This window comes from Oratosquilla oratoria, chromosome 20 (genome assembly GCF_046742065.1).
Source record: "Oratosquilla oratoria isolate Oo_2021 chromosome 20, ASM4674206v1, whole genome shotgun sequence".
Lineage (NCBI taxonomy): Eukaryota > Metazoa > Arthropoda > Malacostraca > Stomatopoda > Squillidae > Oratosquilla > Oratosquilla oratoria.
In genome coordinates this window covers 49,947,554-50,019,642 of record NC_134796.1, presented here as the reverse complement: position 1 = coordinate 50,019,642, position 72,089 = coordinate 49,947,554, and the positions used below count along the sequence as shown (strand labels likewise).

The 72,089-nt window shown below is 39.9% G+C and overlaps 1 protein-coding gene across 1 annotated transcript; it reads left to right on the top strand.

Moving 5' to 3' along the window:
- The first annotated feature begins 35,008 nt into the window (after positions 1-35,008).
- LOC143036297 (uncharacterized) lies at positions 35,009-70,829 on the top strand. The gene is made up of 7 exons (XM_076203546.1): positions 35,009-40,337; positions 41,122-41,186; positions 43,395-43,465; positions 45,801-45,855; positions 54,464-54,729; positions 68,127-68,408; positions 70,700-70,829. Exons 1-7 carry the CDS (start codon positions 35,009-35,011, stop codon positions 70,827-70,829), a joined length of 6,198 nt encoding a protein of 2,065 aa, XP_076059661.1.
- The last annotated feature ends 1,260 nt before the right edge of the window (positions 70,830-72,089 follow it).

Below are 72,089 nucleotides of genomic sequence, written 5' to 3'. Positions count from 1 at the left end.
TCCAGAAAGTTCTCCCTTCCTAAGCTCCCCCCTTTAATCCCCCCTCTACAAGTCTCCTTGTCTTCCTCATTTCCTCCTTCCTTCCTTCCTTCTTCCTCCTCCTCTTTTTCCAGCTGTCGTTTACTTTCATTCCTGCTCTTCTTGCAAGTGGGGAGGGGGGGTTCCCCAAGTGGAACGTGTGTGTGTGTGTGTGTGTGTGTGTGTGTGTGTGTGTGTGTGTGTGTGTGTGTGTGTGTGTGTGTGTGTGTGTAAGTGCACGTGTGTGTGTGTGTGTGCACGTGTGTGTGTGTGCGTTTACATTTGTGTGTAATTCTCAACCTACATACAACCTTACCAAGCCGGATCAACCCACCTTGGTCAGATAGAGAGGATGTGTCGTCCCTCATGGGGTAAGGTGGTCCTGCAGTGGACTGTTAAGGCCGATCTATGCGCGCGCGCGCATACAAACACACACACACACACACAGAACTTCCACAACAGCCTAAGCAGAAGCCAAAAGACAAATAAATAAAAATAAATAAAAAATAAATAAAAAATGAATAAATCAAATCAAATAAAATCGGGTCCAACCGACCTGATTCCATAAAACATTGTATCGCCTACAACAGCTGCTATCATTTCAACATTTGTCCCATAACTCGCAATGAACCGCTTTCGAATGAGCCTAAACCTTTGATTCGCATCCCACGACCAGAGGAGACCTAAGACTCAAAAAAACAAAGAAAAAAAAAACAATCCTAAACATCTTGATCTGTCCTCAGTTTTCCTCGCCTTTAGAGCTAACTGAACAGTCGTGTCCTCGTTGTGTCTTTTCCTCCTCTTTGTATCAGTTTCCCTTCGTCCTGAGTGGAACCCCACCTTCACTTGTCAGGATTGTGGTTAAGCCTGGTTTTTTGGGCCCTCGGCTCATTCTTCCCTTCCCTTGTCTTCTAACCATTTTCAGTTTTGTTTTTCCACATTAAGGTCTTGGGGGGCATACGAATGGGGATTTATTTCTTCATAGCAAGCCTTTTGTCGTCTTGACTATATAAAAAATCAAAAGTGTTTATATATTCCTCTAACATTAAAAAAGAGGAAAAATTATTTACTGACATTCATGAGCCCTGATTTATCTTAATCAGACTTACAAACAAAAGGCGATTTTCATAAAATAGAATAAAATTAAATAAATGAAAATAGATTAAATTAATAGAACTTGCTAACATTGGCCACGCTTACATTACATTAGTAAACAATATCAACAAAGTGTGTATCATTTAAAATAAATATCCTTATTTTGAGCTTTCTAGTGTTAGTGAGATACGCATATTGGTCTTATGAGTACTTCATGTAGATTTACCTTTTAGTTGAACAACGACAAGTAACTCACATTCATGAGACTTTCTTCACAGAGTACAGAAGTTCTAATATTACAATTTCAAGGGAATGTAGGAGTACCAACGCCTAATGCATTACAAAAAAAAATCTTCCTTCTATCACAAAGTACTCTGCATATATATCCACTATATCGAGTAATGCCTTAATAGAATACACAATTACACATAGTCAGCATTATCGAGAGGTGTTGGGCTCAGCATCAGCAATATCTGACCTCAATTCTCCCTCTCCTCCCTTCTTCCCCCTCTTCCACCACCTCCCACTCCTCCCCCAACTTTGTCCAATCCTCTTTCAACTGTTTCCTCCTCCTCCTCCTCCTCCTCCCCTCAGCAATATTGCCCCCTTCCTTCCTTCCCTCATCTCTCCTTCCTTCTTTCCTCCACTCTCCTCCTCCATTTCTCCCTCCTTTCTTCCTTCATCATATCCTCTTCGACTTTTCTTTTCTCTTTCCTATCTCCTGTTTCCTATCCTCTCCTCTCTCCTTCTTCCCTTCTTCCTTCCTCTGCTTTCTCCTTCTTTCCGTCCTCCTCCGCCATCTCCTCCGATCGCTCTCTTCCTCCCTTTATCACTTCCTCCTTGTTTGCCCTCCCCATCCTCCTCTTCTCTCCTCTCCTCTCCTTCCCCCTCGCCCCTCCTCTATCTCCTCCTCATTCCCCTCCTGCACGCCTCTTGTCTACAGTCCCGATTTCTCCTCCCCATCAGGAGAGAGGGGGAGGAAGAGGGGGAGGAAGAGGGGAATGTCGGGAGGGGGAGGGGAGGGGAGAGATGAATAAGAGAAAAAAGATGGAGGAGGACGGGAGGAGATGATATTGGAAGAGAGGGAAAGAGAAACGAAAGGAAAAGCACGAGGGAAAACAAAAAAAGAGAAAACAAGAGACGAGAGAGAGGAAAAAGAAAGTGACACGAGAAGGGGGTAAAGAGAGCGAAGATGGGAAAAAAGAGCAAAGAATACAGAAAAAAGAGAAACACGAGAGAGGATGACGAGGAAAGAATTGAAAAGTAAATAGGACAGGGGGGGAAGTAAGGGGGAAAGAGGAGATAGATACATAGACATGAGAGAGAGGGGGGAAGGGGGAAGGGGGGAAGGGGGGAAGGGGGAGGGAGACAAGAAGGGAAGAGGCAATTCAAAGGTATTGCAAGTAGATGGTGGGGGGGCGGTGGTTAATGGAACCAGGAAGGGAGCGGTTGCAATGAGAAGGGGGAGGGGAGGGGGGAGGGGGCGAAGGAAGCAAGGAGATAGTCTAATGGCGACACAAGAGAGGAGAGTAGGAGACAAGGGAAGGAGATGGAGAAGGGGGGAGGAGGGAGGGGGGAAAGGAAGGGGGAAGGAGGATCTCGAGAAAAGGGGAAAGGAACCGAAGAGAAATGATCTCAGGGGATCGGGTTGAAGGGATGAGGGGAAAGGAAGGGGAAGGGGAAGGGAGAGGGGAGAGAGAGAGAGAGGGGAGAGAGAGAGAAGGGGAAGAGAGCGGGGAGAGAGAGAGGGGAGAGAGAGAGAGGGGAGAGAGAGAGAAGGGGAAGAGAGAAGGGAGAGAGAGCGGGGGGAGAGAGAGGGAGGGGAGAGAGAGGGGAGAGAGGGAGGGGAGAGAGAGGGAGGGGAGAGAGAGGGAGGGGAGAGAGAGGGAGGGGAGAGAGAGGGAGGGAAAGAGAAAGGGGAAGGGAGGAGAGGAGTGGAAAAGAAATTGGGAGGGGAGAATGAGGCATAGGAGGGGGAGAGGAGAAGAGAAGGGTAAAGGGTAGAAGTAGGAGAGGGTAGGGGAAAAGGAGGGGAAAAAAGAGTAGAAAGCCAAGGAAGGAGGAGGAGGAGGAGGAGGAGGAGGAGGCGAACGAGAGGGCAGGAAAAGGACAAATGGAGGAAGGAGAGAAGAGGGGAAAGAGAGGCGTTGGAGAGGAGAAGACGAGAGAGGAAAAGGTATCAATGGAAAGGAGTAGAGGGGAGAAAGAGAGGGGAAATGGCGAAAGGAAGTGGAGGGGAAGAAGACAGGAAAAAGAGAAGAGAGAAAAGAGAGAAGGATGAGAAGAGACACGGAGTGGAAGGGCGGAAGAGAGAATCGAAAGTGTGTCGGTTGAAAGTAGAAGTAAAAGGAGAGTTTGGGGGGAGGGGGGGCAGAGGGGAGGAGAGCGGAAGATGGAGATGAAGGGGAGAGGAAGAAAGAGGAGAGAAGACATACGAGAGAAAAGTGTCGGCTAGAGCAGAAACAAGGTTAACTAAAGAGAGAAGAGGGGAGGAAAGTTATGAGAGGAAACAGCATAGTGGAGAGGAAAAGGAAGACTATAAGAGTAGTGGGAGCGAAGGAAACGATGAAAAGGGGGGAAGAACGAGAGAGAGAGAGAGAGAGAGAGAGAGAGAGAGAGAGAGAGAGAGAGAGAGAGAGAGAGAGAGAGAGAGAGAGAGAGAGAGGGGGGGGGAGGGAGACAAAGAGAGAGAGAGAGAGAGAGAGGGAGAGAGAGAGAGAGAGAGAGAGAGAGAGAGAGAGAGAGAGAGAGAGAGAGAGAGAGAGAGAGAGAGAGAGAGAGAGAGAGAGAGAGAGAGAGAGAGAGAGAGAGAGAGAGACATGAAAAACTTTTGTACAAGCACAAGGTGCGCGCGCGCGCACACACACACACGAGCTCTGTCAATGTGTAGCGAGTACATCAATTCCACGTTCTTGTGGGACTGCGAGGTTCTGCCAACCACGAGGGATCAGTATTGGGGACCACCTGGGCGCTTTTTGGCCCCACTTTCTGGTGTCAGACATCGACGTTGCCTTCGCATCATTTGGGTCGACGGAACTCCAGAGTTGGACACAGAGTTGTTATTTCAACTCTTCTGGACGTTAGTTTTGAGAGTTGGAGCCATCATTTGTTTCTGGAGAACTCGCACAAGGGGTTACGATCAAGCAAACTTTCTTTAGGGGAATCGAACTCCATACTGAATCCCTTCACGGAAGAATTTCTAAAAGCTTTGCATAAATGTTGGGTCATAAGTGGGTGCCAGTTATAATAATGATAATGACTTTCCAGACTATGGTCAAGTGCAGTCCATTCAAAGAAGGAAGTTTAACTCCTTATAGCAGAATATTTTTTGGGAAATTTTCCTAAAACTCCTTTTCATAAATGATTGGTTATACGAGTCCTAAGGTTCCAATAATATCAAATAATATTTAGGTGAAGTATTGAGTATAGGTGGGACACCTGATACCCACCTCTTTATTCCTTCTGACCGGCTTGAATTCGAGTCTCAGACACGCATCATCACCTCCGGTGCAGCAGAGAGCTCTTTGATGAAGTTTGACATCTTCTCGCGAGAACTTGGAGCCGTCAATAGTTCCTGATTTGTTTCCGTTTTGCAGATAATGCGTCGTGGCGCTTCTTCGGATATCGCGGCGACTTGGACGAAGACCCCATTATTGCCTCCCGAATCTTGTCTGTCTGGCTGGCTCGCTGGCTGCATCCACGCACGTCCGGTTCGAAATACTCAATTTTCTAATAAAGTCTCCATTTTCCTGTGTTTGTTAACCAATTACTTATCAACCCATTCATGTTATTTGTTAGATTGATCTGTTATTACATTTAACTTAAGAGATCTATTCATTTATAATTCATGTATATATTTGTGTTTTATGAACGCACGAGCACGCGCGCGCGCGCGTGTGTGTGTGTGTGTGTGTGAGCGCGAGCGGTTGGTCTTCCATTTTTTTTTTTATTACAAGGAAATACATTACTTTTTCCTTATTCTAGTATTATTAAGGACCCCTGGACAACTGTAAACCCTCCTCACGGTCCCCAAGATCTCAGAGTCGACATTTTGTCGTGTATTTCTTATAGAAACCCTCAAGGATATCAGGCCTCACGAGATCTGTGTTGTCAGTAAGCAATGTTTGCTCAATCCACACGACACCGGACAGCACAAGAATGAACTAAACGAGAGACAATCCTCTTGGGAAAATCTAAGTTCTCGCCAACAGCTATGAGCTGTTCCCCTTTGAGAACAGGCAGCCGTAACAGGAGCACTCAACAAAATATGGCTTATACAGCAGTACGTTTTGTAAAACAAATATATATATAAATATATATATATATATATATACATATATATATACATATATATATATGTATATATATATATATATAAAATAATAATAATAATAATAATAATAACAATAATAACAATAACAACAATAACAATAACAACAACAATAATAATAATAATAATAATAATAAAAAGGCCATTCTTTGCCCAAGCGGGTTAGAGCGTCGCTGCTTGCGAGTTGGACCAAGGGTATGGTTCGTTAAATTCCACGCTACAAAATCCTTTATAATGGGCACCGTCCTAACGTCCAGATGGGGAGAGCTCGTAACGTTAAACCAAATACATCATAATGATGAAAAAAAAAGTATCATAATAGGCGCAACGTCATAGATATGACGTCATTTCACCTTGAGATAAGAAAAAACACAGAAACTTAAAGAATTTCGTCTCGATGTCAAGGGCTCTCCAAGTAAGCCTTTCCCCGCAACTTGAAATGCCGCACGTGCTTATGTGCGCTGAGTCATTTGAATATATACGGCATCATTTCTTGGTTATAATATCGGTCGTATCAATTACAAAATAATTAGTTTACCCACAGCAAGGCTCCACAAGGAAGAAATTTGATACAGTTTGAATAGCAGCAAAGGAATGATATCGTGTATCGGGTACAATATTGGAAGAAAAAAAAAAAAAAAAAAAAAAAAAAAAAAAATGAGAAGCAAGCGAAATCCAACCAGCGAACAATCTCATTATACCGATGGTACCACTTGACTGCTGGCACCCTTCTCTCTCTCTCTTTTTTTTGTCTTTTTTTTTTTGGGGGGGGGGTGCTTCCTTAAGAAGTCTCAGTATGAGTATTACTTTGATGGTAGAATTCCTATAGAGCTTTTATTTGGCTGGCTATGAAATGATCTCATCCAATTAAAGTCTTTTGATATTACCTTCATGTGGAATGTAATTGTTGCTCCCATTTGAACTTTGGGTGTCTTTTTGCATTTTTTTAATAAAGACAGGAAATCTCTACTTCAAAATGTATTCTTTTTTACCTGATCGTCAAACTTTGTATTCTATTCAGGCAATGAGCCTATATTCTGGACAAATGGGTATGTATACATTAAGAATATTTACCTGATGTAATTTTGTACAGTCTTAGATTTACCTGCGATGGAGAGACTCTAAACCACAAACTTCAGGTTACCTGTGGGAAAAAAAGAAAAGACGTACTTTACTAAACTATGTAACTATAAAATTAATCTGTTTTCATGATGCATGTAATAGTTTCAGAGTAAATGAAAATGTACATGTACTTAAATACAAAAAAGATGCACACACACACACAGGTATGATAATTGGAGAGTAGGAGGGAGGACCTGTGCGTTGCTTTTTCTGTTCACTTCAGTGAAGTAAAAACATACATACATATTTTATATATATATATATAATATATATATATATATATATGTGTGTGTGTGTGTGTGTGTGTGTGTGTGTGTGTGTGTGTGTGTGTGTGTGTGTGTGTGTGTGTGTGTGTGTGTGTGTGTGTGTGCGTGCAGAGAGGGAAAGAGAAAGACCAAGAGAGAGAGAAGCGGTTTTTACCAAAATCAAAACATGGCTGTTTTGACGTAGGTATCCTTTGTATTTTCAACAACTTTTTGTTGTGCGTTTGTTGACCTAAATTTGATTTATTTCTTCTTTGTGTTTTCCCGTGGAGAACAGAGCTCTACGTAGTCAACCTCTGATAGTTGGTAATTGCTCTTGGCCAAGAGTGATTCATATTTGATGCCACTCATCATGTAATCACGTGACAAGTCCAGCTGGTTTAGCTCATTAGTCGTGTTGATTATGCTCTATGAAGATGAAGCTGGCGAACTGAAGAAATATCTTCTTTTTCGACCGGACACATGTGCACAGATGAACACACACACACATACACATATGCACACGCACACACACACACACACACACACACGCACACATACATACATAGATGCATCTATAAACACGTACATACATGCATGAATACATACATACATACATACATACACACATGCTCTTAAAGAAACGTAGACAAAGAGGGCATGGTGATGGTATTCTAATCCCACACCTACGTAAGAAAAATGGAAATGGTCTGGTGATCCCTACTGGACCAAGACTGAAAAGGAGATTTTTACTTCTTTTTTTCTCCAAGAGAAATTATTTCGAGACCTGTGAACGCCATCAAATCATTAGTATTCCAACCAACATAGAGATCCAAATTATTGAGAGAAAAAACGATTTCGTGACTGGGAACATTTCCAATTCCCTGGATCGATTAGATATTTTTTATTACTATTATTTTTACTTTTTGTTATTGTTTTTCTTGTTCTTTTTTGTCATATTGTTAATCTACTTTTCACCAGACGATAGCAAAGGATTTAATCTTATTAAACACTTTCCACCAGACAACGTCTTTTATTCTTTTAACTATGGTTAACCCCAATGGACCTATTTAACCTTTGACCTTTTTTAATTTCAATCGTATATCCTACCTGTCGCCAGGTGATTTCATTCAACCGAAGAAATAAACCCAGTTGGAACGGTTACACAGCATTCTTTTGTACTTAAAGAATTAAAGATTATTTTCCTCTTGAAAAAAGAAGTGCAAAGCGCCTTTTACGGTCCCTTCCTTTCTGCCACCTTTTTTAAAATTCTCTTGTACAAACTCTATGACCCCAATTATTCGACGCTATAATGTTTCCAAGACTATCGGCGACGAAATGCAAATATGACCTAGAGTGACAGGCACCATGAAACGTCCGGCCCAGTTAGTGTGCGTGTGTGCGTGCGTGCGTGTGTGTGTGTGTGTGTGTGTGTGTGTGTGTGTGTGCTTGTATGTGTGCTTGTATGTGTGCGTGAATGTGTGTATGTTTGCGTGAATGTGTGCGTGAATGTGTGCGTGAATGTGTGTATGCTACGACCTTACACGCACACACACACACCCAACTCCCCGCCCACGAGAGTTGGAGTAACGACTCGAAGCGCAGCGATACTAAAATAATTTCAGCCCTGAGCAGGATTCGAACCAGGTACCGCCGATACCTCCGTACTGACAGTCTGAGACTCTACCAACCGCGCCACCGTGTGTGTGGGGGGGGGGGTGCGCGCGTGCGACACAATCACACAGCAATTCCATTCAAAATTGAGGAAATGTAATTAATGTACCCCTGAAGATACAACAATTTCTTGTTTCCCGAATCCAAAGTGATATTCACGTACATTCTATCTTGTATTCTAGCACCAAATAGCAACAACAGGAAATAACTTTACATAAATGATGAAACAGTTTCATGAACTATTTATAGATGTATCAAATTTTGATACCATATGATACATAAAGTTGAATTAAAGTAGAGCACAATAATGGCACTTAACATGACTGGCTCTCAACACAAACAACAAAACGGACGACAAAAGGTTTCACGCTATATACATCACACAGATACATTCCTTTGTATTAAATCATCTTTAATAGGTACATTCGTTATATCTAGACTATGGTCAGTTCTATTTTGTTTATTTCTTGTTTATACGAGATTTATTTGTTCTTATCCTTTCGGTAACAAATCGTCAGAAATGGGTGACGGTGAGGAAATAAATGGTCATTTCCTCTCGTGGTTTCTCAATCTGGGGCCCGTGGACCCCTAAGGGGGGGCACGGACCCCTATGGGGGGCGCAGACCCCTAGGGGGGTCCGCAGAAACCTGTCAAGGGGTCCGCAGGACGTATGATACAACACTTTAAATTTAATCCTGTCATGTCTCAGTTTTTCTTTGTTTATATAATTCCCGAATACACATTGCATCTTAATCGAGATTTCAATTTTTTTTTCTAGATCTCCCTTGCAAATTCAGTCTCTCAGAATGTGGCAATAATTTGTATAATACATTACAAACATTTCTATCACTGTATACTCAGATAAAAAAAGACTTTATTCTATTAATCTAAATCCATAGGGTCCCGCAAATCTTGAAATATCAACAAATACCGATTGTATAATATGGCTTTAAACTTTATTATTCTTTTTCGCGTTTGTGTCTACCTTCTGGACTCGATTTTCGTACATTCTCGAACTGTTCTGTTATCTTTCTAGAACTGTAGTATCATCAGCACAAAATCCTGAACCACTCACATGTTTTACATAAAAATTCAGGCCCCCGCGGTAGCCCAGTGGATACCGTCTAGTGTTCGTGAGCAGATGGTCTTGAGTTCGAACCCCGGGACCAGTGGTGGACTAGATGCGTTGGTTCTTGAAAGCCCTGGCCAGGCGGGAAGGCGACCCAACGTCGGCATTGGACTCGGTTCCGGACTCGGATTCGGACATGGATTCGGAGTTGGACTCGGACATAAGTATAAAAACAGTAATCTACTGCAAACTAAACACTTGTTGTTTGTACTTAAAAGGAAGAGATTAATGCACTGATTCACGGAATTATTATAGATTCATAATTGTATCCTACTTGCATAGTATAGAATATAAAGTCGAAGCAAATTTGCTATTTTAATATAGAGTGCAAATTGAGCATCACGTGGCCGATGTGTGCAAGGGCCTCCAGGTATCTAAGAAAGAAGAAGAAGAAAAAAAAAAGAGGACAATGAAAAAATAAAGTTCTGATAAAAGGTAAATATATATCTATTTTTTTTTCTTACACCCCCCTCCCCACCACCAGCTTCTCCCTGAAGGCCGCTTCCATGTCATATTCATAAAATAAACTAAAAAATAAACAGATGATAAGGTAAATACACTTTAAGAAATGACGTTTTTTACTGCCGCCATGAACGCTCCCTCCCCTCCCGTCTCCCGCCCACCTCCTCGAAGGCAGCCTGATGTTCTCGCCATTAATGGGGCCATCAAATGCGCTCTCAGTGGTGCCAGGACCTCATAACCCGAGGGAAGGGTTGGCTAAAGACCCTAAGTGGGAAGGAATCCAATTTTGCATTCATTAGGCCACAGTTGTGAAGTGTTCGTGTGGATTTTGCTATTGGGTACTTGCGTTAAGTGGGCAATAAGGTTCTGCACGCTAGGTTAAACCCGACATGATCTAACTGTACAGGCAGCTCGGTTACAAGTTAACCCTGTAACCCGCAATGATCCGGTTAAGCGTTTCGTTCTCGCACCAAACCGGTTTTAGTTAACTTTGATCAACCCGTCCTTGCTTTCGTAGATTAAAATATGTAACGTACAAGAAAAACTATCTATATTATTCCTCTGTAGTATAATATCTTAATTCGTTCTGTCTGATGCCACATATTTCGATTTAGTTTTGAGAAACCTCTCAACTCTATAATGGGGAAAAATAGATTCTTCACTACAATGGCATACTGTTCTAATCAACGCCAATCTTTTTTAGTCATTCTAGGAAGCATCCTCATAATCAAGAAATCAAAAATCTTTCACAAGGACACAAGAATATAACATTGAAGGAGACTACAAGAGACCATAAGGTCTATACTAGGGAGTTCTATGTCCATTACCACGTATTGGTTCATTTAATTAATACGATGATGTGTTTTACATATTCTATTCTGATGAATTTAGTGACCTATGGCTAGGGTCCCCAGTCGAAATATTTTCTCTGGAAACAAATAATCAAAAAACAGTTCACGAATAATGAAATAACCATATACAATTTCATCTTGTATATTTCTTGTACTTGGCAATATTGCTTTAATTTTCATACGTACATGTAAATACGGCAGTACAAGATAACTGATTTTCTAAAGTAGGCTAGAAGGACTGTTTTATTTTTTGAAAAACTAAATGCAATTTTTCATAAAGAATCTTAGTCACGACCGTCTTGCAGAAAAATTCGTGCGATTCATCTTTTTTCACAAACTAGATAAAGTTATTGCTAAAGAATCTTAATTAAGACTTGTCTTGCATCGAAAAACTGCGCACTTCTTCAAAGAATAAATCTCACAGGGGAGACTAAAACTCTAAAATGAATTACAAAACTAGACAAAACTAATATCGCATTAATCAACTTTGGTTCTATTCTAGTATCACGCACATTTTATTTTATTTTTTTTCATTTGAAAGATTAATTTTTTATGGAATAGCTACGTTAGGTTAAATTAGGTTTGGTTTAATTAGGTTATATTAGGAGGTATTGGACAACGTAAATTTTATGTTGCATCCGTGTATTCGTGATTCTGGAATTTTACTGCAACTTCTTAGTGTCACAAATTTCCCTCCACTCACTTCTACAGACTCTACCCACAAAACAGGTCTATTTCGTAAAGGAGAGGAGCTAAATCCCCCTTTTGTTTTGAACATCACAATATATTACAAGATCTCTTCTCTATGTAATTTATCGTACCGACCGGGGACTGTCACTAGTGTCCTGGAAGCCGCGTCTGTCTCTCTTCTGTAATCAGTCGGCAACGAATTGATGGTTTGTTTTGGATGTCTATAGACCCAAGCATTTCATTTCGCCAAGGTTGCTGTACACACTAGTATCTCACTAGGGTGATGAAGATTCAAAACAATCTTCTGTCTGGAACCCACATTTTCTGGAACTAATCCTTTTCTTTTGATACTTAAAAACCGTCGTGACAAATTTGATACCTTTGAGGCCACAGTTTGATACGAGTAATTTCCTAAGGAATTAAGGTGTCGTATGAAAGTGGCAGATGCTGACAAGTCTATCGAAATAAACACCAAATGTGAGGACGGAGCCTTTATTAGTGAGACGTTTGGCTTGAGAAAGCTTTTTCAAGTACATAGATCGTAATACGTATGACTTCTTATTTAACCTCAGTCATATGTTTTACGACCATGTACTTGAAAAACTGTAATAACAAGCAAAACGTCGTACTAATAAAGGCTCCGTCCTCAATTGTGGTGTTTATTTCAATTAAGTAATTAAAGGTATCAGTTGGATTATCTCAATTACCCTATTACAACCCAATAGGGCAGGCAGGGCACATTTCAGGATTACTATGTACATAAGACCTCCGTGTCTCATATCTTGAGGTACTGCCCTCACCATCTACCCCTACCACCACCCCCTCCGCCTCCCCCTCCCCCCCTCCCCCTGTCCTTGGGTCAATCTATAGTCCAAGACACACACCATAACCTCTACCACCATCACCGCCTCAAGTCACCCTCTGTCCTCAAAATATAAATGTTCAATAACTTCATATGTACATTCAGACAACTAATAACTCATCGGTAGAAAAATCAAAGGAATACCATAACACGTGGGTGGAAAAAAATCTCGTGATTTCTAAGGACGAATATGAAGATTCTACATCTCAATTACGAATATCATTCATAACATAAAATGAGCATTTCACGCATCCAAATGAAAAGCTCACATACCTAAAGAAACCCAGTAGTAGATAAGGGTCAATATACTTCCCAGAGTATACCAGAAACAAGAAGCGAGGCAGGAGGAGTGAGCAAGTGCCCCCCACCCCCCAACCGCTTGGACAGGGAACCCTTTGGCCAAACCGATCGGATTTCCTCCTCGGCGCCCCCCAACAAAGCCTCCCCCTCCCCCCCTCCCCCACCCCCAACATGACCCTCTCGCGTCTTCTCCTCACGACAATGGAACTGAAATCAATTTGAGGTGTTAAAGTCGAGTTGCCTAAACCAATTTGAGGTGCTGAAATTGATTTGAGCATCTGACACCAATTTGAACTCTTGAAATCGATCTGGGATGCTGAAACCGACCTCAAGTGTCGACTTCAAAAGCTGAAGCCGATTTGGAGTTTCTGGAAACGGTCTGAGGCTCTGAAGTCGATCTGAGGCCGCACGCGAATGCACGCCTCGTCTGTCCACCGTGTTAAGAACCAACGGCCCATGAACGCGGGAGTACAGACCGAATATTGGATACAATAACAGCTATTGGAAAGTGTGGTATCTACACGTGCCAAGGCGTGTTAGACCTTTACATTCCTTAAGGGAGTTCCTCTCAGCTGCATAAGAACAACACTTACCACCAAACAGGATAAAGGCAAAATAATTCACAGAAATGGATTATCGAGATGAACTTTAATCCTTTAGAACCTTTAAAGGTCTTTCTCTCAGCTGCATAAAATTGCTTAGTAGTGGACAGAAAAAATTATAAAATCTCACAAGGTACTCTCCAACGGAAAATATGAAAACGAAAGAAGAAAAGGGAGAACAAGAATATGAAAAAATACGAGGTAGAAATAGGGAATAAAAGACTGATAGATAGACGATTAGATATATAGATAGAAAGGTATATTAGAGAGAAATAAATGCATACGTATATATATATATATATATATATATATAGTATATACATACATGTTTTTATACGATGCTATTGTCACGGTTCGTCTTGACTTCATCCACTATTTTAAGGCATATACATACATAAATATATATACTACATAAATATATATATATATATATATAAATATATATATTATATATATATATATATATAATATTCATAGAGAGGTCAAACTATATAAAAGGTAGTGGGACACACTAACGATAAATATTTTGATAAAAAAAAAACACCTACATATTAACAAAGAGAAAATGAAGAACGATAAGAATAGACAGAAATGAGGCAAGAAAACGCAGAAGATAGTGCGGACGCGCAACATTGGTCTATGATATATCGGAACCATAAAGAACCATCTTATGTTAATGTAACATCTGTGTATATACAGCAGCTCCCTTATGAATACATTTCCTTTTACAACCAAAATTCTTTTGAAACAACAACGAAAGATGTATTTCCATAGTACCAAACCTGGGTATGCTCTTGTAAACATATGTTGACGTATGAATTTATACACGATCGTTTTGTTTTCGTTTTTGTTTGTTTCTTTGTGTGGTGTCTGTGTGGTGTGTGTGGGGTGTGGTGTGTGTGTGGTGTGGTGTGTGTGTGTGTGTGTGTGTGTGTGTACGTGTGTGTGTGTACGTGTGTGCACGTGTGTGTGTGTGTGTGTGGTGTGGTGTGTGTGTGTGTGTGTGTGTGTGTGTTCGTGTGTGTGTGTGTGTGTGCACGTGTGTGTGTGTACGTGTGTGCACGTGTGTGTGTGTACGTGTGTGCACGTGTGTGTGTGTGTGTGTGTGTGTGTGTGTGTGTGTGTGTGTGTGTGTGTGTGTGTGTGTGTGTGTGTGTGTGTGTGTGTGTCTCCAATGTATACTCTTCGAAATTCAGCCTACACCCTTGTATCTGCTTTTCTGCCTCCATGTTGTGTTTCCTAATGCAATCAAATTCTATTAGAACATGACCCTCCTTAGCCGGTGTCCAAATTCAATTGGCGTTGTCATCATGCTGTTCTCCGTTTCTTCTTCTTCTCTTGCTCACTCTCCATCTACGTCGTCTCCTTCTTCTACTCTTCCGTCTCCACAAGTTCTTCTTAAAATGTTCCGTTTCGTGTTCAAAATGTTCTGATCTGAGGTCAACTGATGATCTCACCCTGACTCCTGCATCTCAGGACTGGAACAACATTCAACCCAGTGCTTCCGAGTAAAGCGAAGTCCATATATATAAATATCTAATTAAGAGAGATGGCTAGTTGTGTACTTGCTATTTTCTTAAGAGTACTTTCCAAAAATACCTTATTATGTACAGTATTTATTCACCTTTGAAAAGAGGTTTATGACCTTACTCTAAGTAGTCATTATTGCTAGATCTCGATTTCGAGTACAAGACACTTTTTAGGTAGCTTGAGATATTCTCTCTATATTTAGTGTACGAATGCCCCGATGAATGGTGTGATGATATTTCATTCTATATGTTTGTGTTCATACTTGCTCCTCACTGTCTTCGCTGGGGGAGGTCACCGGAAAATTGGGAAAAGTTACAGGGGAACTGGGAGAGAAATTACCGGAAAGTGACGGGTTGTCGCGTGCTTGGGAGAGCCTCCGGATTCGGGTATGTAACAAAATATCACATACCCGATTCTGTGTCCTTAGAGTCATGCATATATATATATATATATATATATATATATATATATATATATATATGGGGGTTGTGTGTGTGGGGGGGGTGTATTAGAATAATATAAACTTTCCAATTGTGCAAGCTTGCTCATCATCATGTCATTATTGTTTTCACTGTTCTATTTTATTTCGTTTTCTTTACATAAAGTGTACGACATAAGCATGGACTATCTCCGAAAAGCTGCAATTATGATGGAGCTGATTACGTGAAAGCCGTGCCATGTAGACATAAATGTAATGTGTCCAGTTGCTTTTATCTTTGGTCAACTTACGCAAATGCCCATAAGCATAAGCGAGTATAGGAAGATTGTTTAAGCATTCGCAGCCCTTCCCAGATAGACGAAACCATTCCCACACCAGAGTCTACCCACTAAACCGCAATGTTCCGAAACCAGAACACGGCATAACTATTAGAATGAGGAAGATTGTTAGATTAGATTGTTTTTTTCCTACTGCTCGCGTTGTGCACACAGCAGCATTATCATCCTTGCGAGGCGCGAGCACTGATGTCGTGTTAGTAGAGCGAGTTGTTCCTCGTCAGTAGAGAAAGAGGCCGAGAGCTTTGCATATGCAAGAGAACTTCGTGTGTACACAAGGGTGCCGGGTGTCCCTGCGGCCGCAACAACTCGGGCGACTTGATGCCGCGGCGAGGTCGAGGGAGAGGGAGCCGCAGCAAACAGCCCCTGCGGAGGAAGTCAGGAAGGCACGAGAGGAAACGGCGACAAAGACGATGAAAGAAAGAAGGCAGGGAAAGATTAGAAAAAACTGGAGAAAGATGAAGAAAAATGGGTTCAATTTCATGAGTGAGGTGGAGAAAATGGAGAGGTAAAGGAGAATAAAGAAATATGCGGATATGAGAAGGCGACAGAGGAAGAGGACGAGATGAAGGAAGCGAATGATATGAAGAGAAGGACAAGAACGCAAATGGCAATAAAAAATGGAGGAGGAGGAGGAGGGGTGGAGAGAATAATTATGGAAAGTTGAACTTGGCAGAGGTCCAACGAAGTAGAGTATCCTGCCCAACCTGATGATGACCGAGGACAAAGCCAAGGCAGCGAGACAAAGAAAGAGCCAGGGAGGAGCCGAGGACCACCAGAAGGAGGAGGAAGAAGAGGAGGAAGAAGAGGAGGAGGAAGAGGAGGAGGAGAAAGAGGAGGAGGAGGAGGAGTAGGAGAAGGGGAGGAGTAAAGGAAGCAAGAGGTGGAGGAAGAGGACGAAGAGAAGTAGGAGGAGGAGAAGGATATAAAGGAAGAGGTCTAGGAGTAGGGCCAACAGCGACAGAAGGAATAGAAGCGAATCAGTAGGGGGAGCAGAGAAAGAGGAATAGAAAGAGGATAACTAGGAAGAAGGAAGAAGTTCAGGGACAGGAGAATGAAGAGGAACAGCAGCAGAGGAGGAAGAGGAGGAGGAAAAGAGGAGTGGGTAGAGGATGAAAAGGAAAAGTAAGAGGAAGAGAAAGAGACCGAAGAGGACGAAAAGAATGAGGAAAAGGGAAAGGAAAAGTAAGACGATGAGGAGGAGGAGGAGGAGGTGAGGAGGAGAAGGCTAGGAGCAGCATCACAGGAGGAGGAGGAAAAGAATGAGGAAAAGAATGAGGAAAAGAATGAGGAAAAGAATGAGGAAAAGGAAAAGTAAGACGATTATGAGGAGAAGGAGGTGAGGAGGAGAAGGTTAGGAGCAGCATCACAGGAGGAGGAGGAGGAGGAAAAGGAGGAGATGCTGACTGCAGCAGTAGCACGGAAGGAAGAAGAGAAGGAAGAATCCGAGTTGGGGGTGGCATAGGAGATCGTGGAGGAGGCGGCGAGGAGCAAGGATGAGAATGCAGAGAAGAATGATGAGGATGCAGATGAAAAGGATGAGGAGACTGAGGAGGCGCAAGAGGAAGTGGGGGGGGGGTCGAGGGAGTGGAGGGGGGTGGAGGAGGAAGTGAAGGAGCCTGTGTTGGAGACAGTGAAGGACGCCGCGAAAGAAGAAGAAGCTGGTGGAGGAGTTGGGGGAGAATGTGAAGGAGACAGAGGGGGAGGAGGAGGAGGAGGAGGAGGAGGAGGAGGAGGGGAAAGGAAGATAAGAATATATGAAAAATAACAGGAAGGAGAGGAAGACAAGGTATAAAGATCAAGTTGAGAAAAGCAAGGGAAAGAAGAGTGAAGAGTGCAACACTAAAGCGGAGAAAAGAGGAAGAATAAAGAAGACAATTAAGAGAGAATGAAATGAAGAAAATGAAGACGAAGGTAAAGTGTATACGGAGGAGAAGGGAAGGGGGAGACGGGGCGAAAGAAAGAAAGGAAAGGAGGAACGAAGAGAAATGGACGAGGAAAAGGAAAGAGCACAGAATATAGAGCGACATCGACGTTGTTGTTGCTGTTGTTATTTTTGCTGTTATTTTTCTTGCGGTTATTGATGTTCATGTAGTTGTTGATGCTGTTTTCGCTCCTGTTGTTGGTGGTTATGTTGTTGCGGTTGCTGCTGACATGGCTGCTGTTATTATTGATGTTGACGTTGTTGATGTTGTTGGTGCTGTTATTGCTGTTGTTGCAGCTGATACTGATATTGTCGTCGTTTTTGCTGCTATTATTGATGCTGTTATTTCTATTGTAGCTATTGATGTTGATGTAGTTGTTGATGCTGTTTTGGCTCCTGTTGATGGTGGTTATCTTGTTGCACTTGCTGCTGACATGGCTGCTGTTATTATTGATGTTGACGTTGTTGTTGTTATTGCTGTTGTTGCACTTGCTGCTGACATGGCTGCTGTTATTATTGATGTTGACGTTGTTGTTGTTATTGCTGTTGTTGCAGCTGATACTGATATTTTCGTCGTTTTTGCTGCGGTTATTATTTGTTATTGATGCCGTTATTGTTGTTTCATTGTCGTTGTTAATGTTGTTGTTACTCTTGCTATTATTGTTACTGTTATTGTTGTATGTGTTGTTGTCGTCGCTCTTGTCACTGCCACAACTGTTGTTGTTACTGTCATCGTAATTAAATAACTTAGCGATAACCATCTGGTAAGTAAGGAATTCACTGAGAATGAGAATCTGACGTCACCCAAAACTAAAGTACTACACGGTATAAAAAAGATTTAAGATTATAAGGAACAGGAGTCCAAAAGATCGATAGAAACAAGATAGGAAAAAAAAACTAAATGAAAAAAAAAACACAGAAAGGAAGTGAATTAGCCATGGGAAAAAACATTGAGAAATGAAAGACCAGGAAAACACACCAAATGGAAAGAAAGAAAGAAAAAAAGTAATCAAGGGGGAACGTGACTGGGGAGAAAAATTAGAGAAGAAAAAAGAAGAAAAAAAGTATCGTGAAGAAGACCGGAATCTCACAAAAAGACTCAAGATCAGGAAGATCGGACAAAGAGAGAGAGAGAGAGAGAGAGGCCAACAGGAAGAAAGGAGTTGGAACTTTAGAAAAGCTAATCTGACCCAAATATATAAAATACAACTGAAGTGTGAGAGTTCGGATAGTAAAGAAAATGGGGTAGGGATGAAAGAGGGAGAGGAAAGGAGAAGGAAGGGATGGGGGGAGAGAGAGGGTTAGGGAAGAGGAGAGGGTGGGAGAGGGTTAGAGGAGGGGAGAGGGTTAGGGGAGGGGAGAGGGTGGGGGAGGGGAGAGGGTGGGGGGAGGGGAGAGGGTGGGAGAGGGTCAGGGGAGGGGAGAGGGTGGGAGAGGGTTAGGGGAGGGGAGAGGGTGGAGAGAGGGTTAGGGGAGAGGAGAGGGTGGAGAGTGGGAAGGGAGAGGGGAGTGGGGTGGATTTTTGTCCGTGCAGCCCAGGTAGAAGGGCTAGGGGAGGTGGTAGGAAGGGAAGTGGGAAGTAAGGGAAAGGGGGAGGGAGGAAGGAGGGGAGGGAGGAGGGGAGGGAGGAGGGGAGGGAGGAGGGGAGGGAGGAGGGGAGGGAGGAGGGGAGGGAGGAGGGGAGGGAGGAGGGGAGGGAGGAGGGGAGGGAGGAGGGGAAAGACGGGAGGAGATGGGGAAGGGTGTCCCGTGCAACTTAGGTGGAAGGACTAGGGGGAGGGGAGAGGGAGAAGGTGGAAGGAAGAGGGGAGAGGGGGAGAGGGGGGAAAGGGGAAGGGGAAAAGAAGGATGGATAGGATGGGGGTGGGGGGTGGAGGTGTTCGGTGGAGCCCAGGTGGCGCCACCTGCCGACGACATGCCAGGTCCAGGAGAGTTGCCAAGAAAGAACCTCGGAGCTCGAAGAGAGAGACGAGGAGGAAATAGCGGATGCAATGGACAGGTTAGGGCCTGGAGAAGGTGCCGTCTGGTTGTCAGGAGCAAAAGAGGCGACTCCAGGGACCGAGAGGGGAAGAGGAATGCCCCAAGAGGCAGTAGAAGGTGCTACAGAAGTAGGAATCCGGTAAGTGCCTGATCTTGTCGATCCTTCGAAAGCGAAAGGTAAAATAATGATGTTTATTAGAAGAGAAATCTAGCTATACTTTTTCTGGGCATATAACAGAAACTATATGACCACAAATGATTCTTCTACTAATAAAAAGAGAGGTATTTATTCATAGTGATAATAACAATAATCATAACTAATATCCAGTTATAACAAGCTTTGAAAAATTCTCTCTCAAACTGATTTGGGCTTACAAGAAACGAAAAGGTTTTGTAATTACTGGCGAGTATGTCCCATGTTGGTTAGGTATATTTAGAGTTTAGACAATTCATTCTTTCCTTAGGTTTAACTTTGTCATATTAATTTGCTTAGTTGAAAGTAGGACATTGTACTTTTCTGGTTAAAGCTATATCAATTTGACCCCATCACTTCAATGACACTATTAAGAGTATTCTGTAGAAAGAACCTGAAAGCAAATATCCCTAGAACACAATTTCTTCCATCGAGAATGCAGTCTTCTGCAGACCTGGGTTGGGAGAGTTATGTTGCCATACATTTATGGGCAGTCGATGAAAACGGCAGTTGTCCAAGAAAAACAAAGAAGACTGTCGATGCCTAGTAGATGATAGTCTGTCTTAAGAGTAAGATATTTACGCCAGAAGTAGTTTACCTGTGACCAATGTCATCATTTTTAACCCACCTTTGCATTCGTTGGATGAATATATATTTTTCATCATTCACCTGAAATATTATTTATCGAGGTATACCGACAGCTTATCCACCTTCAGATGACGTCATGACGTCATGTCGTCAGTCTTTTTTGATATGATCTCGCTCCTTGTTGACAATGACCTCCCACAAGAGATACAGAACCGAAGAAGAGTTGTGATTGGCTTCGGGTCTCCGCAGAGGGCAACCACGATTGTTTGAATTCCCTGTTTGCTGAAAGGCAAGTGCGACGCGTTGGAATAAGGAGTGAAGAAAGACTGGAAGCATTTCTGTCATAGAGGCTCAAGGGATTTGTTTGTTAGGTAGCTCAACTCCCGTCAGCCCTCCTTGCATTGTGATATACAGATATTTTCTTTGATCTTGTCCTCTCTAGTTCTTTAAGTAAACTTGTCTCATTTAGGTTGTCAATACTTCTAAGTTATCCGAGACAGAACTCGTGCAATGTAAGCTTCAAAGGTTAGTCCGTTGATACTATTTCGTGGCTTGTCGCATTCCACCTCTTCTATATATTTGGACTTTTACTACCTTCTCTCTAAGTTGGTCCATTTCTAATTCATTTGATATTTTTTCCATTAGATTGTTGTTTGTTGTTGTTGTTGTTGTTGTTTTCTTCTCTCTGCCAGTATTCATACCCCACTTATAGTCTGAGCACATAGGTAAACAACCATCTACATAACCCTTGAGATGAGTCGTGGAGATGACAATGAACTGGTATTTAGAAGAAGAAAAAAATAGTAGGAGATGGTGAATTATGGCTATGGGTTTTTCGATAAAGAGGGAGTGTGGGATCTTGCGTGACTATCGGGGTAGAAATTCCAACAAAGGATTCGAGCTAAGACCGCGTGGAGGAGTGGATGACAAAAAGCTCTGGAGGGGAGGAGGAGGGGAGGAGGGGAAGGGAAGGAGGGGAGCTTGTTGGGGACGACGTGTAGTACAAAGAGGGGAGGACGAGGTGAAGGGAGAAAGGAATGGGAGGAGTAGGAGGAGGGGGAGAGGGGGAAGGGGAAAGAAGTGGTTACGAATGAGGGGAAGTAGTAAGGGAGGGGGAAGAAAGTAAGAGGGGGGGAGGGGGAAGGGGGAAAGAAGTGGTTACGAATGAGTGGAAGTAGGGAGGGAGGAGGGAGAGGGAGGAGGAAGAAAGAGGATGAGGAGGGGGAAGAGGTGGGAGGGGAGGGGGCGGTGGGTCAGAGGGGAGGAAAAATAAAAAAAAAAGGTTGGAGGAGAAAGAAGAAGGAAGAGGAGGAAGAAGAAGGACGAGGAGGAAGAAGAAGGAAGAGGAGGTGGGTCTGAGGAGAAATAGAAGGGGTAGGAGGGGGAGGAGGAGAGGATCGGAGGAAAGGGAGAAGTGGGAGGAGGACAAAGAAGGTGGCGGCAAGAGAGGAGACAAGAGGCGGTTGATTCTACCAAGGCAACTTACTATGGCCCTGAACAGTACAGTGTTTGACGCCGACCAGTTTTTTAACTATACATTGACATTCCATTTATTATTGGACAGTACATATGCTATTGGAAGTTGATTACGGGTATTCTTTCCATTGAGGCAAATGGTGGAACATGTTTTGATCAAAGACAAAGGTTCTGATTAGCTGGGAGAAAAAGGAAAGATAGGAACGCTTACAGACTTCCACAATGACGACTTCTAGGTAGCTCAGTCTGACCAAGACTCGATTAGACACAAGACAGCCGTGTTCTAGAAATGCATAGAAGGACTTAACTTCTTTCATTTTCACAGCAGATTGTTTCATTGGCTATTCAAAAGAGTTTACTTAAAAATATAGAAAATACAAACGTCGAGCATATCGACAGGAGACCTTTTGGTCAATGATTAGGTCAGATGCTAAAATAAATATATAAATGAATAGATGAATAAACAGAATAAACAAATAAATAAGATGAATACATAATAGATACTAAACAAACAGATGAATAATAAATGATAATAAACAGATAATGATGATTTATATTAAATAATGAGAAAAATAATAAATAATAAAAGAAGGATAACAAAAAATAAATAAAATAAATGGCAGGAATTACAGCATTTCGCTTAGGCGTTTATCTAAACGAATCTTAAAACTTTGAACTGTACTACATTACACTGCCTCTGCAAGAATTTTATTCCATTCATTTACTACACAGTTGACGAAGTTGTTTCTTCCCACTTCCAACTTAGATAAATTTCCTGACAGTTTGGGACCTTATTTTCTTGTCTGATTTGCATTCACTGAAAATTTGGTCACTTTTGATGTTGTCAATTTCCTTTAGAATCTTAAAGACCTGTATCAAGTCACCTCTGCGTCTACTCTTTCTTAGGGAAAACAGATTCATATGTTTTAGTCGATTTTTGTATGATATATCTGATATTTGGAAAAAAAAAATTGGCACGTCGTTGTACTTTGTTCAATCTGTCCGTGTCTTTTATGAGATTAGGTGACCATACGAAAACAGCATATTCCAAATGTGGACGAAATGATTTATATAGCTTGCTAATGACAAATGGACTTTTAAAATCAAAAGGTCGCGCAATCAGTCCCAGAATCATATTTGCTTTCTCTGGGGCGGAAATACATTACTTAGATGATTTGAGATCATTACTGATAATTACGCCGAGATCCTTTTCACTATCCACTTTTAACGAATTTCCAAGTGACTAAAATTTTGGAATAATACTTTCTACTTAGAAATGGGTTTAGTTTTGTAATAGCCAGGCAATAGAACAGGAAACGGATCCGACTTGTGGAAGTGTTCTAGTCTCACCAACTGCGCGCCCGTGCTTGTGTTGACAAACCGAGAACCATCGGGGAACTAAATATATCTGGAAAATGCTGAACGTCAGTCACCAGACAGATAAAGTTAGTAAGCATACAGTCTTAACTGGTGTTCAAAAAATGCAGCATGAGCCTCAGAATGAGATGTAACGTGAGATGACAAACTAGCAAGACGAGAGCCGGGAACAAATGATCTACCCACACAGAGATAAACAAAAGATAATAACAGAGATAAAGAAGATTTGAATTTGGACTCTTCATGACTGTGCGAGATGAGATTAATGATAAAAGAAACAAAGACACGAGAATCATGAGCTGATATCGCAAGATAACAAATGAGAAAGATTTGAGAAACATTCATTAAGTCACAATAGTTATCTGTAATGATTGATGACCTCATTTACAAGCGTAGAAGAACAATTGCTTCTGTGCCCTGTCTAAGTTCAAAGAAAAGATGTTTATTGCAAACCTATGCACGGCAATGAGGACACGTCGCAGAGGAAAAACAACAGCTTTATGAAGCACTTCAGGAGTTCCCGTAGACATAGGACACCAAGCGAGACGATCGCCAAATAAAAGGATACCAAAAGAGGTGTGGTGCGGTACGATTTGGAGGGAAAAAATGTATTCTGTAATTTTACCAACGACAAAAAACACATTTCCAGCTAAACGTTAAGTACTAATAAGTATTGGAAACATTTGGTGATTTATGGAATTTTTGGCTTGAAGACCCAGCGCCGGAGCCGGTAGGCCATTCAGAGCTAGAAACATTTGGGTTTCGTGTTTGCTTAGTCGTGGGTTCGAATTCCGGATTTCGCTCCTATTCTCAGCAGTGTCTTATCTGCCCCAGCAGTCCATCCAGTCGCATAGGACAAAGGTGGCGGCTTCGGCCGTAGCTACGCGCATACTGGCTTTGAATATTGATCTGAGCTTAAAACACCTGGTCTCCATTGTTGATAACAGAAAATACATGATATTGGGTCCTTTGTGAAACATTCAAAATGATCCTACTTTCTGAATAGGATAGAATCTAACAAAACCTTAAGATTTTTAGGAAATCTCATTATCTATATCATATATACAGTATATTATATATATATATATATATATATATATATATATATATATATATATATATATGTGTGTGTGTGTGTGTGTGTGTGTGTGTGTGTGTGTGTGTGTGTGTGTGTGTGTGTGTGTGTGTGCATCTTGTATCTGGGTTGCAGCAATATAATCTGTTTCACTAGATAGTGACCAACGATGTATGATAGTCAAAGGAGAATTGACAAAACGGAAGATTTTGTCAAATGGACCAACCAGAATTACAAGCAAAAGTAGAAAACTACTTGAGAACTTTTTTGAAAATGTGAAAGAAGAGATATGAGATGTCGACAGTTTCCGAGACAATGAAAATGAACAGATGAAAAAAAAAAAAACGAAGACGAAGACGAAAACAAAAAGAAAAAGAAAAGAAAGAAAACTCCCGGTGGACTCGAGAAGTTTGGAAAGTTATTAAAAGAAAAATGTATTAATTCAGACACCTAATGAAACGCAAGAGTAGAGAGAAAAACTACGTCGAGAAAAGAAATCAGGTAAAGAACATTTAGAAATCTGCTACACAGGAAGGTTTAACTGGAATACTCCGTAAGAGATAGCTTGTAGCTCACCCTTAATAGCTTAATGCAGGACCGGCCTACCCCATGAAGGACGGTACAGTCCCCGTTTCTCAACCCAGTGGCTCACTCCAGCTTAATAAGGTTGTAGGTAGGGTGAGACGTCCTTGTGAAGTTTTTGTCATGTTGGAATGGCTGCGTTTGTAAAGGAAATCTTAAATTAAGTATTAATCCCAACCATACTGATTAGGTGCTACCTTGTGTATGTGACACTAATCTAGACCAATGTAGTAATAAGCTCATTGGTAAAAAGAGAGAGAGAAGGTACACGAAGTCTACTTGGATAGAAGAGGCTAACTACTCACCACTTAAATCCTTTCAGTGTGGTGACATATTGCATTGTATATCATATATATATATATTATATATATATATGTCTTAAATAGACGAAAACGTTCGGTCACCTTTCATTCTATTTTCCAAGTGGTTTTATTACACACACACAATTTTATATATATATATATATATATATATATATATATACACACACCTGGTCAAAGGCAGGCGGTTTTATACGGCTGAAGGTAAATTGGATCCTACTTAAGGGAATCTCGGGCAGTTAAAACTCCCTTCCCTGCGGCTGAATAAAATTGGTTGTTCTTAGCCCTCAAGAAAATCATAGAAACACATCACCATGTTAATGTAAAATATATATAATATTAATAATCACCACCGATTTAAACTTTTTTTTTAAAAAGGAAAACCTACTTTCTCTTCTCCATCGATCACTATTTTGTTTCTAATATGAAAAGGAGTCATTATGTCTGGAAAAGTATAATTTAAATGATGAGCTTTAACGACAAAGAGATATAATCTGGCTCAGAAAAGTTGAACTCCTTCTTTAAATCCATAATTTTTTTCTCCAAAATCTCGTCTTCTCTCGATTATATGTATAAAAGTAGAATTCGAGGCATTTTTTTCAGGAATACGAGAGAAGGGCTCATTATGTAAAACGATAGAAATTATCCTGGATCGAGGAAATTTTGGTCCCGATTGATAAAAAAAAAAAAAAAAAAAATGGCATCAATTTACCTGCACGGAATTCCGAAAGGATTTCTCAAAGATGAATGAAATCATCTGGCGCTATGTAACAAAAAAAATCTTCACAAGTGCCGTAACCTCAAGTGTTCTGGTCCCGCATTCGCATAATTGTGGGGTTCGAATCCCGCACTCCTCCTCGATTCTCAGAAGCAGTGACTATCTGTGGCTTACCCTAACACTCCAACCAAGCTTACGACATCGCAAGGTGACGGCTTCGCCAGCAATTAAGGACCTCCTGGCGTAGACTTCTTACCTGAAGAGCCTCGTTTATAGAGCTACACTACCATATTTGGAATAAACAGAGTTTCCGGAGATCCTTGCCCAAGACGAATAGAATACGTGTTAGGAATAGATTCTACTAACATCTACCTATCTACCTACATAGCCAGGGCTTCTTTGCAAGGAAGGTAGATAGCCGAGGCTCGCCCCCACTCACGCCCATTCCAGCCCACTTGTTTCCCCTCTCCCATCTTAGCTCCTCTTGGATGAAAGGTCATTCCTACCTCCCGCCACACTGCTCGGGCCAGAAGCAAAGGTAATAAAGTAAACCAACTATTCCTTAAATGCAATTCAGGGAGTTTCCCCCCAACTTAATCAAATCGCCTGAAGACACAAAAGAAACATTATATTTGAACAAAATCTACCCTCAAAGAATGTTTACGGGTTTTCTCGACTTTGAAAATAACAGAAAACTCATCTCTTAACTGCGCATTAAAAAAAGATTCTTTATTCGCAGCGCATAAAGTTAAATCGTACAAATATGTGGCCGGAGAGGAAATGCATTCCTAGTCGCCATAAATCTATGGTGGAAAAAATTGCTGTGTAGGTTGAAAATGCTAATGCAATTGATTGCCAGAATATGAAGGCATTCACTCGACTATCGAGGAGAGCTATTTGTTGCGACATTCTGCCCGAATTTTATTTTCTATTTATCTATTTTATTTATTTTTTATTTAATTTTTCTTTTTATATAAGAGGAAGTCTGAATATTGGAAAGCCATTTGTTGTGGCAAATATATTGCACTCTCTCCCTCACTCTTTCTGTCTCTCTCTCTCTCCCTCTCTCTCGCTTGCTTGCTCACTCTTCCTATCTCTCCCTGTTTTACACAAACACACACACACACACACACACACACACACACATATATATATATATATATATATTTATATATATATATATGAAACTTAAGCAAAAGTTAAGCTGAAAGAAACACCTTTTAAACACATACGATCTCAGTTTAAGGAGTTTACACCGAGAGACCCTTAACAGCGACCAAAACCACCCGAGCTTGCCCCTACGTACCCAAGTATACGTATTGTGATGGAAACCAAGGCGGCACAACAGGTCTGAGAAAAAAAAAACGAGACTCGCTTCTTTAGCAACCCCACCCCCCCACCAGCTGATTGGATGGAAAGGTTGCCATACACCTGAGTCTTGTTTTTTCCTCGGGGGGGGGAGGTAGAGAGAGAGAGAGAGAGAGAGAGAGAGAGAGAGAGAGAGAGAGAGAGAGAGAGAGAGAGAGAGAGAGAGAGAGAGAGATGGGGAGAGAGAGAGATGGGGAGAAAAAGAGAGATGGGAGAGAAGGAGAGATGGAGGGAGAGAGGGAGAGATGGAGGGAGAGAGGGAGAGATGGAGGGAGAGAGGGAGAGATGGAGGGAGAGAGGGAGAGATGGAGGGAGAGAGGGAGAGAGGGAGAGAGGGAGAGATGGAGGGAGAGAAAGTGGGAGAGAAAGAGAGGGCGAGAAAGAGGGAAAGAGAAAGAGGGAAAAAGTGAAAGAGGGAGAAGAGAAATAGAGAGATATAGACAGACAGGCAGACAGACACAGAAAGACAGATAGACGGACACAGAAAGAGAGAGCGAGAATACAGCCTATGAAGAATGGCCGATCCAGGGGGTGGGTCTGAGTGCCGCCAGTCTTAAGCCGAGATTCCCAAACAAATCCAAGGTCGTAAAATTGGCCTTAAATTCGGCCGGTTTGTTTCCTTGGTGCCAGTCTCACTCACTTTCGCCAAGGAAGCCGAAGATGGACACTCCTCACAGATTCCCCTCCAGATACAGACACCAGAACGTCTTCACAAAAATTAGAGGTGAAAAGGAAATAATGGCCATTATATTTTGAAAAGCAATTAAAAGGGTAAGATTTCAACACTTTAAGACCCGCTTTATGGTCTGAGATCTATTCTAGAATCCGGGACCACATTTTTACTGCCAAAGAGAGCGGCAGGGGGGAAGAGGCGCCTCCTCGAGCGAGGAAGAAGTTGGATGCAGAAGAAGAGGAGGAAGACGAAAGAGAAGAGGGGGAAGAAGAAGAGGAGGAAAAGAGGAAGATGAGGAGGAAGAGGACAGAGGTTAAGGGGAGGAATAGGAAAGAGAAGAAGGGGAGGAAGAGGAGGAAGACGAAAGAGAAGAAGGGGAGGAAGAAGGGGAGGAAGAAGAGGAGGAAAAGAGGAAGATGAGGAGGAAGAGGACAGAGGTTAAGGGGAAATTAGGAAAGAGAAGAAGGGGAGGAAGAGGAAGAAAAGAGGAAGATGAAAAAAATCGCGAGGAAGAAGAAGAGGGGAGAGATTGAAAAGAAGAGAATGGAGAAGAAAAATAGAAAGAAGAGGGGGAGATGAAAAAGAAGAGAAAGAAGAGGGAGAAGAGGAGAAAGAAAAAGAGGAAAGAGAAAAGAGAAGAGAAAAAGAGGAGAAATATATAAATGAATAAAGAAAAAGAAAGAAAGAAAAAGGAAAAAAAGAAACAAAGAAAAAGAAAAAAGAAAGTAAGAAAGAAAAAGATGGAAAGAAATAACGAAAGAAAGAGGGAGAGAAAAATCCGGCGAGAGCGAAAAGGGTGAGGACGATGAGAGGGTGAAAAAAAGAAGAAGGGAAGAAGAGAAAACGAATGATAAATAAAAGCGACAGAGCGAAGGAGAACCACAATAGGAAATAAACCAAGACTAATAGGAGAAGACAGAGAAAGTGAAAATTGGAATATAAAGGAGAACGGGATGAAAGGAAGGAAGGAAAGAAGAGTAAAAGAAAAAAATTGATGTAAAGAGGGGAATACAAAGAGCCGAAAGAATTAGTGGTAAATCAAAGAGGAGTGGGAAAAGAGGGGGAAAGTAAATTAAAAGAAGTTTGAGGCAAAGGAGGTGAAAGAAGAGGAGGAGAAGGAAGAGGAAGAGAAGGAAAATGAAGATAGGAAAGGGTTAGGAGGGTGGGGGAGAAGAAGAGAGGGAGAGATGTAGCAAGAGATAGAGAGGGAGAAGGAGGAGAAGAAAGGATAGGAAGAGGAGAAGCAGAAGAAAGAGGAGAAGGAAGAGGTGGGGAGGAGTTGTAATAGATAAAGGAGGAATAAATGAAGATGGAAGATGGAGAAAAGAAAGATGGAGGAGGAGTTAAAGGAGGAGTTGATGAAGAATGACAAGGAGTAGAGGGCGCGGGAGGAGAAAGATTAAGAGACGGATGAAATGGAGGAAGAGGAGGAGGGGAAGAAGGAGGAGGAGGAAGAAAAGAAGGAAGAAAAGGAGAAGGAAGGAGGAAGAGGAGGAGGAGGAAAAGGAGGAGGAGGAAGAGGAGGAAGAGAAGGAAGAAGAGGAGGAAGAAGAGGAGGAAGAAGAGGAGGAAGAAGAGGAGGAAGAAGAGGAGGAAGAGGAGGAGGAAGAGGAGGAGGAGGAGAAGGAATAGGAGGAGGAGGATGAAAAGGGGAGGGGGGAATTGGAAGTGAAGCAGAGGGAGGGGGATAGAGGATGAGGAAAGGATGAGGTTGTGGGAGAATGAGGGGTGAAGGAGATGGAGGAGGGAGGTGGGGGGAGGTGGGGGGAGGAGGAGGTGGGGAGTAGTTGGGGGGAGGTGGGGGAGGAGGAGGTGGGGGAGGAGGAGGTGGGGGAGGAGGAGGAGGTCGGCAGGAGGAGGTGGGAAGGAGGAGGAGGAGGTCTTGAGGAGGAGGTCGGGAGGAGGAGGTGGGGAGGAGGAGGTGGGGAGGAGGTGGGGGGAGGAGGAGGGGAGGAGGAGGAGGAGGTGGGGGGAGGAGGAGGTGGGGAGGAGGAGGAGGTGGGGAGGAGGAGGTGGGGAGGAGGAGGTGGGGGAGAATGAGGGGGGAATGAGATGGAGGAGGAGGAGAAGAGGAGAAGAGGAGAAGGGGAGGAGGAGGAGGCAGGGGAGGAGGAGGAGGCGGGGGAGGGGAAGAGGAGGCGGAGGAGGAGGATGGGGAGGAGGGAGAGGGGGAGGAGGGAGAGGGGGAGGAGGGAGAGGGGGAGGAGGGAGAGGGGGAGGAGGGAGAGGGGGAGGAGGGAGAGGGGGAGGAGGGAGAGGGGGAGGAGGGGGAGGGGGAGGAGGAGAGGGGAAGGAGGGAGAGGGGGAGGAGGGAGAGGGGAAGGAGGAGGGAGAGGGGGAGGAGGGAGAGGGGGAGGAGGAGGGAGAGGGGGAGGAGGGAGAGGGGGAGGAGGGAGAGGGGGAGGAGGGAGAGGGGGAGGAGGGAGAGGGGGAGGAGGGAGAGGGGGAGGAGGGAGAGGGGGAGGAGGGAGAGGGGGAGGAGGAGGAGGAGGAGGAGGAGGAGGAGGAGGAGGAAGAGCAAAAGGTTGTTAAGTGGAGATGGTGGGGATAAGGCGCGGAAAGCTAAGGACGATGAGAAGGAAGATCCAAGAACGGAAGTTAAAAGTGGCCTCTGGCAGAGAGCGGGTTAATTAAGCTTTTATTGTCCAAGCGGTCCTGTTCGTCTCCTTAAATGATTTTATCCTGGACGACGTCAAAGGCTTTTATTCGTCCTCACGAACGACATCTCGAGCAGTGCACGTTTGAGATACCATCTTAACTGTACAAGCTTGACTTGTCTTTTTATTTCTCGTAAATTCTTTTATTTATTCATTTTTTACTGGCAAAATTAATCAAATTTCCCATGTAGTTCGTCTCGCTAACACTAGGACACTTATAAACAAATAGGAAGATAACGTCTTAAGGACAAGATGTAAAAAGCGAGGAAGATAGGGAGAAAACAGAAAGACAAGTAAACGGAAGAGCGATTTAAACAAGGACATCTTCATGTAGTGAAAAAAGATAAGCTAGGAAGAAAAAAGTATATTCAGAGAAGGAGAAGGATGAGACCATGAGAATGAGTTGAAATAAAAAGAAAAAGAAAGAGAAAAAAGTTGCAAAAAATTGAACAAGGAGAAAAGTACCATTGTCCACCAGGGATCACTTTTAGCTCCGATGCTCATTTTGTGGAAGTGTCTTCTCCTGTCCTTCTTCTCCTCCTCCTCCTCCTCCTCCTCTTCTCTTCTACCCCCTCCTCTTCACTCTGCTATCGTCTCTATCTAACCTTTCAACTTTCCTTTGCCTCCATTGGCAAATACCAAATTACATTTTCTAATTTAACTATTTTAAACTTGGATGGCCGTAACCTAAGGACCTGATGAATTGTGTTCCATCAGCCAAGGCCTTTGCTATTGGTCTACGAGCTTGGCCAGTCAGAGAAAGCGTCAGTCACTCACAGTGATTACCAACAACGATCGCGTCTTCATGAGGAGTTGGAGGAGCGTGGGAGTGCGAGCGGGCCGGGCGTTGCGACTCTTCTTGGATCGGATTTAATTAGAGTCGGAACAGACAACTTCAGCCCTGCGGTATTACTGACCGCTTGGACGAGCAAAGGCAAAGTGCTCTTTCCCTCTCTCTTCTCCTCATTATTTCTCTCTGGCTCTTGGTCTCTCTTTCTCTCCCTCCCTCCCTCACTCTCTCTCTCTCTCTCTTTCTCTCATTTCCTACCACTTTCTCTCTCTTGTTATTTCTCTCTATTTCTCTTTTTCTTGCTTTCTCCCTCTCCCTCTCTCTCATTTGCTACCACTCTCTCTTTTGTTTATTTCTCTTTCTATCTCTTTCTCGCTTTCTCTCTCAATTTCTCCTATTCTTTCCGTTTTTCTTTGTCTCCGTCATCCAGGCTTGTCAGAACGAGTTACTCTTTGATCGAAAACATTTGGCGAAATGAGCTGCATTGCGCATTGGCAGCAGGAGTGTAAACGTGAGAACCAGAACACGCTCGCCGCACTCGGCACACGACGAAAATGAAAGCAGACATGATTTGCTTTTTTGCCTCAAACTTGGTGGCTGATAACATTCTCACCAGATACCGACGACGCTATTCCCATCCACAACTTTAAATCTTTTACTTCCGGGATTTTTTTTTTCTTTCTTTCTTTTTCTAAGTTCCGGTTGGCAAGGTTTCACGTATCTTTATTTTCAAGTCGACGTAATTTATTACGCTTTTATTGCTTACGGCCATTTCAATGCACATATTTATACATGCACATATGTACATACACGTGTGTATATGCACATAAAAACATATGTATACTTATGTATATTTAAATATACAAATATACATATACATATGTATACAAATATATATATAATAATATATATATATATATATATATATATATATATATACATACATTCCATCGCAGAATTGGGCTAACCTAAGAAGCTTTGGAATCTCTCTAGATCCCACTTTACCTCCGGGGATGAAACCCCGTGGAAATCGGTGGTTTCTGAAGTAAACCAATTTCTGGGGCTCGATCAGAATTTCAAACAAAATGTCTTCAAATCGAGTGAACACAATCTCACAGAAATGCACACGAGTACACATACTGGTACATTTCCGCACAAACATACATACATGCTACACATATGCATACATACATGTATACATTACATACATACAAATACAGACATACATACTGACACACGTACATATATACATACATTTGTACATACATACTTGCATGCATAAAAACATACATACGTGCATATATACACACGAAACAAGATTACATATAATTAATATACTTGTGCATCAACTTCAGAACGTTTTTTTATGATGAAGAGTATAGGTAACACAGAGGTTTTGCTATGGGTAGTCCTTTAAGCGCAGTGATGGCCTCTCCATACATGGAGTTAATAGAAAAAGAAAACTTCATCAGAATTAATGGTAGGGAATCGCACTGGTTCAGATATATAGATGACGTCATTGCTATAATTCCCGAAAATAGCAATGTAAGTAATGAACCGAGAATCCTGAACGCGGTGAATAGCGATATTCAGTTCACCGTAAAGGAGGAACAAGACGGACAAATGCCTTTCTTTGATACATTGATACGAGTATAAATATCTGTGAAATTATATGTATACAAGAAGAAAACAAAGACGATCTTGTGCATTACTTCGCCGTTCATGATAACAGTAAAAGAAGTGGTGTAGTGATAGGCTTTTTTCTCAAAATATTTAGAGAAATAGATTCATTATATTTTAGAAGCCTTCGTCAAACTTAGATACCCAGAGGGATTAAAAAGGAAATTAAGAAGAAAAACAATAATTTGTAGCCGTAGAAAGGAGAGAAATTATAAAACTATTGCTAATTCTGTATCGGTAATAGGTTCGGAAACCTCACCAGCAAACAGACAACTATCTGCAAAAAGCAGGTATAGACGTATATGAAGTTATCAAGTGTAAGTGAATTGGTTAGTGTGAGTGCCGATTGCACTATGTATAAGAATATTTGATGTATGATGTTCTACAGATAAAGTATAATATGTATCGAGGTTAATTACTAATCATGGCTGGTGCTAGATCTGTGTTAAGCACCAATTGTATGATATTCAAGTGTACTGACAATGGTATGTACTAAAATTAATTACGAATCATGGTTTACGATATTTGATGTATGTATAGTACAGAGTACTATGTCTGGGTGGATATGAGAAAATATCTATGACATGTAAAGGAGGCTAGAGTCTAATGGCAATCATAATCACGTGTGTACGCAGGCAGTTACTATGTATGTACAATATATGTAAATTGTCTTTGTCGAAGTTGATGTATTGTAGTGAATAATTAACTATGTTATAAAATGAAATAGAATTAAAGAAGTCATATGAAAGGGAGAATGTTGAGTAGAACGTGACTTATATATATTTAATGTGGATCCTTTCAATTTGGTATTCCTCCGCTAAAAAGTAGTGCCCCATCCTCTTCGTGAGGAACGTACAAGTATTGTTCTTTCTGTGTCTAGTTGTCAAAGTGACAACACCTTCGGGTGTGTGATAGGAAGCATAATTGGTAAGCATTATCAGAGTGTATTATCATCTGCGTTATTTGACTTATGAAATATTTGGTAATATAACCACAAGTTAGTGTGGACATTATGTTAATTCGTGACATCCGTGATTTGATAGAATCGGAACGGATCACGGAGGTATAGAGTGATGAATATTGAAGGGGCGGAAGAAGAAAGAAAATAATGGTATGAACCATACAGTTTGGCATGCATAATTATTGAATTATAGAGGTTTGTCATGGTTGAATATAGTGCTATTTTGATAGCTTGATTATGAATGTAAATTACAATGTTGAATTGATTTACAGAAACACACCAATAAAGAAGACAAGCGTGGTGCGTAACATTATTACTTCCTCCTTTACCTCTTTACCTCACGACCGACGACTACAACAGACGGCGATGACAGTTTCATTATTTTCCGGAAACAGTTTATGCTGTTTCTGTAATTCATGTTGAGGTACAGGGAAGGAGGAATACCGCCATCAAGATCCAGAAGTTGACTGCATGCGGCCGGCATGGTCACCAGAGCCACAGTGATCCATAAGAAGTATCAACGTATGAACCATGAGGGTAGTATGAAAGTGTAATTTGAATTAATATATATATAATTTGTGTGGGTTAATGTTGAGGATGGATCAAGAAAGTGTAGTAATAGGAGATTATGTAATCAATCAAATGAAGTATGAGATTCCTTGGTGTATTTGATATTGATATGTAATTGGTGGTGAATACTATAATGTTTAAGTGCTTTGATCACGAGAAGAACACAAGGTAGTCTTTGAACATAGTTTTCTAGTTTATTCTACTACATATTATCTATAATAAGGTGTACAGATTGTTGGGATCCAGTGTAGACATCATGTTAGTTAACATTGTTACACAAATTGATGAATAACAGGTAATTATGAGTGAACTTGGAATTTAAATGAGGTATAGTTTCTAGTTGCATTTATTTGTATTTAGTGTGAGTGAGCCTTGAATATTCTATATTGAACAAAATGGATAAAGCTACAGTGTATCAACTAAAATCATATCTAAAGGCAAAGAATCAAACTTGTTCTGGCAATAAGGCAGAACTTATGAATAGGATACAGGAGTTTATTACAGCTGAGGAATTAGAAACAGACGAAGTCATTCTGGAGTTATTAGCTTTCAATAGAACACATGTAGAAGAAGGAACAGATGGTACAGTGAAACCAATAGATAGTGTGTCTCAAGTAGGGGATAGTGACATAGGTAATCAATTAGGTAAGGTGATAGCTAAGAGGGCGAGCTTAGATATCAAATTACAGAAGTTGAAAAGGAAACAAGAGTTGGAAATGGAAATGCATAGATTAAAATTAGAACAGGATAGGCTTGAGTTGGAAACAGAATTAGAATCGGCTATAGCAGAATTTGATAGTTTGAGTAAATTTGACAATAACGTATATAGTAATGTAGAGAATGATCCTCGTGACTGCAGAAGTACACATCAGAATAATAGTGATAGTCAACAGACAAATAGAGACATGGTTGCGACTTTAATGACAAAGAACATGATGCCTGTCCATGTGATTCATAAATTCAATGGTCAGTTAGATAAATATTTTGAATTTATTAGAGATTTCGATATGTTGATTGATAGCAAGCATGTGTCAGATAGTGAAAAGTTACAATATCTAAAACAATATACTGAAGGTAAACCACACAACATAGTTAGAATGTGTTTGAATTTAGATACAAACGAGGGTTATCAAAGAGCTAGAAGTGAATTAAACAAAAGATACGGTAATAAAGAAAGGATAGCTTTAATGCACATAGATAAGGTTCTAGCTTGGCCTGAAATTAAAGAAGAGAATGTTGAGGCATTAGACGACTTCATCGTTGAATTGAATTCATGTATAAGTGCTATATCGGGTATTAATTATGGAATTTCAGAATTACAAAATCTTAGGACGTTGCGTCAGTTGGTTGAGAAATTACCTAGACACTTACAGGATAGATGGAGGAGACTAGTCGACGAGGTAGCTGAGAGTGGGAAGCTAGTGGACATTAAAGACTTAGTCAGATTTCTAGAGAAAGAAGTAAGAATATTGAGTAACCCAACATTTGGGAGAAGTAGTAAGGGAGGATTTAGAGATAAGAAAGTAGAAGCGAACACATGGAGTTCAAATAGAAAGACGAATTATAAGAAAGGTATAGAACCTTATGATGGAAGAGTCCATGTCAATGTGACACAGAAAGCAAGAGTTTCTTGTTGGTTATGTCAGGAAGAACATGTTATTGATGTATGTCCAGAATTAAGATGGTTAAGTTATGAAGAGAAGTTGAATAGAGCTTACAATTTAGAACTTTGCTTTAAGTGTTTAAGGAAAGGACATAAGGCGTTTCAATGTAGAGTAATTCGTACTTGTGAACAATGCGGTGGTTCACATCTTACAATCATGCATAGGATGAATGAGAATTTCAAGGTTGAAGGAAGGAAAGAAGTAACGGCAAATCCAGCGGTCACTAATGAGGTTGATGATTCTAGAATTCAAGTATTATCCAGTCAATTGAAAGATTCAGTAGGAGACACTACTGCTATCCCAGTTCAAGTAGAGTTAAATGGTAAAGTTGTTACTACCAGATGTTACCTTGACAATGGTAGCTCAGTCACATTTTGCACTAAGAATTTATTGCAGAAGCTTGGAATGACAGACATGAATTATCAGTCAACTACACTACAAGTAAGTACAATTGTAGGTACAAGAGGAATGTCTTGTCTAAATGTTGAAGGGATGTCAGTAGCCGATATAGAAGGAAATAACCAAATTAGATTACCACCTGTATTTGCAGTGAATAAACTTCCTCTCAATCACAGTCATAATATCAGAAAGAATGATGTAGAAAGGTGGAAACATTTGATGAAGTTAGAATTTGATCACAGCCAAGGAGAGATAGAAATCATGATAGGTATTAATGTCCCAGAGGCGTCTGAACCTTGGGAAGTTGTACATGCAGAGAAACCAGGAGATCCGTATGCTGTGAGAACACGTTTAGGGTGGATATTGTGTGGAAGAATAATAGACAATAATCATGAAATTCCTGTGAATAAGATAAAGGTTGATGGTAATTATTTAGAAAGGAAATTAATTGAATCTTATAATAGAGAGTTTGTAGATTCATCACTGAATTCAGTAGAACCTAGTATAGAGGATAGAAGATGGTTACAATTTGTCGAGTCTGGGTGTAGGCAAATGAATAATGGAAAGTATGAGATCCCTTTACCAATGACAGAGAAACCTAGGATAGTTCCTAACAGTGAACCTATGGCAGTCAAAAGACTTCAACAATTGAAGCGTAAGTTTAAGGATCATGAATATCATCAGCAGTATAAGCAATTTATGACTAATTTACTAGAGAAAGGGTACGCTGAAGAAGTACCTAAGTATGAAGTGAGTAATCAACAAGCTTGGTATGTTCCACATTTTGGAGTGCAACATCCTACAAAAAGGGATAAAGTACGTGTAGTATTTGATTGTGCAGCACGTGTAAATGACTTATCGTTAAATGATTTGTTGAGACAAGGACCTGACATCAACAATCTTTTGTTAGGTGTCCTTTTGAGATTTAGATTAGGACTATATGCATGTACTGCGGATATAGAAACTATGTATTATCAAGTTAAAGTGCCTAAAGATGATAGAGATTACTTGCGTTTCTTATGGTGGAAGGATGGACACATAGGAAGTGATATAGTTAAACTGAGGATGACTTCTCATCCATTTGGTGCTAGTTGCTCCCCTAGTATTGCAAATTATGCTTTAAAACGAGTTGTGCAAGATCACGGGAGTCAGTTTCATAAATCAGTAAGTGAAATAGTTCTTAATAACTTCTATGTTGATGATATGTTGGTGTCATCCGATGACATTAATGAGTTGATTGACAATTGTAATAATGTGATAGATCTTTGTAGTAAAGGTGGATTTAATTTGACAAAGTTCAATAGTAATTCCCGTGAAGTTTTGAAGAATATACTCAAAGATAAGTGTAGTGATGATATTGAGAAGTTCATTGAGGATGAAGAAGTGGTACAAAAGACATTAGGATTGAATTGGTCTCTTGGCAAGGATGAGATGAGCATATCAATCAACATTGATGAAATACCTAGAACAAAAAGAGAATTGCTAGCAGTAATTGGTAAAATTTACGACCCACTGGGCATGGTAGCACCAGTTGTTCTTGAAGGAAGGGTATTATTACAAGAATTATTCAGAAACGGCATTGGATGGGATTGTACTTTGAGTGAAATAGATCAAGGATTAATAAATGTTTGGATGTCAAGAGTAAATAAGCTCAAGTTGTATAGTATTGATCGTTGTACTAAGAAAGGTATAACGTCAAAGGTAGAGGCAATTGAGTGTCACATATTTTGTGACTCTAGTGAAATAGCATATGGTTCAGTGGTATATTTAAGATACAAACATATTGATGGTACAATCCAGTGTAGCTTCATGTTGGGAAAAGCTAAAGTAGCACCTTTAAAATCAATTACAATTCCAAGACTTGAATTGGTGGCAGCCACGCTAGCCATTAAATTGAAGTGTGTGATAGTGAGAGAACTACCTTTAAAGTTAACTCAGATTTATATTTGGACAGATTCAACTACAGTATTAAAATATTTGCATAATGATCACTTAAGATTTAAAACCTTTGTAGCTAATCGAGTGTCTCAGATTCGAGAGAACTCTGAGGATGTATGTTGGATGTATGTCTCCAGCAGGGATAATCCTGCTGACGATGTCACTAGAATGAGACAGACCAGTAGATGGTCTGAAGGACCTGCTTTCTTGTCCCAAAATGAAGAGATCTGGCCAGTTCAACAGCAGATAAATAAGGAAGATTTTTCGAATCTTGAAATTAAGAGGGTTATGAAAGTTGAAGTTAAACCAATACAAGGTCACACAGTTGATGTAATGTCACGACTAGTTTGTCACTATTCTTCATGGTTCAAGTTGCTAAGAGCATGTAGTTATCTTATATTATTTGTCAGACATTTGCAAAGAAAAGGCGTGTCAATTATCGAACTCAATGTTCAATTAATGGAAGTTGCTGAAGAAAGAGTAATGAAATTTGTACAAAACTGCTATTTTGCTAAGGAGATTGTTTGTTTATCCAAAAATGATCCTATTAATCTTTCCAGTTCTATAAGGAAACTTAAACCTATGTTACTGAATGGTATACTCAGGGTAGGAGGCAGATTAATTAACCTAGAATTGCCCTTGGATATGAAACATCCAATTATTCTTCCCCATGAACATCATGTGACCAGTTTAATCATTCAACATTATCATATGAAAGTAGGACACATGGGAAGGCAAGCAGTATTAAATCAATTGAGACAGAAATACTGGGTTATTAAGGGTAATTCAGCTGTAAGAAAAGTATTATCTAAATGTGTTAGTTGTAGACGCTTCAAGAGTTCAACGATCACTCAGGAGATGGCAGCCTTGCCAGTAGATAGAGCAAATGTAAATCAGAAACCATTTTTTGTAACTGGAGTAGATTGCTTTGGGCCATTTTTTGTGAAGAGAGCACGATCTCGAGTCAAGAGATATGGAATATTATTTACTTGTCTATCCATTAGAGCCATACATCTAGAGATTTTACATGATTTGACGGCAGAAAGCATGATAAATGCATTTACCAGGTTTATGTCCAGAAGGGGTACAGTTAGTAAATTGATTAGTGACCACGGCACAAATTTTATTGGAGCAAATAAGGTATTGAAGGACAATCTTATCATGCGTCATATTGGTAATGAATTAACCAAGAGAGGTGTGGACTGGGTATTCACTCCTCCTGGAGGTTCTCATTATGGTGGTGTTTTTGAAAGAATGATAGGATTAGTCAGACGAGTGTTAGAAGTTGTGATAGGTTCACAAACCTTGTCTGATGATAGTTTGAGTACATTTTTTTGTGAAGTTGAGAGTATAATCAACAGTCGACCTCTGACTGTGGTATCAAATGATGTGAACGATTTGTGTCCCATCACTCCTAATTCTTTACTTAATTTGGATAATTATGTAGTGACACTCGATGGTGGAGAAATGATCTGTGAGAGCAGAAGGAAGTGGAAACAGATACAGCATTTAGCCAAAGAGTTTTGGCGCAGATGGCAAAAGGAGTATTTGCCTTGTTTGCAAGAACGTCAGAAATGGTTGAAAGTTAATAGAAATCTCAAAGAAGGAGATATTGTCTTAATGGTAGAAAATAACACACCACGCAGTCATTGGTTATTGGCAAGAGTTGTGAAAGTGATAAAAAGCACAGATGGACTGATTAGACAAGTAGAAATAATACGTGGTAAGAAACTTTATAAGCGACCTATTTCTAAATTAATACTATTATTAGAAGGTGACTCAGTGTAAAAATGACCTCCCGTCATTGATGTTGTGATCTTGGATGATCACAAAGGGGAGGGTGTGTGAGTGCCGATTGCACTATGTATAAGAATATTTGATGTATGATGTTCTACAGATAAAGTATAATATGTATCGAGGTTAATTACTAATCATGGCTGGTGCTAGATCTGTGTTAAGCACCAATTGTATGATATTCAAGTGTACTGACAATGGTATTTACTAAAATTAATTACGAATCATGGTTTACGATATTTGATGTATGTATAGTACAGAGTACTATGTCTGGGTGGATATGAGAAAATATCTATGACATGTAAAGGAGGCTAGAGTCTAATGGCAATCATAATCACGTGTGTACGCAGGCAGTTACTATGTATGTACAATATATGTAAATTGTCTTTGTCGAAGTTGATGTATTGTAGTGAATAATTAACTATGTTATAAAATGAAATAGAATTAAAGAAGTCATATGAAAGGGAGAATGTTGAGTAGAACGTGACTTATATATATTTAATGTGGATCCTTTCAATTTGGTATTCCTCCGCTAAAAAGTAGTGCCCCATCCTCTTCGTGAGGAACGTACAAGTATTGTTCTTTCTGTGTCTAGTTGTCAAAGTGACAACACCTTCGGGTGTGTGATAGGAAGCATAATTGGTAAGCATTAGCAGAGTGAATTATTATCTGTGTTATTTGACTTATGAAATATTTGGTAATATAACCACAAGTTAGTGTGGACATTATGTTAATTCGTGACATCCGTGATTTGATAGAATCGGAACGGATCACGGAGGTATAGAGTGATGAATATTGAAGGGGCGGAAGAAGAAAGAAAATAATGGTATGAACCATACAGTTTGGCATGCATAATTATTGAATTATAGAGGTTTGTCATGGTTGAATATAGTGCTATTTTGATAGCTTGATTATGAATGTAAATTACAATGTTGAATTGATTTACAGAAACCACACCAATAAAGAAGACAAGCGTGGTGCGTAACATTATTACTTCCTCCTTTACCTCTGTACCTCACGACAGCCACTACAACAGACGGCGATGACAGTAAGAAAGAAGTATGGAAGAGAAGGAAGGGTTCTATAACGTGCTGCAAGAAACCTATGACAGTATGAATAAAAGAAATATTGTTATCATTCTTGGAAATTCGAATGGGCACGTGGGAATGGAAATAGAAGGGATAGAAAGTGTACTGGGCACGTTTAGCCATGGAAACAGAAATGCAGAAGGGATGAGAATAGTAGATTTTTGTGTAAGAAGTAGGCTATCAATAATGAATACGTTCTATTTACTCAGACAGAGTCATAAGTGGATATGGTTCAAGTGGGACGAGGCAGAACGTCGGTCCATAGATATGCCAACGATTGATCCGTTTGTAACAAACAATAGAAATATGTTTGTTCACGTAAAAGCAATTCCATTGGTCTCGTTGGACTCAGATTACAGAAACATTTGATCTAAAATCAGGATACAGATAAAGTGCAGAGCAAATTAGAAGACGAAAAGATTAAAAATTTAATATCTAAAAGCAGAAGCCAAAGAAATACTAAGGAAATAAATAGAGAAAGCACCAACAACAGGGAATGAAAATTCTGAACAAGATGTGGAAGAAGATTGGAGATGTTTAAAAGAAAATGTAATCTAAGTAACAGGGGAGCTAGTTGGAATCAGAGTAGGATATGGAACAAAAAAGAAAGCATGAAGGAAGTGGATGAAAACTAGACAATTAGGACAAAAATTATACGTGGAAGAAAGGGAGTATGTAAGAAAATGAAAAGAAAGGCAAAAAAAGATGTGTGGGTTACTATAGGAAATAATTTAATTGAGAATAGCAAAGACAAAAAGAAATGATTGCAAATTATATAAAAAATTACAAGAAAAGTAACGTGGACGCAACATATGCGGTCTACGATAAGGACTGAAACATCATATTAGAGGCAAATAAATTTGTAGACAGATGGTCAAAATATTATGAAGACTTATTGAATATAGAAGTCGAGTACGAAGAACTGGAAGAAGGGCAACAACAGGAAATTGATATAGAAGATATAAGCAATGAGTAAATTATAAGCACTTTAAAGAAAACGGAAAATGGAAAGGCGCCTGATGATGATGAAATGCCAATATTTTCAAGTCAGGAAGGCCAGAATTAGTAGAATGTTTAAGGAAAATCTTTAATAAAGCAAGGAGTACGGAAAACACTCCAGAAGATTGGTAAACAACTATCGTATGCCCTATATCTAAAAAGGGACACAAGCGAATGTGAAAATTATAGGAGGATTTCACTTTTTTCACACGTAGGGAAAGTATGTTAAAGAATTTTAGAAATAAGATTAAGGAACACTACGGAGGAGAATTTGGAAGACTGGCACCATGGGGATTTAGCCAAGAAAGAGGAATGGTAGGCTTAGTAATTACTTTGAAAATTGTTCTAAAGAAAATATGGGAATGGAATAAAAACAAACATTGCATATATAGATTTGGAAAAAAGCATTTGATAGAATAGTGAAACTTTGAGAGGTGATACCGTTTTTAACAGTGAATATAGATTAACATTGTGGTCAATGAATGAGATTAGACTTAGTAACCATGATTTAATCGCTGAAACTATTGGCTGTTGCAACAGAAGATGTAACTTTATGGATAGTCGTAATGGGTATGGAATTGCCTAGTGTCTTCTGAAGAAAAAATAACGATTGACGTCACAGGGTTAATTTCTTAACCCAGTAAAGTCCTTCAGTCACTTGAGCGAGTTTATTATGGCAAACCAGAAACTTCTCTTTACACTTTATACATTTTGACACAAGTATATAGTCATAAGTATGTCATAATCACGTTGTGGGTTCACCGATATGACGTCATAAAGCGGGCGACTATACAGATTTTCGATAAGTTTGATTAACGAGATTCGTGAAGAAAAACATTTTCGTTCTCATCTTCCAATGATATGCTTGCAATCAATAAGCAATCCTTCATCATATTCAGAGAATAAGCAAGTATCGCATAATTCATTTTAAGATTTACGACCAAGAAGAGCAACAAGATTCCCCCTTGAGGTAAGTAAGGGCTTCCACATGTTTTCGTCCATTTATATTGCAGACCATCATTAATTGAACGAGCTTTTATTCAGCAAAATTTCTGCAGACGAAAATTTTGCAGGAATTATGCTGCTTCCGGAAGGAGCGATAAATTTGTAAGTGAATGCATGTATGTATGTATGTATGCGTGTGTGTGTGTGTGTGTGTGTGTGTGTGTGTGTGTGTGTGTGTGTGTGTGTGTGTGTGTGTGTGCGCGCGCGCTAAATTTATATTTCCTAAACGTGTTTACATAATATAAAACAGTGGTTCTTAACCTTTTTTCATTCAATGACCCCCCCCCCAGAAACTTCAGGGTATTACCGTAACCCCCGTATAATAAATTTTGAGTCTGTGAACCTCTGTGGAAAGGCAAGATAAAACACTGGTCGTGGTTGATATGTTTAGTGCAGCAGGCCACCGCACTTGTGACTAGTGTTGCACTCACCAAACTTGGCGAAAGCCCAAGTGTCTAATTCAAACATATGAAAATATATTATTCTCCCGAATCCTTTGCGATCCTCTAAGAAATCCCAAACGACCCCCCAGGTTAAGAACTGCTGATCTAAAGGAAAATCTGTGTTTTTTTCCTTACCTCAGCCTATAGCTTAATTGATCTTATAAGTTTACAGAAGATGTCAACATCGTACTTGAGAGCTTTTGCATCTTTTACAATCTGTTTCGTCTTTGCTTTTTTTATATACGTCAAAAGCATCGTTAGCAAAGTTACCCACAAGGAAATTTAGCTATTATTGAGGTGCGACCACAACTGGGACCTTAACTTGCCGTTGAATATGGTTTATCTCAACTTTGTAAAGCACGCTTGGTCTTCATATTAACACAGCAATGTGATATGATGATATGGTTTAACGTCACAAACTCCCCCTATCGGAAGGCAGGACGGTGCCCCTCACAGAGGACTTTGTAGCGTGGAAATTAATGAACCATGCCCTTGTTCAACTTCGCTAGTGGCAGGGTTCGAACCGCCATCCCCTCAACCTTTGCCGCAAATAACGACGCCCTAACCCCCTGAGCCTGTGACTCACTCGGCCAGTTGGAAAAAAAAAAAAAAATCTGTCGATTTCCCTTATTACCATAAGATATTTTAGACAGAAAAAATAAATCTATATATATTTTTTCATGTGATACGTGAAGATTTAAGGAAACAAGAGAATGCAAACAAGATTCTAGGGCTAATTGCGCGATATTTTGACTTCAAAAGTCCATCTCTCATTAACAAGCTATATAAATCGTTAACTCGTCCATATTTGGAATATGCTGTTTGAGTATGGTCACCGTATCTCATTAAAGGCATTGACAGATTGGAAAAACCATAACTCCGACCAACAAAATCGATTCAAAAAATCGACTAAAACACATAAATCTATTTTTCCTAAAGAAGCGTAGACTCAGAGGTGACTTGATACAAGTCTAAGATTCTAAAAGGAATTGACAACAAAAGTGACAACATTGTCACACTGAATGCAAATCAGACAAGAAACAATGGTCTCAAACTGTCAGGAAATCGATTTAATTTTGAAGTGGGTAAAAACAACTTCGCCAACCGTGTAGTTAATGGATGGAATAAACTTCCTCCAGAGGGAGTACAATGTATTTCAGTTCAAAGCCTTATGATTAGTTTAGATAAACACCTAAGCAAAATGTTGTAATCCCTCATTTATCTTATGTTGCTTCTTTTTTATTATTTGTCTGTTATCAATTTGATTGTTATTATTATCTGTCCATTTATTATTATTTACTATTTGCTTATTTCTTTATAATTTAACCTTGTCTATTTTATTTATATATTATTTTTGTTTATCATTACTACAGTTTTTTTTACATCCGACCTAGTTATGGACCAAAGGGTCTCCTGTCAGTATGCTCCTCCTTTGCAATCCTTTGAAAAGTAAGAGAAGAGAAACGATGTTCCTTAACTATCTTGTAGATGTTAGCAAGAAGTTTGAAACAGTTTTGCCAAAAATAAAAAATAAACTCCCGCAATAACTATCATATATATGAGAACTCAAGGTTTTTGTAAACTGGAAAGATTAAATTTTCAGCAACGTAATGGAACGCTGTACCCTTTCCAGATTTAAATTATTTTCTGTTCATTTCTCTTCATTCACCGCCTTTACCATCATCAGTATTCTCAACAATATTCTTAGTATTAGTATTCTTAATACAAGTTTTCTTAATGTCAGTATTCTTAATATCTGTATTCTTAATACTTCTTTATCTCAGTATTATCAACATCGGTATTCTTATGGTCATTTTTCTTAATACCAGTATTCTTAGTATCAGTATTTTTTGTCAGTATTCTAAATATCAATATTCTTAATGTCAATATTCTTAATATTAGTATTCTTAATGTAAGTCTTCTTAATATCAGCATTCTTAGTAACAGTATTCTTAAAATCAATATTCTTAATCAGTATTATTAATAACCTTATTCTTAGTATCAGTATTCTAAACATCAGTATTTTGACAATATTCTTGTATCGTAGCCTGAAATTATAGCTAAGTTTATATGCATGACGGCTGATATACCTTATATAATTGTTCATTTTCTTTATTGAGTTGAGATGTTCTTGACACAAGAAATTATGAAGAATAGCCTTCGAAGTCATTACATTATTATGATTTCGTTTATAACTTCTCTTGGTCCCTTCTTTATTCTTTCAGCTCACTAAAAGTTTTCCATCCATTTCAATTCAATTCAATTCAATTCAATTCTCTTCTCTCTCCTTCTTTCCCTCTCTCTCTCTCTCTACCTATCTCTCTCTCTCTCTCCCTCTCTATCTCTCTCTCCCTCTCTTTCTCCCTCTATCTACAATTCTCTCTCTATATATATATCTCTCTACCTCTCTATTTATAACTCTTTATTTCTCTTTCTCTCTGTATCCATCTCGCGCGCACACATGCACACACACGCACGCACACACAAACAAAAAAAACTTACGTACGTAAGGATTCTCTACCTTCCCGCCACTTTTTCTACCCGCCTCATACTCTCTACTTCTTGTCGTCGCCCTTTGTCTTTGTACATGTCTGTCTGTCTGTCTGTCTCCATCCAGTTCCCCTCGCTTTCTTCCCGTCCTCTCGTTCATCCGTTATTCGTATCTCCTCTCTGATTTTCTGTTCGCATTCATTTTTGTACTTTCTTCCAAAGGTTAAAAGAGTCCAACCCGTCTTCAAACAAGTCCTTTGAGATTTAGATAAACGAGAACAACAATGTATCTAAACATTTGTGTAGGTGTGGGAACGTGGGTGGATGCGGGAGAGCCCGTGTGTTACGTCGAGCGTCCGTATGTGCAGGTGATTTCCCAGTCTCTCCCGAAACCCACAATCCCGCCGTGATCCCCCACCCCCGCCGCTGAAAGCAAAATCCTCCGCCCCCCAATCAATCACTTCCATTCGGACACCCAAGACGCAAAAGAGGCCACAAACCGCAGAGTTCCGACCTGCCATCACCTCCCACTAATCAGAGACATGCACAGTGTCCTTGTCTGAGCTTTGGGACTATCCAGGCTCGTCTCGCCTTTCCAGAGAGGCCGGATCCAGCCCCGACGGCGCCTTGGCAAGGCTGTTGTGTGTCTGGTGGTCATTTCCCCTAGACTGCGAGTTGCCTCGTAGGTTGCACGCCTTTCACCTCTGAGCAATTTCGTTCCAAAGCCGTCTCTCTCTTTTTTTCTTCTTCTTCTTCTTCTTCTTTTTGCACTAATACACGGGTCTTCGAAAACCTCTTAGATTCTTAACCATTGTGATGAGCGCTATTTTTCTTTTTTTAGCGATCACAGAACGTGCAACCTCTCTTCTGTTTCTTGTTTTTTATCTCATCTCGAAAGCATGCAGACCTCTTGGACTGGCGGACAGATGCTTGGCGATAACAGACTGTCTCGCTCTCAGAGCCTCCAGATAGCCAAGGCGGGTATGACGTCGGAGTGTAGCCTTATTGATTGCCATGGCGGCTGCAGACGAAGCCGTGTTAGCAGAGGAAACGAAGCGTGAAAGCGGAGGACTTAAGGAAGAAGTAACAGGAGGGACAGGATGGCAAACTGGGACAGGAATGTGTCAAAACGAAGAGTCCGCGTGAATTACCTACATAACAGGGATAACAATACATAATATCACAAACGTGGTAAGGTTAGGCAATCCCTTTTGATACTGCAAAAATTCGTGTATTATATATATATATATATATATATATATATAATATATATATATTATATATATACATTATATATATATATATATATATATATATATATATATTATATATATATGAATATGTATATTCATATCTATGTGGACATGTGTGGGTGTATTTGTGTGTTATATACATGCACTCTATATTATATATATATATATATATATATATATATATTCATATGTATATTCATATCTATGTGGACATGTGTGGGTGAATTTGGGTGTTATATACATGTACTATATATATATATATATATATATATATATATATATATATATATATATATATATATATATATATGGGTGTGTGTGTGTGTGTGTGTGTGTGTGTGTGTGTGTGTGTGTGTGTGTGTGTGTGTGTGTGTGTGTGTGTGTGTGGTTTAACGTCACAAACTCCCCTCTATCGGAAGACTAGGGCGTTGCCCTTTACAGAGGACTTTGTAGCGTGGAATTTAATAAACCATGCCCATGGTTCAACTTCGCCGAAGGCAGGGTTCGAAACGCCCTCCCCTCGACCTTCGTTGCAAGTAACGACGCCCTAACGCACTCAGACATAGACATAGACATATATATATATATATATATATATATATATATATTATATACATATATATATATATACATATACAGTATATGACGTATCTATTTTTATAAGTATTTGCCCAATATGTGAAAGAGAAGACGATGATCTACAGTCAATGGTTGTGTGAGACCGCAATCTTCCTCTCCTTTTCACCTCCCTTGTCCACCTGTCTAGCCTTTTCCTCGTCCGTGACGATGTCCATAATTCACATTTGCATAAAATGATTTGCTATAAAATATCTATTTCGTTTTTTGTTTCGTTAAAAACACCTTTGTCAGTTTTCTAGTCACATCTCTCGCATCTTTTAAGTTTTGTAGTACTTTCCGACTCATTACAGTCTCTGATGACGTAATCATGTGTTGGCTTTGCATTCGCTCGTTTGTGGGTTCGAGTTCTGCGGTTTTTCCGAATCCCACCAGTGACTGCTGGTTACCTTCCCCATCAGTTCAAGAACACTCAGGACAAAGGTGACGGCTTCGGTCGCAGCAAAGTGCCTCATGGCGTGGGATCCCCACTTTGCATAGAGTCTCACTCTCAAGGACCTGAAGCAGGTCCAAAAAACTCGCTTTTGTCACATTTCAGATGAATGCTTGATGTCATAATAATAATAAAATAAAAGTAAAATATACACAATCCATCATCATCGCTCTCTTCACACACATAACAAAACAAACGAAATATAGCATTATGATGTGTTATGGCAACCGTGAACAATAGGGATACTAAAAATCTCTCAAATTATATTCAATTTTAGAAATGATCTAAGAATGATAAAAATATAACATACCTATGACAAATAGAGTACACTTATGATTTAAATATTAAAAAACCAAATTTAAGGACTGTGTGTGTGTGTGTGTGTGTGTGTGTGTGTGTGTGTGTGTGTGTGTGTGTGTGTGTGTGTTTTTCACCTTAGTCTTGGACCACGTGTTGGACTCGTGCTCGACAAGTATTTCCCTCCCGGAAGAGAGCTCAAGAGCTTATATATGACCGATCTATGTGTAATGCTGTAAGTTTACATGCACACACACACACCCAACTCCCCGCCCGTGAGAATTGGATCAACGACTCGCAGCGCAGCGATACTGAAATAATTTCAGCCCTGGGCGGGATTCGAACCCGGACCGACGTAGTGGCAGCCGAGAACTCTACCAAACTGCGTGCGTGCGTGTGTGGGGGTGGGGCGTGGGCGTGCGCGTGTGTCCATGTGTGTGAATATATGCACGGGGGCGTTTCCATTTTCCAGGGGAAAAGCAGCAATTCGCTCCCTCTTTTCAATTATAATCAAAGCGCTCATGGGAGCAATCTAGCTGAGAATGGCATTCCATTTCAGCGACAAGATATAGACGAGATATTACGGGTTAATTTCTATACCATAAAAATACAATTGAGTGTATACAAATCACTGTCAGTGGAGGGCCCTGAAAATGTAAATACGGCAGAAAATTTTTACACGCGTAACACCCACACCCACAACCAACCAACCAACCCACCCACACATGCATACATACACACATACATACAGACACACACACACACACATATATATACTCTCACGCACACACACACATATATACACACACACACACACACAAACACACATATATATATATATACACACACACACACACATATATATATACTCACACGCACACATATACTCACACACAAACACATATATATATATACATATATTTATATATATATATATATATATACACATAGATACTCACACACGCACACATATACTCACACAAACACACACACACACATTCAGACACGTACGCATACATTCACACACTCTCTCTCACACACACACACACACACAAACACACATTCTCATACACACACACACACACACACACACACATTCACACACGTACGCACACATCCACACATTCTCTCTCTCTCTCACATACACACACACACACACACACACACACATTTTCCCTTTCACTGTCTTCTCGTGCCCTACGTTCACGCCTTGATCATAAAAGAATGTAATAGCCGGGTTCACTGGCCAGTAGCAGGTTCATTATGGATTAGATCCACTATGTATTAGACTTATCATGTGACAGCGTAATAAGCGATTATGTTGTAACGTGACCCAAGTAAGGTATTCACGTCGAATTAATCGTAGTCATATACCTCGTAAATATTTTTTATCTATTTCGATTTAATTTTCATCTATGTTTTTTTCATTATGGTGTCTTATCTCGTATTTTCTTTTTAATCTTGTTTTACTTGATCGTATCCTATTATATAATCTGATTTGTTTATCTTGTTCTATTTTTGCTCTACTGCATTCGTAGTTTATTTATTTTTTTTTTATCTTTGTTTAGATTTTCATTACGTTATCTTAATATGCTCCACCGTTTTCGGAAAATCATTCTTGCTCAACCAGTGACGTGCAATTCATCAATCAAAAGGATGAAACTTTTGATAAAGTGTCTGCCAGCCATCCTTTCAATAATCATTTTCAATTTACAGGTCCTCAGCAATGTGAGATGGTGCAACCCAGATTTTTTTTTTTTTTTTTAACAAGCCACAAGAAACCAACGGCCCAATAGACCCTTTGCTTCGATCTTAGTCCACAGGGATAGAAGCGCTGGGAAAATAGTAGTCCTGAACAATATTTCTTGGTCACAACGAACAGGTACGTAGTCACTTTTATATAATAATGTCGAATGGTTGTTCAATTGCAGTTTCTTCTTGACGTGGTGTTTCTGTTTATAAGAGGTGTTCCACTGCGAGCATTCATACGAACCCGGAACTTATCAAAAATATGCAAATGTAGTTTTCGTTGTTGAGTGTCTGATATATGTCTTTATACAGTAGGTCCTTAATCATTGGGGTACTTTCTTGTCATTAAGATTGTATGGATTTAGTAATATCAAAGGATGCATCTGCATAGTTCTGATATTTCATGAGTTAGGTTAGAATGTCTACACTTCTACATGAAGGACGTCTGAGAGAATTCTGTTCGAAATCCTCGTTCTCAGAGGAGATGAAATCTTTCCTCATAAGATTTTTAGGATGTGTAGGTAAGTAGTTAGGTAAAATGGTGAGGAAGGTTGGCTAGATAAATAGGTTAGGGAGGTTAGGTAGATAAATAGGTTAGGAAGGTTAGGTAAGGATAGATTTAGGCTAAGTTAGGTTAGGATAGGATAGGTTAGGTCAGGTTAGATTAAGCAGGTATTGTTAGGTTAGCTGAGCTTAAGCGGGTATTGTTAGGTTAGCTTAGCTTAAATAGGTATTGTTAGGTTAGGTTAGGTTAGGTTAGCTTAGCTTAAATAGGTATTGTTAGGTTAGCTTAGCTTAAGCGGGTATTGTTAGGTTAGCTTAGCTTAAATAGGTATTGTTAGGTTAGGTTAGGTTAGGTTAGCTTAGCTTAAATAGGTATTGTTAGGTTAGGTTACGTTAGCTTAGCTTAAATAGGTATTGTTAGGTTACGTTAGGTTAGCTTAAGCAGGTATTGTTAAGTTAGGTTAGATTAAGCAGGTATTGTTAGGTTAGCTTAGCTTAAGCGGGTATTGTTAGGTTAGCTTAGCTTAAATAGGTATTGTTAGGTTAGGTTAGGTTAGGTTAGCTTAGCTTAAATAGGTATTGTTAGGTTAGGTTACGTTAGCTTAGCTTAAATAGGTATTGTTAGGTTACGTTAGGTTAGGTTAGCTTAGCTTAGTTTAGCTTAAATAGGTATTGTTAGGTTAGGTTTGGTTAGGTTAGGTTAGCTTAGCTTAGCTTAAGCAGGTATTGTTACCGTAATTTTTTTCTCCCAAGACCAGGTTTGAGTTGTCATGCCCTCAAGTCCACGGGATTCCCCGTTACGAGTCAGGCGCGTAATGCCGGATGCTAGTCATTACCTTCACTCCTCTTCACGTAAACAATGGACTTCGTTGCTTCTCTACATTTTTCTTCTTTACTGTTGTTACCAGTTTTATTTTTCTAGTGCGTTGTTCATGCACACTTTGGTGCTTTTGCTACAGATTGTGATTTTTTATAGACTTGGAAAATTATTTCACATTTTTGTTGCTATTACCTCTAAGAATTGTATGACCTAGTTTCACATTTCAGCTCCCCGTGAATATACATTCTTCTACCATGTTTGAATTTATTCATTTATTCGTTTATTTTTGTCTCTCCCGCTAACTCTGTTTCAAGTTCATGGACGCATTTTCTGGTTCTTGCTTTATCTTTACGCAAGTTTCGAGTTTTCAGAACTTTGTTAACGTGTAGATTTGTGGTTTCACGCATAAAAATCATCAGTAAAATACATTTTCAGTCTGCGTAGCCCTATGCCCTTGATCCATTTTTACTCTTGTTTCTTATCCGTGGTCGTGAAATTCAGGTTTGCAATTTTGCTGTATTACTATGTATTGGTATTCCAAAAACTTGTTGTACATCTCGTTTATTCTACTTTCAGTTTCAATTCTATTTTGCCCCAAGAGATATAGGATGTCTTACACAATGTTCATATCGTCTTAGGTTACGTGACAAACACTTTCGTTATCATTTCATATGTCATCTCCAGTTTCAAAGCGTTGCAGCCTTTGCTGCCGAGTTGAACATATGTTATGTTTTGCAGAATAGAAATAGAACAAATTTGTACTGCGTGAAATGTAAGACTTCGTAGAGTCGAAGTTAATAGTTTATAGAACATAAATAGAACATTTGTACTGCTCGACCCATAAGACTTAGTTGAGTCAGAGTTATTTGTTATGATGTTCTGTTGAATAGAAACAGAACACATCTGTGTTATTCGACCCACAGGACCTAGTTGAATCGGACTTATTTGTTATTATATTCTATTGAACAGGAACAGAACACATTTGTACTCTTCGACCTATAAAGCTTTCAACACAAACAAGTTTTGGCTGAAGATGTGATTTCCTTATTCTATTACAAACGTGGCATTCCTTCAAGACAAGTCTGTTTCTGGATTTACTCTCCTCTATCAAACGATTCAATTCATCTAAGGTTAACTAACTGTACAAATAAAAAGGTTAATCCTACTCCCGAATGACCTATTCATTGTCACTCATGATTAAATTGTTTGTCCTGGCCAACGCCAAATGGTTCTAGTCACTTGAGGGAACTTTTCCTCGCAACGAAAGGATTCACACTATAACAGAGCGTATGTGAGTCAGATCGTGGTGTGAATGTGAACGTGTGTATGTGTATGTGTCCGTGTGTACGTGTGTATGTGTACGTGTGTATGTGTCCGTGTGTACGTGTGTATGTGTCCGTGTGTACGTGTATGTGTGTGTTTGTGTGTGTGTGTGTGTGTGTGTGTGTGTGTTCGTGTGTGTGTGTGTGTGTGTGTGTGTGTGTGTGTGTGTGTACGTGTGTGTGTGTGTGTGTACGTGTGTGTGTGTGTGTACGTGTGTACGTGTGTGTGTGTGTGTACGTGTGTACGTGTGTGTGTGTGTGTGTGTGTGTGTACGTGTGTGTGTGTGTGTACGTGTGTGTGTGTGTGTACGTGTGTGTGTGTACGTGTGTGTGTGTGTGTACGTGTGTGTGTGTGTGTGTGTACGTGTGTGTGTGTACGTGTGTGTGTACGTGTGTATGTGTAAGTGTGTGTGTGTGTGTGTGTGTGTGTGTGTGCGCGCGTGCGTGTGTGTGTGTGTGTGCTCGTCATAGAAGTGGCTTGGACAAGCATGGTGATGACATTTTCCATTGATGTTGAATCATTTGGCAAAACAGAATAGCAAAATTCGTGCGCTTCAAAAAATATTGTAGGAAATATGTAGGGATCTATATATGTACGTAAATATATTACGTATGTGTGTGCGTGTGTGTGTGTGTATGCATTTGCTGTATATATGTACTATATATATGTGTGTGTATGCATTTGCTGTATATATGTACTATATATATGTGTGTGTATGCATGCATTTACTGTATATATGTATGTATTATGTATATATGAATGTATGTTCACACGATCAATGTTTCAGTACTAAGTTCCTGTTTTCTCGGGAGCTTGTTCTCGATTTGCCCATGTGAGCCGCAGTTCACGCAAGCAAAGCAGGAAAAAGCTGCCGAGAAAACGGGAATTTGGTGCCGAAACATTGCTCACGTGAACCGAGCTTTAGCGCCACGAATTGAATAAGCTTATGAAATACCAATACGCGACCAGACTGTAAAACCCAAATGTCGGGAAGGCACGACGTGCTCCCCTGTAGGTCCCCAACGACTCGTCCACGCCTCACCGCAGCGACTCCCCCGCAACTCGCCAACGACTCTGCCAACGACCCTCCAACGACTCGTCCATAGCTACAGCTACTGCTCTTGCAGCTGTTGCCTACAATATCGTAGCTGTTGCTGCTGTCGTTCCTGTACTTGAGGGCGTCGCTGTTCTTCCAGACAACCCACGAAACTCGAATCAACTCTCAAGGGTCGACCGACGTCTTCTGTTCGGCCACACCTTCAGTCTCACTCTCTACATTGCGTCCTTTGTTTTTATTTTTATTTTCTCGTTACATACATCGAGTGTAAGAACTTGTTTTGGTCCCTCGTTTCTGTGCGCCTTAATTTAGGCTTGTTACTTAATAGGCGAGTATTAAGTATAAAAAAAAATCCTCTCTTAATCTAGCCTTCGTCACTCATTCACTTAAAGACATGCGAGTTTAACACTGTATGTATGTATGTATGTATGTATGTATGCACACATTCATGAAGTCCTATATGATTTAAGAAGGAAATGGGCAAGAATTGGTTTACTAATAGGGTGGTAAACGAATGGAATAGACTTAGTAACCATGTAGTGAGCGCTGAAACTATCAGTTGTTTTAAGTGACAGAGGCTGGAAAGGAGGGCAGTAGAAAGGAGATACGAGTATGGTAGACCATACGGGTAACATGTTTGTTTTTTCTTGTTTTTAGTGGAGGTTAGCCAGCAAAGAAGATTAAGCGTATTTGAGCATCTTTAAAAAGATGTGTGGCGGGTGGGTGTGATAAAAATATGCGATAAAATATGTAATAATACTAACTAGAGAAATAATGTCTTGTATGACTTAAAATGTAGATGGAGTGATTGTGATAGATATGTGATAAAACATACTAGAAAAATGATGTTTCTGTGTAACTTAAAATATAGATGAAATGGGCGTTGTGTGATATTTTTACTTGGCTCTTTACACAACTGTTTATGTTCTCAGACTTACTGTGATTTACCCTGAGGTGTTGTATCACCATTTCACTCATTTTACCTGAAAGAGAAAGATCAAAGCTTTAAGTAACAAAGATGAACGATGGCAATCTTCATAATGCTACAAAACACTATCAAGTACTGTTCAAAATGACATCATGAACTCGTAAGCTATAGAAGTGCTTATGACTTTCTTTTAAACAACAAAGAAATATAATCCTCTGTTTACTAAAGCCTCGTTAATGTAATAGTCTCTGTATGTAATTTAATGTAAGTGAAAATGTTGCGAGGTGAACATGGAGGACAGTGAGAGGTCTTTAATCTTCCAACGTCGCGTCAATCGAGGGACGACTTTAGAATATAAAACTTGAACACACTGAACTGTTGCTCCGTATGGGAAGCAGCCCACTTCTCTTTGCGATTCTTTCAACATGAATTCCTGCTTCGACGTAAAGAGAATGCGGATTTTACTCTAACGCGAGACCAAAGGACGTCTTAAAAGCAAAGCAGTTAATTGAAGAAAACTTAAAATGTTCACCCTTTCTTCACGGAAGCATGACCTCAACTGACCTGACACTGGGCAGCACAAAACGCATGAACGACCTCGTCGTATCGGAGAATTTACCTTAAATGACCTAAACCCCTTCTATAGTGAATCCTGCTTTCAGCTGAATAAAGTATCCCATAGTTGGTTAGAGGAAGACTGATAAGTATGGGCCACTGTTGAAAAATCTTTATCAACTTTTAACACAGTGAAGTACTTTTGCAGTTTTTTCTAATACTAACTTTGTCTGCAAAAGAGGGAAGATGACCCGTAAAGGGACTTTAATATATTGAGACCATCTTCACACCCACTTTTTTTAAGTTCACTCCGTTAGGCTCAGTAAGGTCATTTGTTACAATCCAAAAACAAACTAAATCTGCCATATTGTTCCCAATAGGTTAGTACTAATCTCTGGCCTTTTCAATTTGCATACAGCTGTTTCATATCATATCGTATATTTAAGCTGACCGTCACTCATGGTGACAAATCAAAAGACATGACATTTATCATATGAGTAATATTTATTGGCTCGTTCATATTGTGTTGAACATTTCTATTCAACAGACTGCTATCAATAGTGACAAATTTTCACTCGTGTAACAGATTATAACAGAAAATCATATCAATAGGGAGGCTTTCGATTCAAAGTGGGATCAAATACAGCACAAGGTAACAATTAATATAAAAATAATAAAGTTCTGAAGCAGAGGCAAAGAGAAACGAATGAAAAAGGTCAAATGTGATGAACAATGAATTTCAGTGCGATCGAGAGCCTCTATTTCGAATTAGTCAACAGTTTGAACATTTTTAGAAGCTCTGCCATGGGATTCGAACCCTGACCTGTGCGTCCATAATCACGAGGCCAAGACGCTAGCAACCATGCTACATGTGATGGTTCAAAAGCACGGGTCAGGGTTCGAATCCCATGGCAGAGCTTCTAAAAATGTTCATTCCCAGAGTGATTTTGTTTAAACTACTGTGAATAACTGACAAGACACTACGTTTCGCCATCTTTTCGCTGCCTCGACACTGGCATTCTGAAGGTCTTATCATCATTACCAGACGGTTTTATTCAGCTTTGGGGAATCCTATCAATACTTTCATAAGGTAAATATAGAAAAGGTACTATACTTTTCGGGAGCCGGTTATGGTACAGTAGTGGCTCGCATATCTGGCGGTCGTTAAAGAAAACCAAACTCACGAGTAGAATTTAGAAAAGGCCTTCGTTCTAAAGGAGATTCCCCAAACAGCTACAACCAAAGTCCTGCCTTGAGGCATCCTCCCTAAACCTGAATAAGGGATTTCCTGACGTAGAACTGAATCACTATTACCAACAGAAAATAGTGTTCCATAATATTTCATCCTGCTGAACTACGCTCAAGCTCAGAGAGACTCGCATTTATAGTTTCGTGATGGCCGGGCATATCTGAATTATATCGCTGCTGATTTGATCCATGTAGCGAAACTTGTCAACATTAAAACTCAGATTAAGACTCCAGTATTTCCTCTTCCCACCCACTTTATCTTGTAGAAAGACTCAAATATATATATATATATATTATATATATATATATATATATATATATATATATATATATATATATATATATAGAGAGAGAGAGACAAGTTGAAAAAGGTGGACAAAGAGAGTCACGGGTCTCATTCCGAGTTTATTCCTGACCGGTTTCGCTTGTAGCTACAAGCGAAACCGGTCAGTAATAAACTCGGAACGAGACCCGTGGCTCTCTTTTTCCACCTTATATACATATACATATATATATATATACATATATATATACATATATTTATATACATATATATATACATATATACATATATATATATACATATATATATATACTACACATGTGTCTATATGATTTTTATATCAACTTATTTGTTTATTGTAATTAAACTACATACATAATTTGTTTTAGCTGACGTTATAAGACTATTTAACGGAGGGGGAACTTCGTCTCGAGTGGATGCATGAGCTTATAACACGCACAGATCTTCCTCTCTGCCAGCGATGACAAACAAAAGCAACATTGCTTAATTAAACTGGCAACAAAAATATGGCCTCTTAATTTCAACAAAGATGGATTTGATAATAGGTCTAAAAGTTTAGTGGTTTCAAAAACATAAAACGAATGTGTGCAATAAATATTTCGCTTTGCGGAAAGAATTATTCAGAAAAAACAACAACAACGAATGTCTCCTCCGGCCCTTTTTGTAGCGCGTGTTGAATTTTCATGTATATTCATACATTATGTATATATGTATATATGATATATGTATATATATATGTTTATATGCATGTATATATATATACATATATATATATAGACGTGTATATATGTGTGTGTGTGTGTGTGTGTGTGTTTGTGCGTGTGTAAGTATATTCTACATACCTATTTGTATGTTTGTATATATATTCATATATACATTATTATTGCTTTTACTATTTTAATCTCCTTGGCCTCTTTGGTCTCCCATTTTCACCTTGCCTTCTTTAGTCTCTTCATTATTCTTTCTTCGATGTTTTGATTTTCTTTTCCAACTTTTCTTATAATCTAAAAAAATAAAATCATATTTGCGCAGGCCTCCCCCCACTCCCCTTTTTTTCACCTCGTCACTACTCGGTTCCACGAAAATTACTTCCCTCTCTCCTCACTTTTCCTCCCTCGTGGTAATGGCTCACTCAGTTCAAACTTTTCAGCCGACCCTCGACAAAATTGCCATCTTTTTGCCATTTTCACTTAACTACGGAGTATTCGTATTCATAATTCGAAATGCTTTTTAGTTTTGCTTCCTTGCTCGTTGTGATAAACATCCATTTATTGTAAAAAAAAAAAAAAAATACCAAGACTTTTTAAACTGTTAATCACCATATCCTAACAACTTGCCCTATCATTAGACAGTTGTAGATTCATAGAAGAAAAGATTTATTATCAAAAAGACCTGAGAAAATAGTAACCATTAATGTCTTTCTTCACAATATTTCGGTTTTTTTTTTTTATTATAGTTTCCACCTAGTGATTTCAGTCGCACGAGGAGAAACTTTTGATAGATTGTACCTTCTCCTACGCATACTGACGATCTTCAATCTTTGCGGATCAAACTAAGAACATCCCCTTCCGTATTCACAGCGTTATAAAGAATGAAATTGGAAAACTAAAGAAACAAAGGAAGGCTTAGACAGAGACAAAGACGAAACCAGAACTCGCAAGAAGTATTTGGAAACAGGGAGGACGTAAAATAAACAACGAAAGAAAAAGAAATGTTTACGAAAAATAGAGAACAAACAAGAGAAGAAATCCTTGTACAAGAAGAATGCAAGATTGATTTGAGAGCAATAGGAACAAAGTATTGTTCGGTTGTCGGTATATGGTGAGCTCTCAAATAGGCTCATAGATTCAGTTCAATATTTGAAAAACCCTGTGCCTAATTTCGGTTGAATTTGAATTCGTATTAATTGTTTACCTGGACAGAGGCTGCCACCCACGAATTACTAAAGCCACGCGTCCTTCCAATCATCCAGCCACACGTGGGGTTCAATCCAGATCTATTTATGCACGATACATGAATTTATGTAAATCACGTTTGAAACATTTTAGCCTTTGTGATGGAAGCCAGAAAAGTCATCGTGTAATTAACACGTGCGAGTATTATATACACGTTTTTTATGCTATGCATTCAGGCTTATACATTGTGTTCATAGGTACATTGACAAAATACGTGAATAATTGTGCCCATACCGCTTGCATGAAGTCCATGACCATGTCAAATGCGTAACTATAGATTCAGTTTTATATTCTATAGCGAATAGTACGTGGGCAGGCAAATAATTTGGGCACGACTAAAGTGCGTGCGTCTGTGTATGTAATATGAATATGCATATATATATATACACATATGTCCATGCATACACAATATACTGTAGGTATATATATATATATATATATATATATGCGTGCGTGTGTGTTTATGTATATATGTATTCATGAGGAAGGTGGAAATAAGACAAGTGTCTAGTTACAGTTTTATTCCTGAACTGTTTCTCTAAGCATATGAATATATATACTTATATATGCAAATGTACTGTGCTTGTACATTTGCATGTATACATATACATACATATGTATACATATACTTATATACAATACATATATATGTATGTAAACATACATATGTACATATACATATATACATATGCATACACATACATATATACATATGTATACACACAAATATATATACACATACATATACATATACACACACATATATATACATATACACACATATATACACACATATATATACATATACACACATATTATATATATATATATACACACACACATATATATATATACATATGCATACACAAATATATATACACATATATACATATACACACATATATATACATATACACACATTATATATACATATACACACATTATATATACATATACACACAGTATATATATATATACACATATATATATACATATACACACATTATATATACATATACACACATTATATATATATATACACATATATATATATATATATATATATATATATATATACACATATGCATGTGCATATGCTTACACATCTCTAACTTTCCTGTTAAAGAAGAAGAAGAAAAAAAAGCACGATCTACTCCATCCATGACTCTACACGGAACTGGGATGAAAATAATGAGCGAAGGCTGGTTTGGGGAGCTCTTGAATGTGAACTCGTGTAACACAGACACTTCCTCATGCCTGGAAGCTGTTGTGGTCTGCCTTTGTGCTGGCCACGGCAGCGATCCAGCCCCAAGCGCCGACCACCCTCTTTCATGGTACGCTTCGTTATTTCATGCATAATATGACCGAATGGATCTTTCGGCGTGATGTCTATCTGAACTCGTTTTGCACATGCGCGTGATTAATCATTTATGTGATTCTTTAACCGAAATGTGCTGGGTGGCGTTATCGGAAGCGTGCAGGTCTCGAATCTTCTTATTCGCGGGTTCGAGTCCCATACTTCTGTTTTATTTCCAGCATTGTCTGGATTACCTGCCCCAACAATCCCTAAATTGCATAATAGGGCAAAGGTGACGGGTTTGGCAACAACTATTCAGCGCCTCCTGTCGTAAGCTTCTTTCTTCTTCTTCTTCTTCTTAATACGGAAGAGGATAGTAGAGATGGTTTAAGAACAGGAAACGCAACAGGAAGACAAACAAGACGATCTAGCGGATGCCAAACCAGTATGAAAAATAATTGCTTGTGTAGAGGTAATTGTTCTAATTTCTTATCAGTTTCTAAAACCAAAACAATAAAAAATTCAGTTTATTCGCGTATAAGAGGAAACTAGATCAATCTAAGAGAACAAATTTGTAGACTTTTTTTTTACAGCAAAATGCACTTAGAATAGTTTTATCATATATTTGACATACTAGTGCTAATTCGAAGGAATATAATTCATCAACATCTCCTTGGACTAAACCTTCCCCACGTTATCAGAACTTCCTGAGGTAAAACAAGACACTAACTCCAAACTTCCAGACATCAAAAGGTAAGAAATTAATATCATCTTATGTCTGCTGTCGACGATTCTCGTCAAGCCTAAGTGATGACGAATGTAGGATAAGATGCCATAAACGTCCGCAACATCCTCAATTGGATCACCTGCATAAGCCTCCGCGCGATGGAAGAGAAATGAGAAGTCTTAAAAGACTCTGGCCAGAGACTGGTTTAATGCGCCGTCACACCGAAAAAATGAGACTGAATTTAGAGATTAAAACTCGACGGTTCTTACTGCGACTGAAGTTGGAAGACGAATGAAACGAGGGGAAGTTTTCTGTTCCTCTTAATGAAAAAGAAAAATGGAGCGTGGCAAGGCATAAACTCGTGGAGCGTTTTTCTTCTTCCTCACACGGCAGGTCTCATATGGAATTACTCGAAAAAGAAGAAGAAAAAAAAATGAGGAAAATGCAGGTCGCTCTTCAACTTAATTATTATTTTCTTTATCATTGTCACTGAGGTCACGCAACGGGGGTCTGTGTAAAAAGGTTAAGTGGCACACTTTGATGATTTTGTTCTAGCTAAAATATTAAGATCACCTGGCGGCAGAGTATGCACGAGTTTTAAGAAGGAAATAGGCGAGAACTGGTTGACCAACAGAGTGGTTAACAAACGGACTTAGTAACCATGCAATGGGCGCTGAAATTATTTATTGTTCTAAGAGAAGATTAGATAAATTTATGAATAGGGATAAAAGGTGGTAATGGACATGGAACTGCCTAGTATAAGCCTTATGGTCCCTTGGAGTCTCCTCCTGTTTTAATGTTCTTTAAAGAATGTAATGGAGACGTTAATGGATATATATAGAGACAGACTTAACCTTTGACTTCTACAAGGGTTATCCTCAGACTAACAAGACTGCCTTTTGGTGCAAGAACGAGGAGAAAGGTCGAATCTAGACGACACAATGTTGAGAGCGTGGCGCAGTTTCTACCCCCCTGCCGTAGACTCTTCTCCACTGCCGCCTTTAGTTTTAAGTCTAAATACGTAGAGAGGCGAGCGAGCTGAATATATTTTCATTATTTTTTCGGAGATTAAATTTCTCTTGCAGCACAATTGCTCAGGTCACTGCTGCCAAAGCTCTTAGGAGGAAAAAAAAAGTTGAGGTAAATTAGGACAGAATCACAAATTATGTTGATGCATTCATATTTGTGGTTCTTCCATTACGAGGCAGATTGTAAGACAAGTGATTAAACATGTTTATTTACTTGGTCTTTCCCTGTGTGTCGTATTATCCATAAAAGGTCATAAAATAGTAATACAGAAGAAAACCTTGATGCTGAAACAAGAATGTCACTCCCAATCAGTACAATTCAAGTTTGAAGAAAGACCGATTTCAGACAACTTAACGATCCCTTGAAAAAAAAAATACCTATATCACTTTAATTTTTCAATTTATTCAGCTTGAAGAAACCTCTGTTTGGTAATGGGTTAACGTAGAGGATGATAACATTAAACTTCCTAACCTTACTCCAAAGGAATCCCACTTGCTTTTGTATCTATGTTTAATCTAAGAAATTTGGCTTGTATGTACCATTCCTGAGGTTGTACCTCTGGTGGTAATTGTGGGGAATTCATCCCAAGGAAAGGTTGTTGACTCAGCTCCAGTAGGCTAGGACGATACTCCATACAAAGGACTTTTTATCATGAAATCCAATGAACCTTGCCCTTGGTCCAGCACGCTGGCGGCAGCATTTGAACCGCCGTCTCCTCGACCTCTGCCGCAAATAGCGACGCTCTAAACCGCTCGACCAGCAAGAAAAAAAAAATTAGAAATAAAGTGGCAATAATAGTCATCCCCCTTACAGGAAAATACGAGTGTTGTCACCTCCCCCCCCCAGTCCCCCTCTACTGAATGTGTATCCATTTTTCCTGTTCCCCTTTTCCACCGCTGCCATGAAAAGTGAGCAAGTACTTCTATCTACAGTATATCTTGGCCTCGTGCAACTCCGTAAGTGAGTGCGCTTGTGTCCAGGGGTGATTTTCAATATTGCGCCTCTCTCTCTCTTTCTTTCTCTCTCTCTCTCTCTCTGTCTGTGTGTGTGCGCGTATGTGTGTGTGTGTGTGTGTGTGTGTGTGTGTGTGTGTGTGTGTGTGTGTGTGTGTGTGTGTGTGTGTGTTCGTATGCGTGTCCGTGCGTGTGCTTGTGCGTGCGTGCGCACCTTTTAAAGTAGCCCATCAAAACCATACCACGCAAAAAATAAAATAAAATAAAATAAAACGAAATGAAATAAAACGAAACGAAATAAAACGAAATAAATTAAAACAAAAACAAAAATAAAATAAATTAAAATAAAGATAAAATAAAATGTTTCTGTGACCTTGACGGGGCACGTCCGGCGCGCGCGAAGAAGAAAACTCGTCCCGCGATGTTCCTCCTCTTGACTTGCGGCCCCGTCACTCACTCACTCACGAGCGAAGAACTTGAGCTGTTCCTTGTCGGCGAATTCGTTGAGACGTTGCCTCCGTCCTTGCGGGTTCGCCCCAGATTCCTTTTATGTCCAGGACACAAGAGCGGACCCAGGCAGCTGCAGCAGGACCGCCAGAGGATCAAAGACGACGGCTTAGCCGTAATTGAACAGCAGTGGCGAGACTTGGCAATATACTTGATATTGTGTAATTATATAATGCTTGTTCTCAGTAAATCAATATTATATATATATTGTATATATATATATATATATATTATATATATGTGTGTGTGTGTGTGTGTGTGTGTGTGTGTGTGTGTGTGTGTGTGTGTGTGCGCGCGTGCGTCTATGCATGCGAGTCTGTACAGATGCGTTTATGCATATGTATCTGTTTAGGTGCATTTGTGCATGTGCGTCTGTGCAGGTGCGTTTATGCTTGTGTACGTCCATGCACGTCTGTGTGTGTAAGCACGCTCACGATGCTTGCATGTATATATGAAGCCGATATCAGCGAGATGAAACGAGGGTATGGGATGATAAAGAATGATGTCAATTACAGTCGGGCGCCATGCAAGCCAATTCATAACTTACATTCTTCGTTAGAATCAAGGGTTCATATATGTTGCCATGGCAACATATGACAATACGGGAAGCGGTGTTACTGATAGCTATGGGAAAATAAGAACGTACACAGAGGAAATAATATTGCAAGGCGAGCAATAATAAAATAAACGACGTGTCAAAGAGAGCAGATTGTCGACGTCTTTTCGTAGGAGAAAAATCAGAATAAATGTTATAATGTAGGAATGTGAATATGATGTCCCTTTCCGCGTATATTTCTCTAGAGCCTCTTGTAACTTTTGAAAAGTAATTATGTACGAAATAATTTCTACTTTATTCATACATTTGTTTCAATAACTCTTTTATAGGAGAAGGTTGGACTGCAGACCTACTTTTCGAGTTTATTGTCGTGCTCTCGGCCAGTCTGTAATATTTTGCCAAATATTCAAATTGAATGGAAGTTTGAGGAAGAACTATTGGAATCCGGTACTGGATACATTACATAAAAGAAAAATGAACATTCATCTAAAGCTATAGCCATTTCATAATCAGTTTCCTTTTAATTACGGAGTACTGCGGCCCTTTTTCTAAAATTTCTCTCAGAAATTTATCAAGTAAATTCTACCTTCGTTCTACTCTGAAACATCCAATCTTTTATTGGTCTTCTAATTACCTTCTAATTACTTTGTCAAACATTCCTCTATTCTCTTTCCAGCCCTCAGGTCTTCATCAGGTAAATCCTACCACCATTTTCTTCACGTTTTACCAGCGAATATTTCTTTACTTGACTCCCTCTTGCTTCCTCAAATATTTGCTTAGTTCCCTCTTTGCGCTGGTAGCATCATTGGAATCATGCTGATCTTGCATTCGCTTAGTTGTGGTGGAAGTCTCGCAAGCCTCTCCGATTCCCAGCAGTGAATTTTACCTGCTCTAATAGTTTAATGGCGTAGGGTTAAGGTGACGGCTTCGGCCGCAGCTACTCACCGCCTCTTGGCGCTGTTCCTCACCTTTCTTCTTCTTTCTCTTGCAATATACGAGCGACCACTGCACGCACCACATTTTCTTCCTCTCCTGCTTTCCCACAACGCTTCGCCTAACATCTCGTTGCCTTTAGTCTCTGATGATACAAGTCATAAACCTCTGTTATCTGGCAACATTTTTTCTTACTTGTTGGCCATTTCTTCCAGTTATTCCTTTCTCCCCTGCTAAGCAAGACAGACATTTGGCTCGCTAGGCGGCGACCAAAGTAATTTTGTTTTTCTTTGTGTTCTTTTCGTTGTAGGAGCACGTCCTGGTCTCTGAATACTGATGAGTGACGAGATGACAAAGTACAGATAAAAGCATTTAAACACAGAAAAAAAAAAATCCTTTCGTCGAATAAAAGAGCCTAGTGTCAGCCGAAATACAGAAGAGAAACGAGTCGAAATTAGTGCGAGGCGGCGCTAGATGCAGTTGTATGACTGATGTGGAAAAATGGACAGGAAATCCGCTGGAGAGGAGGCGGCGGAGAGGGGATTACAGGACACATGTGGTGGACGCTGGTAAGGGGTTTACTTCAGACAGCACGAGGGTCCTGACCAGCAGAAATACGTACCAAGGATTTCCTTTTTCTTTCCTTTTCTTCCTCTTACATTTTAAATAGAGAAAAAGTAATACTTTTCCTGACTCTTAACTAGACCCGACTTTTTTTCTCTCCCTCTCTTCCCCTTGTTCCTCTCCCTCCGTCTCCCTCTCCTTCTTTTTCTGCCTCCGTTTCTCTCTGCTTTTCTTGTCTCTGTCTGTTTGTCTGTTTCCCTTGTCTGTGTTTATTTTTGTCTGGTTTGTCTGTTTCTCTTGTCTGTTTGTCTGTTCGTTTTTGTATGTCTTTTTGTCTGTTTCTCTGTCTGTTTCGCTTGTCTGTTTGTCTTCCTCTTGTCTGTTTTTCTTGCCTGTAAGCTTGCATGCTTATCTGTGTTATTTTTCTGGCAAATAAGGTACGATAGCAATTGTTGTTATCTGAAAAAATGAAAATATTCACATTCTGAGAAAAAACAATCAGGACAATGAGGTGGAAATGAAATATAAATCTAAACAGAAACATTGTGAAAACACTACAAAAATAATAAAATAACGACAGTTAAAACTCATATACCTAGGAGGACTTGTGAAGCGTAAACAGCGGCTAATGAAATCCAATTCACTCTTACCAAAAGAAACGTAATGTGAGGACGGAGCCTTCTTAGTACGGCGCTTGTTACGGCCTTTTCAAGTACACCAAGATGTAATAAGATGAACTAATAAAGTCTCCGCCCTCACACGGCGTCTCTTATGATAGACATCTCGGGCAACTACAATAACATACCTCCAACCAGATAGGTGTACACACACGCACACACACACACACACACACACACAAATATACATATACACACACACACACACACACAAATATACATACACACACACACACATAAATATACATACACACACACACACACACACATATATACACACACACGTTATATATATATAATATATATATACACTATATACATAATTACATATAAATTGGTTTCAACGTATATTTACAACTAAATGATTAATAAATTAATATTATAGGTATATCAACAAATTGATTGATAAATATTAGACTTACCATAACTTTCTAATCTAGAATCTGTAAGAGCTCCGTTTTTTACTTCTACCGTTTTTTTTCTAACGCATACACCTTATTAATCGTGTGTGTATAAACACAGGTGAATACAATAATGATGAAAAATCAAAACTTCTCCAATTTTGAATGCAAAAAAGAACGAATTATCATTTTTTGTTACTTAATCAAATGCTGCCTACGACAATTTCAAAGACTTCAAATAAAACGACGTAATGTTTTTGACGAAGAGTGAAAAAAGGTCAAAAGTAATCAGTCTTCTGTTGAAACTTGTTTGTTACATGCAGTCACATCCACTTGTATGATATGTAAAATCTCAGTGCATGTTCTACAAACCCCTGTAGATACAAATTAGCATTTGTACTCAAAACTCAATACACGATTTGACTTGGCTATATGAATATATCTCCGTTGGTGAATATACATTTCTATAAACTGTAATCCATATTGAGACAGCAGGTGAGGATATCAAGACAGCACAATAGGACTTGTAATAATGGGTTTAAATTGGACAATTTTTGGATTAAGAAGGAAATAGGCAAAAACTGGTTTACAAGACAGTGGTTAACGAATGGAATGGACTTAGTAACTATGTAGTGAGCGCTGAAGCAATTGACTGTTTTAAGAGAAGATGAGAACTTTAGGATAGGTATGATAGGTGGTGAGGGACATGGAACTACCTAGTGTAGGCCTTATGGTCTCTTACAGTCTCCTCCATCCTTATGTTCTCTTATGTTTCTTTTATTTATAAAGGAAGTGTTAGTAAACATATGTTTCATAAACAACAAAGAACATAACAGTAAGTAATATAATATTAATGCGTGCCTGCAATAGTAGATATATGTTCTGATAGGGACTGACGTGATCCTTAGCTTGAAGAGTTTCTGAAACAGCTGGAACAAACTATGAAATAGTGTATTCACCGACATTACACGTCTAAAATTCCGGCAGAATTTTAGTTTTAAGAGACATCCAGCCACAAAAACCACCACGAAATCTTCCACGAGTTAAAAGACAAGACGCAAACAACCCACATGCACACGAGAACATGAACTGCCTTTCAACGACAATGCGGGAGATGGGGGGCGGAGCGAGGGAAGGAGGCGAGAGAATAAGATGTGTCACAACTTGCTGCATTACGCCATTGCTGCATTGCTCCGACGCGCTCAGCGGCCAGGAAACAGAGACGACCCTTCATCCAAAAGGAGCTAAGATAAGAAGGAAGCAAGGATTGTAAGTGGGAGTGGAATGCCTTTGACTTGGCTACCTCCCTTATAAGGGGGAAAAAGCCCTTGGTATATAGATATATATAGCCAGAACTTGTGACCGCTCCCACGAAGATTATAATTTATGTTATACTATTTGTTTCTGCCCCATACAGCACTGTATGGGGCAGAAACGTGGAACATAAGAGAAGAAGAGAGAAGGAGTTTGAATGTGTTTGAGATGAGGTGTCTGAGAAGTATGGTGGGGGTTACTAGGCTAGATAGAGTGAGAAATGAGGAGGTGATGAGGAGAACAGGGGTGAAAAAGGATTTGGGAGAGGGTTGATGAAAGAATATTAGGATGGTTTGGACACATGGAAAGAATGAGTGAAGAAAGACTAGTAAAAGAGGTATGGAAGGCAGATGTGGAGGGAGTGAACATGAGGGGACGTCCTAGGATGAGGTGGATGGATGGGGTGAAGGGGGCTTTGGGGAAGAGGGGAATGTCTGTTGAGGAAGGAAGGGAGAGGACGGAAGACAGAGGTGAGTGGAGAATGGTTGTATATGGATGATGTTGTGACTGCATGAGGAGGAATGGGCGGGGGGGTGGGGTAGTATGTGCGAGTAAATTTTGACGCAGCCCGAAGGGATTTCTCCCCGTCCTCTCCTTATATGCAAAGGGGGACGGAGAGGGGGGGTCGCCGATTAAATGAAGCGGCCTTGCTGTGGATGTACTGTGTCTTGCGACACTGCTTCTGACCCAGGGCGGTGGGCAGGGTGCAGGGATGACCCGTCATCCAGGAGGTGCTCAGATGAGAGGAAGGGTGGGAGGGGTGTGGAGTGTATTTAGGGATGAAATGGGTGGGAGTGTTTTTATGCCTTTCCCTTTTTGGCTACCTTCCTTGGAAGGGGGAAAAAGCCTTGGTATATGTATGTATAATTTGTCTGATTTTCATTTATTATTAGTTATATGTCAATTTATTATCATTTACTATTTACCTGTTTGTTTGTTTTTCAACTATACCTATGCATTTATTTATGTATTTTATTTGTTATTTACATTATTATAGTTTTTATTCATTATTAATATGATTTTTTTTTTTTTTTTTTTTTTGCATCCGACCTAGATATGGAATAAAAGGTCTCCTGTCGGCATGCTCCCCCAAGCTGGCCCTATGAACCCTTTACCGTAAGACAGTTTGGAGCCTACACCTGCTTCCTACCATAGTGAGACAGGAAATATAATCATAACTAAATTAATTAATGAATAAATACACAAACAAATAAATTATAAAAAGATAGAATGGATAAATAAATAGATATATAATTAGATAAGCAGGTAAACAAAGAGGTTATCAATAAAAGAATAACTCGAGAAGCCAATAAATAGACAAGTCAATCAAAGAAATAATGAATTCATAAAGGGATACATGAATAAATAAACATAGATATATCATATCATATTATATATATATATATATATATATATATATATATATATATATATATATATATAGAGAGAGAGAGAGAGAGAGAGAGAATAAAACACATTCAGGTGAGCAAGAAATCTTGGAATGTTGGAAGAGCGAAAATGCATCAGTAGGGAAGTGTCATCGTATTGCAAATCCAGAGTACAGTGTAAGGAGCCGAGCAAAGGTAATATACATATCTACATACATACATGACATACATACACACATACATGATGATATGGCTTAACGTCACAAACTCCTCCCTATCGGAAGGCTAGGACGGTGCCCCTCACAGAGGACTTTGCAACGTGGAATTGAATAAACCATGCCCTTGGTTCAAATTCGCCAGTGGCAGGGTTCGAACCACCATCCCCTCGACCTTCGCCGCATGTAACGACGCCCTAACCCGCTCAGCCAACGCGTTTCCACATGCACATACATAAAACGCAGTGGTGGGGCAAAAATGACACATTAGTCTGAAATAAAAGGTAGAGGAGGCTTAGCTATTTACACAGTTTTGTTCAGATTCCCCCAAGGACCAAACCCCTTGTAACGTCATTCTCATATACAGAAATAGATCTTGATCAGGGAACATTCCATGATGGCGACAAAGTTCAATTACACTATTCAGGTGGTGAGGATCCCACGCCAGAAGGTGCTAGGCAGAAGCTGTCACCTTTGCCCTGTGTGTTTAGGATTCTGGGGCAGGTGACAGTCACTGCCGGGAATTAGAGAGGAGTTCGGGATTCGTACCCACAACTAAGCGAATGCAACACCAGGGCACAATGTTTTAGGTAAAAAAAATACTACCATACTGAACACAGTTAGCCACTTATCCTGTCGCCAGCTGTCCTCTACGCAAAACTGCTGACACATCAGCTGCTGGAAACAAGGTTAAAAAAGTCGTAAACAAAAAGCAGCCGGCAGTGCCCCAAGGGACGACATCAAATTATCGCGTTATCGGCAACAGGGAATAGCAGAGCATCCCTACCACAACACCCCGTCCTCCAGACTGAGCTCGGGGAAGGGTTCTGGTCTTGCTCCCATACGAAGGCTCCGCTTGCACAGAAACTTTCGACTTCGGCAACAAATCCCTTTGGCTCGGGAAGCTGCTGTAGGTGGGATGGACTGACCCGAGCAACGGAGAAGCTCTCAGGGACGAGTGACCTTAAACAGACGAACGCCTACATTCAGAATGACGTGGTTAATCGGAGAAGGTGTGGGTGGACATCGTCACTTTCTCTTTAAGGTTATATGCCTCAATAGAAGTATATACTGCGATAAGAGACAGGGAGACCAAGGCTTGATTCAGCCTCACACACTTCTCAACTGGGGTAACCTTTATAACGGCGTTATCTGTAGTCGGCTTGATATGTCTACAGCCACTCCCGCGAGGGCATAAATTGATGTGATCACGTGGAGCAACAGGGAGATAATGGTTAGGGAACTTGGCACGATGGTCACAAGAAGTCACAACTTAGGGAAAAAAAACGAATTTGAGCTAAAAATGAAAAAAGTAAGGTGACTACTGGAAACCCTGGATGCAGAACCGACGCTAGAAATAAGAAGGAAATGATAAAAGAAAATACGAGGGATAAAGATTGGAAGAAAGGACGAACGACGGAAGCGGGAAAGAATAACAAGAGAGTAATGTTTACAAGAACAAGAGAAGGGAGAAGAGAGGAAAGAGGAAAAAGAGGAGAAAAGAGAGCAGGATCTATGGTCAAAGGGAGACTTTGTTTGGCCTCTGAGCACCAGGGAAGCGAAAATTATGGAAGCGACAGCAAAGTGGAGGGAGGGGGAAATTAAATCACTTGAGGGAAGGAGAGGCACAAAGAGCCAGGGAACAACGTTGTATGGAGGAATAGGGGTGACGGAACGAGAGCTGGGGAGAGGCTAGAACAAGAGAAACATAGGCCAATGGTAGGGGGAATAGAGAGGAATAGGGGAAAGTAACGAGACAAAAAAATAAATAAACAAATAAAAAGATAGAAGAAACTATAGAAACATGGAGAGAGAAGTAGGAGTGACAGAAGAGGCGTTAAAAGAAAGGGGAGTGAGGTTGGGAATGCGCGTCAGGGGAAGGCAGAGGGAAGACTACGCTGAATAATTTCGGGAATTAGAACGGGCGGCGGAAGAGAAAGGAGACAAGAGACTCACAGTTCCACAGAAAAAGTCCCCGGCCACTCCGGAACCACTGCGGCCAGGCAGGCCACTAATGTGCCAGGAATGACTGC

Coding starts and splice junctions, on each gene's coding strand:
- LOC143036297 (XM_076203546.1), top strand. CDS start 35,009: ATGGATAAAGCTACAGTGTATCAACTAAAATCATATCTAAAGGCAAAG. Junction 41,187..43,394: donor AATCGGAACGGATCACGGAG/GTATAGAGTGAT, acceptor CATCATATTCAG/AGAATAAGCAAGTATCGCAT. Junction 68,409..70,699: donor ATAAGAAGGAAGCAAGGATT/GTAAGTGGGAGT, acceptor TCCTGTCGCCAG/CTGTCCTCTACGCAAAACTG.